The 60,948-nt window shown below is 42.2% G+C and overlaps 1 protein-coding gene across 1 annotated transcript; it reads right to left on the reverse strand.

The window, feature by feature from the left end:
• Window positions 1–7,361: 7,361 nt before the first annotated feature.
• PPP1R3A (protein phosphatase 1 regulatory subunit 3A) lies at window positions 7,362–59,656 on the reverse strand. Its single transcript, XM_038401402.2, has 4 exons — window positions 58,311–59,656; window positions 14,641–14,699; window positions 14,394–14,530; window positions 7,362–12,144 (listed from the first exon to the last, which is right to left on the reverse strand). Exons 1-4 carry the CDS (start codon window positions 59,102–59,104, stop codon window positions 9,166–9,168), a joined length of 3,969 nt encoding a protein of 1,322 aa, XP_038257330.1. The 5' UTR covers window positions 59,105–59,656; the 3' UTR covers window positions 7,362–9,165.
• Window positions 59,657–60,948: the final 1,292 nt, after the last annotated feature.

A 60,948-nucleotide genomic window follows, 5' to 3' on the forward strand; every position in this document is an offset into this window, starting at 1 on the left:
GCATCTCACTGGGCATGTGAGGGATAATGGGAAGGAAAGAGGGACTAAAAGGGCTGCAGGAGCTAATGGAGGAAGGAAAATAAATGGAAGCAGAAGTTCAAGAGTGGAAAGGGGGCAATGGGGAATAATAGGGGAGCAAGAATGGAAGGGCTGTGGGGTCAGGAGCTAATGGGAAAGCAGAAAGGGGACAAGGATTAACAGGAGAGGGTAATGCCACCTGTAGCAACCCCCCTCCCCCCACAAACGTTCACTCCAGTAACCCTCAGGTGCCCCTCTGAGTGCCAAGCAGCTACACTTCCCACCTCTACCTCCCAAAAAGCCTTTGGCTTTCCCCATCTGTAGGCCTGTTTCTGAGTGGTGCAAAGGGGCTCTGTCAGCAAAATCTGTGACTTGTGATTGCTGGTGTCACACTGCCATTTTGCCAGCACTACAACCCTACAATATTTTTTTAAAATTAAAGTTTATGGTTTTACAAACATTAATTGGGGTTATGCAAATGATCTCATCACTCAATTTCCATAAAATGTCACATGACTTGTCATCTATGACGTTTGAAAATGCATCTCTCTCTCTCTCAGGATTTTTCAGTAGTGCCCATCACCACAGTATCTGAGTGGCAACAATGTTAATTAGCTTGGGATAGTGAGTTCCCTAGTGGAATTCAAGACATATCACTATCTGTGTTATAGGTATCACAAGCACCCTATTGATTTTCAGTATTTTAAACTACATTAATTACATATTGACGTGAAATGTGATAGACTGTAAATGTGATAGACCTCTGGCCAAAAATGTCCAACATATTCTCTAATTTGAAGAGCCTCAGTTTTTTGCCAGAATCTACTCTAATTGTTCCCTTTATCTATATCCTCATTGCCCTATTTATATCTTGTCTCTTAGCATCCCCAAAACTAAGGGTGTGTCTACATAGCAAGTTACTGTGCTTGCAAGCCCGGCTGTGCATCTTTAGTGCACCCACTGGCTGCACAGTAACGTCCCATCTGGACACCGCTGCAGCATGCTGCAAGTCCCCAAATGCGGGTTGGCGTAAAGACGTAAGAACATAAGAATGGGTCAGACCAATGGTCTGTCTAGCCTAGTGTCCTGTCTTCCAACAGTGGCCAATGCCAGATACTTCCAAGGGAATGAACACAACAAGTGGTCCATCCCCTGTCATCCAGTCCCAGCATGTGGCAGTGAGAGGCTTAGGGATACTCAGAGCATGAGGTTGCATCCATGACCTTCTTGTTAATAGCCATGGATGGAGCTATCCTTCATGAATTTACCTAATTCCTTTTTTTAACCCAGTTATAGTTTTGGTCTTCACAACATCTCCTGGCATTGAGTTCCATTGTTGACTGGATGTTGTATGAAGAAATACTTTCTTAAATTTATTTTAAACCAGCTGCCTATTAATTTCATCAAGTGCCCCTAGGTTCTGGTGTAATATGAAGGGGTAAATATCACTTCCTTATTCACTGTCTCCATATCATTCTTTATTTTTTAGACCTCCATCCTCTCCCCCCTTAATCATCTCTTTTCAAAGCTGAACAGTCCCAGGCTTTTTAATCTCTCCTCATATGGAAGCTGTTCCATACTCCTCATCATTGCTGTTGCCTTTCTCTCTACCTTTTCCATTTCTCATATATCTTTTTTGAGATGGTGCACCCAGGACTGCATATAATATTCAAGGTATGGGCATACCATGGATTTATATAGTGAAATTATTATATTTACTGTCTTATTATCTATCTCTTTCCTACTGGTTCCTACCATTCTGTTAGCTTTTTGTCTACTACTTCTGACTGTGAATCACTTCCATTACATTTTCAAGTAGTAGAAGTGGTTCACAGTCAGAAGAGTAACATTATGATTCATTAGAAGCCAGTACAGTCTCTCTTGTACAGTTAAAAGATATTTGGATAATTTTTATTAATCCTCATTAGCTCCATAAGTACAACCACTTAGGAGATCTGGTTCATTTTCTAGTTTTTCAGCTCTGTCACAGACTTGCTATGTAACCTTTGTCAAGTCACTTAATCCACTTGTGCCTCAGCTTCCCATTAATAAAATGGGGATAATAATACTTCCTTTCTCCCATCCTTAATGTGTGGTGTTGATATAGATTGCAAATTCTTAGTGGCAGGAATGGTCTCTTAGTATGTGTTTGTACCACACCTAGCACAATAGGACCATCAATCTGTTGGGCCTTCTAGTTGTTAGTTAGTTAATGTAAGACAAATAATAACAATAATTATACATTTGAGGGCCTTTAGCTCTGAACTGAGTCCTTACTGCTGTTATGCCATAAGATTGCTTTTTCTTGGTGTTTGCATTAAAAGTACGTAAGAAAATCTGGGCCAGATCCTCCCCTGGTGTAAATCAGCATAGTTCCATTAAAACTCGATGAAGCATGGCTGAGTTACACCAACTGAAGACCAGGCATCCCCATCCCCAACACTTTTTCCTTTGCATTGCAATTTTGATTCTTAAAAAACATCTAATTGGATAAGGATTGTGGGAATGACTTTTCCATGACAGTAAGATCATTGTACACATTTGAAAGGTATAATAAAAAATAATCTTCATAAAGGATCAGATGAATGCCAACATTTTGATTGCCATCTATTAGTCAAAAGTACAGCCATATTCCCAGGAATGAAACATGGTTAAACTGTGTTTTATTAAAATTAGAATTAATGACATTATAGTTTTCATTCACTGAATTTATAATTGGCATATACTGAATTTTTAGGATGTTGAGTTTTGTAGGATTAAAAGGAAGCTACAGTCATTACATGACAAGCCACAATACCACTGTATGCAGTATAAACAAGACACATTTGAAAAAATCATTCTGGTTGCTTCTTGCATGGTATGTCTGCATTAAAAGTTGATGTACAGCTACAGGTGTAAGTTTGACCAGATCAGCTAGTCTTAAAGGTCATGGCAGCAGTTGCTAGTGTTGAGTTTCTTGCACTTTATGCCTGGTAATGTTTGATCATTTCAAGCTAATGTGTTGATTTATCTAAACATGTCTTTGCACCACAAACTTCCACATTACTGAAAGAATGAAACAGTATGCTACTATACTTGCAGTTTTCTGTATATCTTATCATAGGATTTAAGGTAAAGGTCAGTGTTTCAGCACAAAAGTGATAGACTGGTTAATAGCCGTCACATGAATTGCATATGTGAAATGTGGAAGTAATATCCCAATCTAAAGCTTTTAGCACAAGGTCCCACGGACTCTCTTGTGTTTACAGCAGTGCACTTGCTGTAGATGTTCTAGAGCAGAGGTTCTCAAACTGTGGTCCGTGGACCACCAGTGGTCCGCGAGCTCCATTCAAGTGGTCCGCGGATAATTCGCTCTAAGGTGCGTGCCTGGGCAGCTGCACACAAGAGAATGAAGGACCATCCACCTAATTAGTGGAGCTGCGCAGACATGGCACCACTAATTAGGTGCCTGGACCCTGCAGAAGACACACATGTAAGGTGAGGCGGTAGCCTTGGGGGGAATAAGGGGTAGGTGGGAAGGGGCAGTGGGGTGAGAAGAGGGGGTGGGGTCAATTTGGATGTGCAGGCCTGCGGTGGCCTGAGAAAGAGATGACCTTTGGTCCCTAGATGGCTCTAGTTGGTCCCTTGTAGATCCTGCTGGCATGGACTAAACGTTTCTTAGTGCATTTTCATGTAGCATTAATGCATGCCATGGACCTTTTACACTAGGTACTTCTTCACTACATACTTCTTTCAGCAGCATATAGAGTACATACACTACATGCACCCCTAGCACAGGTATAAATAGCAGTGTAGGTGGTGAGGCATTGCATAGGTGAGCAGACTAGAACCATACCTGAACACTGTGGGCATGTACCCCACGCTGCTCTTTATTTGCCCAAGCAGTGCCTCCCCTGTCTACACAGCTATTTTTAATAACATAGTGTCCCACTGCCTCCGCTTTGCTGTAGTCTTTTCCCACTGCAAGGAAAGGCTCCAGGAGCTCCCTGCTACCAGAGCCTTTCACTGATTCATGTAACTACGCATCTCAGGATAGATGCAGACTACTTTTCACTGCAGTGTGTAGCTACACATGCCCTACATGCTGCCAAAAGTGGCGGGCAGTGTAGATTTAGTGTACCCTTAGTACACGCCAGTAGGATCCACACAGGCCAGCTGCTGCACAACACACTACTACTGCACACTAGAATTTATCCCCCTGTAGTGCAGACTAAAGCACATTGTAAACAAGCCCTAAGAGAAAATGAAGCATATCTTTTACCCCAGAGACTGCAGTCCTTCATCATCTGCTTTCTGCTAATGGTGCTTTCATCATTGTTAATATCACCAGTGGGGAAAAATATGAGTCTTGGTTGGTGTTGTGCCCTATTCTGGATTGGGGTGTGTTTTAGAGAGCTGTGATGTGTCGATCACAAGATCAACCTGAATTTGGAGTAAGACAATACCCCCTTTTAGCCACTATTTAAGTTCTAACACACACATATACACACCCATGCTGCTCTTGATCCGCCTCCCTCTCTTTCTCTCTCTGTTTTAAGAGACTGTCTACAAATTCTGCTAAAATTCAACATAAACTCTGCACAATATAAACAGGATTCTGCACTAAAAATGCATCACATCACTGTGTGACAGAGCATTTTGTATTTTAGAGGCTCCATTCATATTCTTTTATTAATCAGGACAGACATATTCACTGGATAAAGCTTTATAAAGTGACAGACATATTAAATAACACCCATTAATCAAACTGTATGGTCTCCTAACTAAAGCAGCTCATTAAACACAAAGGACCAGATCCTGACCCCCATCCCATGAAACCAAGAGGTGTGTAAGCCACTTACTCCTGTGATTGTTGACTGGCTTCATGGAGGCATAGCAGAGGATGCCAAGCAGCTCCTTAGCCACACAATATAGTAGAGCCTCAGAGGAGGGGTATGAAACTGAAACTCAGGCAAACATTTTCTTGGTACCAATATGCTCCTCCTATCACCCCTCCAGTCTAGCTCTCACACTGCCGCAACACAACACATACCACCAATTCACACACAACCTTCTTCATCAGTTGATTCCATGTCCCTCTTCACCCAGCCCATTCCATCCCCCTCTCAGCTAAGAACTTTTCCAATCCCCACAACTTCCAACCCAACCCCATTCACCAGACACACACATACTCGCTTGTGTCTTAGGCTGAAAATCCCCCTTTTCCTATATAAACATCTTCTTTGCTCTGCACTAACTGCTTCAGCTCTGAAACTTTCCCCACGCAATACTTCAAAGCTCAGAACACCATCCTGACTCCCCTCCTTTCCTATTGCCACCTTTCACTTCCCCTGCCCCAATACTCCAGGCTCAGCAAACCATTGCTAAGCTTAGAACCCTCCCCGGCCCTGACATACACCACAACCAAACTTAGAACCCAGCTGCCCACCCACCAATGCAGAAGCTCCCCACTTGTTGCTGGGTTTGGAAAAGCAAAGGCAGAGGCAGGAGGGTGCCTCTGTAGGCACTCGTAGCTCTATCTCTAGTGATGAACAAAAAGAGCCCCTCAGAAGCCTGCCATCTCTGCTCTGACCCTCCTTTCTCTGCTGCCTGTGGTCTGTATGTTGCACAGACAGAAGGCCAACAGTGACAACCAGCAATACATCAGCCGCACAGCACGTTTGTGACATTATTGGTGGTTTTAAGCCTCACTGTCTTCTAATAACCAGCTGCCCAGACACAAACTTCCTTGAGTCTCTTCAGAATTTTAGTTGAAAGTTACATTTAGACAAGAGGAAATGCTGAAATGTGAAAATTCATTTATCCGTTAGATGTATAGTTCAGACAGCAACCATGAGATATTCCCTAATTTGTACCCTTGATATAGTAAAGAAAGATTTTCTTTCAAATTAAATGTGATTTAGTCTCTATGTTAGATCAGTACTGGGCTTCTCATAGTGACAAGCCTGCAAGCTGTATAGAACCATACCATCCGTTTTGTTTAGTGTGCAGCAGTGGCTATTACTGGCTAGCCAGATTCGTGCTGTGAGAACTACTGGACAGGTTAAATGTGATTTTTTAAATGCTTAAGCCAATAAACCATTTCTTCACGGAAATAAGTAAAAACACAAAGATTAATATTTTCCCAGTGTTATAAGGGTAGTGTTTTCAGACTACAAAGAAAGGTAAGAGGATTTTTAAAAGGTATATCAAATGTTAAACAAAAAAAAGATAGAATGAATAGCTTTTTTGTTTTAAGCACATAAGTAAAAGTTCAGGCACCTGTGTTCACAGATCAATCTAGAGCTATGTTTTGCCATCATAAGATATGATATGCTGACTAAACATCGTAAATATAGAATACAGAAATCCCATTCCAAATGTGAGAAATGCTAACAGTATTCCACTTGTATTTAGATTAAACTACGCTCACTCTAACATTCAAATATTTACTCTAAATTTCAACTCAGAATATTTGTACACGTTAAAATGGAAAAGTTTGAGATTCCTAACCTACTGGACACAGGGATGAATGGAACACGTCATTTGGAGCTAGCTTACAGTGTATATTTACTATATGAAGGGACAGAAAAAATCATTTAGATGATCTTCAGCTATTTTTTAAACTACATTATAACTCAGAACAGATTAGAAGGACGCTGATTCTTTTTTCTTTTGAATGCATATTCATAAAAAATGTATCATACCAGTGTAGCTCCAATACATGCATATTTATTCGGCTCATCTGTAGTTTGCATGTACCTATATTCTCCCATGGGCTTTCCCTAGTTTTGCCTGGCTATTGTTCAAAGACTGATCTAGATGAAGTGTGCTCATGTTCTTCCACCTTTAATTCTGGTCCCACCATTTATCCCTCCCTTCCTTTCTGACTGTGACAGGACAGATGAATCAAGACCAAGCGAAGAATACCAAGCAAAGTTTTGAGTTCAAATAAATGAAAGAAGCCACATGTGACCACTTCATTAAATACAGATGGCTTTTCACACCAAAGTGTCCCTGTTCTTCTAGCATGGATCAATCTGCTAGTTCAATCCAACAAAGAGCAAGAGAGTCCTCCAGGTCTCATGCCTCTTGCAGTCCCTCAAGATTCAGGGATCACCTTACATGAGCTAGCCACACTTCCTTTCATGACTGGATTCCCTGGCTGTCCTTCTAATAAGGACTGTGTTACTACAAGTTTCCCTGGCAACTGTTCAAAGCCTCTAGGCACCTACTAACATCACCCAGGTCAGAATTGCAGTGAATAGTAGTCCATATATTCAACCACCACTACATACATCAGCAGTAGGTCATCAACACCGTTCCATACCCCACGGAATGGATCACTTCCATGATGCTCCAAAGGTTCACCTTCCTGGAGAACAGGAAAGTCAAGGTCACTCCTGTAGCAAAGTCTCCTAACATTCTGCTACAAGTAAGTGAGCTTTCAAAAATTTGTTTCAGTGCTTAACTAATGATTGAAACAAGTGATTAACCTGACCATTATCTAGCTTCAGCCACATTTTGCACCTAAGCCTTTTGCAGCCTCCACAATGGCACAGGTCTTCAGCTATGCAGAGCTGCGAGGAGAGGAACCTATGTGGCTCAAAGCCACTTTTGCCCTTCTTCAATCTCTGGGGTCCCAGTAACATTATGCAGCCTCAGGGCTACTCCACGGTATGCTTGGTTGCAATGACTCCCCTCAGGATTTTCTGCAGCTAGAAATTGCTGGAGTCCTGCATGCTCTGGCTACTCCCTTTCCTTTTCTGACATGCTCCTGGCATGTCTGTACATGGGAAAAGAGTGTCTTAGAAGCAGTGAACCTCCCAGCATGCCCCCTATGTTCGGAGTCCCCCAACTACCTTGTTAGGGGCTATTGTGTACCACCACAGCAGCACAATGGAGCCTTTTTGGAGGCAAAGCTCATGTCCCATGTTTTCCTTCATCATTTATTTTACTGTACTTTAATGAGACCTAGTTAGCTTATAAAAAAAGGCCACAAACCCAATTCTGAACACGCCGCACACAATCAAATCATTCACTCTTTTTTTTTTATTTGATGCTTTGAAGATACGAATGCCTTTCTTAAACAACACTGGTGAAAAACATCATTCAAAAGGTCTATCTGGAATAATTTTGAATTCAATTAAATTCTTCAGCTGTGTTACACAGTCTTCATTTACAAAAAATATATAAATATGATCTGAAGACAACCCATCTATAAATGTTTGTGCAAGTGAATTGTAACAGGCTCATTGCTATATCCTTCAGCTCGATAGTATGAAAGTAGTTAATATAGTCTGCTGAAGTATTACGTATTCAAAGTTACATAATGTTACTGGAGTCTAAGCTTGATATTTTCAGATCTGAATATTATTATTGCACTAACTCAAAACAATGAAATAAAAAACTGAAAGAACTATTCAATCTACCAACCAATTTCACCTCCCAAAATGTTTTGGTTAATTACAGTAGTAGATCACCATTTGCAAGATCAATATTAAAGTACTGATTTAGCCATAATGCCATTCCCCTGTTATCTACTGTATAACAGGTTTCAGAGTAGCAGCCGTGTTAGTCTGTATTCGCAAAAAGAAAAGGAGTACTTATGGCACCTTAGAGACTAACAAATTTATTAGAGCATAAGCTTTCGTGAGCTACAGCTCACTTCATCGGATGCATCCGATGAAGTGAGCTGTAGCTCACGAAAGCTTATGCTCTAATAAATTTGTTAGTCTCTAAGGTGCCACAAGTACTCCTTTTCTTTCTACTGTATAAAATGTTAGAAAAACTCAGAAAAAACCATGAAGCTTTACTGCAAGAGAAATTAATGCAAGAAATGGTGTTTTTAAGTACTGCAGAGATATGAAGCATTCAACCTCCCAGCATGCTAAGGAGCAACATCTGTACTTAATTTTAACTTGATGTGCTTCAGATCTCATGTTCATATAGGTATTTAATGATCCAAACATAATGGTCCTATATAGAAAAATTACTTATATGAAGAAGCAAACTTCATATGTATTCCTTTTTGAAAGATGCTTCAAGAGAAAACTCGCTCTGGTTCTAACAATGAATATTTCCTTTTAACAATTAAAATGCTTTAGGGTGGGGGGAAGTAATCAGCCTCAAACCTTAAGTACAGTATGTAGACAATTAAACTTAATGTTACTCCTTTTTCACAGACTCCTTGCTTCTCCCTCCCTCCCAGTATAGCCAATACAAGGAAAATAGATAGAGTGCAAAGCAAACAATTAAATCATAGTGGTAGATTGTTACAACAAATACAATAAACAAGAGGAAATAAAAGATTCTGTAACTGATATGCTTTAAAACTAGAGACTCACTACGTAAATTATGTGCTTCGCTTTTCTGGTCAGAAATGTCTGAAGAATCAGAAATGAGCTGGTTTTCATACTCTGAGTCATCAGGCCAGTTTAATATTTTTCCCTCAGTTATTAAACTTTCAGATTCAGAGCTTGTCTCTTCTATTTCTTCAGTAGGCTCACTAATTAAAATCATTGGCCCTAATGACTCCTCTTGTCTGAACTCTGTTTGATGGAAGCATTGGCCTATATTCCTTTCTCTTCTATCACTTGAAGTCAACATGTCCGAAATCTCAAGAACTTCTTTGTGTTCAACCTCAGCAGCGGTGTTTTTATTAATACATGTCATTTCACTTGGTAGGTTGAAATAATACCCTGACTCAGCAGAAATATTGGCAATGGATTTGAATGCAGGGGCTGTACATGGATGCTCCATATTTTCTACCTCAGCAGTAACCACCTCAATAGACTCTTCAGAAGTTGTCGCTGAAGAGCTTTCATAATGACAACTGGGCACAATATTTGTATCAGAGGGTGATGGTTTTGTTTCACCTTTGGCACCTGAATGGGAAAGTGTTCCAAAAATGCTTTCTTCTTTATGAAGTTCTTCAGCTTCATCACTGTACAGACACTGCTCAGGATTCGGGGGAGCTTTCAGTGATTCTTCTGAATATAAATCCTGCTCCAAACCTGCTTTTCCTTCTATAGCAGAAGCCTGTAATGTTTCCTCTACAGGTGGATTATTTCCAGTGTCATGTTCTGCTTTGGAAACTTTTTCCTTGGTATTGCATACAGACATCATTTCTCCTTGCAGTGTTTCACGTACATGTGCATTATAAATATCTAAAACTGATTCCTTTTCAAAGTCGGTGTCATATAATACACCCACTGTATTGCGTTGACAAAGAGTATAATGTGAACCATCATTTCTCCCTTCATGTGTATCAAACGCTGTTTCCTTTTCCTCTATGGGCCTGTCACTTACTGCAGTCTCTTGAGGTAGCTTAGCAATTACTGCTTTTTCACTAGCAGACGTTTTTTCTGAAGCACTTTCTGATGTTGTTTTAATTATATAAGCTGTACTTGCTTCTGCTTCCTCTATATTACCATGTTCAGCTACAGAAGACTTTTCACACCTCACTGTCTCTTGGCAGGTAAACAATTCTTCTATGGGAGTAACAGTCAAATACCTTGTCTTATCCCTCATTCCCAACGTGACTTCACCATCTGTTTGCTCTTTAATCTCTTCTGTTCTATTTATCTCACTCTCTCTTTCTACTAGTTGACTTCCTAAAACACTCCACTTTGGATTTTCACACCCTACCCTGCTTTGATCATCTGTAACCATGTGGTCTGATTTCTCAATTTGAAGTTGACAAGGATCTGTCTCCAAAATATTTTTGTTTGTTGGGAAATTATCTTGGCTGTACATTCGATCCTCAAAAAGCTTATGATCATTCTCCTTAGTATCAAACGTATCCTCTGGGTTCAATGGCACAATACTTGTAGCTCTTGCTTTGCCAGTTGTCACTGCAAAGTCTGGGTAACCAGTGGGGAAAGTAGTCATTTTACTCTGAGTGGTATCAGGGTATCTACTGTCTGTTTTCCTCAAGTCATCACTTAATTCACTGTATTCCTCTTTCCCTGGTTTGCCTTCAACAGAGCTTGTGATTTCTTTTCCTTGACTTCTGTTGTCAGAGCTTCCCCTATCTTTTAGCCAAGTAAACTCTTTGAATTCATGACTGTCTTCAGTTCTTCTTTCATCAGCTACATGGGAAATCATCCAGTCTTCTGCTTGTGAAGGCTTGGCTTCATGTTTATTATCCGAAGCTGATGGCAATGTTGTGGTTTTTGTTTCAGTAATATATTTTCCATGAACACTGAAAAGTTTTGGAGCTATGGTGTCAACACTCTCCTGCTCTTCAATTAGTCCTAACTCATCTAACTTGATTTCTTCCTCCTCTTTTCCTATATCAGAGTTATATTCTTTTTTTGATACTTCTGCCACAACTTCTTTTTCTGCATACGGGCTTTTCGAGGAATCTATTGAGATATCAGAATGTGCAAAAGCATCAGCACATATATCTCCTCTTAAATGTACCTGATCTTTGCTTAAAATCATCTCACCTTTTTCTTCATGTTTGTCACTGTCTGGCAATACCGAGGCTAGCATTAGGTGAGATGTTTGCAGAATGTGTCGTTCTGGAGCTGGATTAGCATTGTCATCCAGTGCTTCAGTTACGCATGTATTTAATTGCATTGATTCATCATGCTCTGAAGAAATTGTTTCTGGTCTCATTTCACAGGCCTCTTTGTAGATATCAGCATCATCCCCACTGATGAATAACCTCTCCATCATTTCACTTCCTGAGGCACTATCTGTTTCACCTTTTGAAATATCTACATGGCTCATTCCTTGTCTGCTTAAGACAGTATCTTTAATATGGATAGTCACATTTTGCATTGTTCCAGGCAAATATTCCTGTGATAAAAGCATTTCACTGGTATCAATGCATTCCAAAGGCTGTTCAGTATTGTTTACAGAGCCTGCAGTAAGTTCCTTTGCTAATGGCTGACTATAATCATATCTTATGGAATACTTTTTGTTATCATGTAATTCTTCTCCTAGCTCTTGTAAAGTATTTTCTGAAAGGGAACTGATAGATACAGGCTCCCTGAGCAAGTCAGTGCCTGTTTCCATAAGTGTTAGCTTATTCTCCAGTCCTTGGGCTTCATTTGGAAAATTAACTGGCTCTGTTGTGTATAAATTCCTTTCATCTCTGGAAGAAGTACCTCTAGTTCTTGTGAACTGCTGACTTAGCTGAAAAAATAGAATAGAAAAGAATGATCAGAATGAGCTCTATAAAAATTATTCAAAATGAATGAGGCAGGTTTTCATTATGGAAAGTTTTGTTTTTGGTTTCAAAGCTTTTATGGAAACATGTTCCGAACAATTTGCAAAATTTGCATTGTATGTATTTTTTAACATATGTAATGAGATTTATAGTGAGTCTGAAAGGAGAAGGACATCAATAGTATTCAGAATGCTGTTTCTTTATTCATGAATTCAGTAAGCTGCAAGTGCATTTTATACAAATGAAACTTAAAGAGAATATTCTCTAAATGGGAGGCTAATTCAGTTAGCTCTGCACATTCAGTTCCAGGGTTGTGGGGTTTTTGTTGGTTTTTTTGTTTGTGTGTTTGTTTGGGTTGTTTTGTTTTTAGTGAGAGCATTGATACAGTACATCAAAGCCTGGTAACATTCAGTATTGTCCAGTAAAACAAAGACATGTTGCATACTGACATGTACTGTTAGAATGATCTTTGCTTCATTTCTCTTAGGAACCATTTTGCAGGCTTCAAACCAGAATGTTTTTAGACAATCTGGTAAGGCAGACATTGGAAATGAGATTAGTGAAGAAAAAGGCCAGAAACTAATCATTCTCCTTCCCTAGCTCCCAAATATCATATTGTATTATTCAGCTGTGCCTGCTTGTCATTGCACTCTCTCTTCACTTTAACATACTCACATTGATAACTCCATGCTGATCAATTAGAGGATAGCTTCTCAGGCACACCTTGTTACATTTACACTTGCTGTAGATATCCCCATTACAATTTCTCTTATTAATATGTTTTCTGCAAAGCCACTGCAAACTATTAATAGTAAAACGTCACTCAAAGAAAAGTGAGGGAGCTAATGTCTCTGCAAATTCTGTTTTAATGACCCTCTGCCAACTGGTGCTCAAATGTATTTGAGCTCTTCGGTGATGCCAACTGTCAGGATTTAACAGTGAGATGCCTGTGGTTTTTTTGCTTCTCATAACTGACATTTGCATGATCTCAATAATTATATGCAAATCTTACGATTTCCCCCTCTTCTCACATAAGGCTCATGTTACTTGTCAACTGCACAGCTGTCTTGTGAGCCAATGCCTGTGGGTTTCAAAGATTTGGTTGTATTTCCATCTATTATAGATCTTCATTGTTTAATTCATTAAAGAGTGCATAGTACAAATTAACATCTAAATTACAGCTTCCCTCTTCATTTACTGTATGGACAATCTCTGTAATTTATAAACAAACTGTTATATTTGAACCTGCTCATTGGAACAGGGTAAATCAAGAAAAAAGATGTGATTTTTAGGGCCTTTTTTAAAAATATACGTTTTGTTTTAAAAAAAATGAAGATGTTGATTTTTTCAGGCAGTAGGAGCTCCTACAATAGATGACAACTTTGAACTTTCTTAAAGTTAGAGCTAAGAAAATTTCATACTTAAGTGTGAGGAAATAATTCTCCTCCCTATCAAAAAGACTGAGTGCCACTCCTCTTGCTCTCTGGTCTGATTCAGCATTCACATTTTCACAGGCAATAGCCATTTTAATCGATGATTATGAATGTATGTACGCAAAAGACATAAGCTCAGAACAGGCACCGAGAATAAGAGATGGCTGTATGTGTCTCATTTACTGCCATTTCTTCCTTCGTGGTGCAAAATGCAAGCCAAACCATAAAAATCCCCAAATAGATTGAATGTTCACTGAATGTGAAATTTATGATAACAAATTTAATGCTAAATACAGATCTAGAAAAGTCTACTGTAGTAGTTATATAATTTTTCCTGTTAAAATTATAGATATTGGAATTTTGTTCATGTAGTGTATTACATAGTTAATCTCTGAAACATCTGTAAGTCTCACAGTACCATAAATACAGGAATTTTACCAAACGTTAAATGTTTATATTAAGTATATACTCATCACAGAGACTAGGAAGAGAGATCTTTGAAAGGTCAGTGTTCTAATTCTTTGAAACGATCACTTAGATCCTCTGATAATGAAGTAACAGAGAGAAGTCATTAATTTAAGACCACAAGAACTTAATGAAATTTACTGAAATCACCTTCTGTTGTTGATTCAGAAGGAGATACAATAAAAATACAGACTATGGTTTTACATTTGTAAATTAGTACATCTGTCAGATCTGTTAAAAGGGGCTTTTTCACCACCTTTGATGTGTAAATGGATTCATATCATCTAACACTGTGGATATAATTGTATAACACTTACCAGAAACTCTAATTCTTTTTCATTATCTTCCTTATTATCTTCATTGCATTCAACATTTATATCTTTTACATTTTCATGTTGCGATTCAATGTCTTTGTCCTTCTCATGTGAATAAACAATTTCGGGGATGTTTGCCTCTGAAGAGTTAACAAAAATATACTTTAACATCCATTTGGACTGTTTGTTACATTATCTATTTTAATTAACATGTGCAGTAAGGAAGAACTAATTAAACTAGCTGTTGTACCTGAAGTCCTTGAATCATTCCATATGTCTTCATCAGATATTGCCAATATTTCTTCTTTGCTGTTAAATGCAAAAGAAACTTAATGTGTTATTCTGCAACAATTATTGTTCCAAATCCTTTTAGACCTAAACCTAAAGACAGCTGGTTAATGATGCACAATCTTTTATGTGATTTGAAATTTGGCAGAAATATAACCTTGCTGATCACAATTTTATAAAAGAAATTTTTTTGTAATGATGTGACTTTAACCCTTGGTGAGAGAAGGAACTGATCGAGACATTCTAGTGAATGAAATTTACGGAAATCACATTCTATTTTTGATTCAGAGAGAGATACAATGAAAACACCTAAAGATAAATGCTGAGTGCCCACTTCAATGGGAGTTGATGGCACTTAGGATCAGGCCCTTGTAGGGATGTAATCTCAAAAAAAAAAAATAGAAAGGACAAATGTAAATTATTATATCAGTTGTGGATTCCATCTCCATGAGATAGAACATTTTTATGTTGGTCTCAGTGAATAAGTTTTGTGAATTGCAAGACCAATTGTGGTACTGGAAATGGCTTTCTAATATTTTTCAATTAACTTTTTTTCTGTTCCATTTTACTCAAACTTCATTCAGTTGAACTGATATAACATTACTTCTGTCACCAAAAAATTCCTTAATTCAGAAGGAGGATGATAAATTTATACTATGATAAAAGAATTTGGACATCTACTGTTATCACCTTTTCATAAAATCCTGCCTTTACTCCTCTAGGAACATAGGAATTAGCATCATAGAAATGTAGGATTGGAAGAGACCTTGATAGGTGATCTAGTCTAGTCCCCTGCACTGAGGGAAGACTAAGTAGCATCTAGACCATCCATGAGAGTTGTCTGTGTAATCTGTGTTTAAAAACCTCCAGTGATGGACATTCCACAATCTCCCTAGGTAATCTGTTCCAGTGCTTAACTTCCTTTACTGTTAGAAAGTTTTTCCTAGTGTCTAACCTAATTCCCATTCTGCAGTTTAAACCCATTGCTTCTTGTCCTCAGTGGTTAAGCCCATTTCTTCCTGTCCTCAGTGGTTAAGAACAATTTATCACCCTCCTCTTTATAACAACCTTTTATGTACTTGAAGACTGTTATCATGTCTCTCCTCATTCTTCTTTTCTACAAACTAAACAAATCCATTTTTTCTATCTTTCCTCAGAGATCGTGTTTTCTAGACCTTTAATAAATTTTATAGATAAGTACTATATTTGCCCTTTTCCAGTCCTCCAGGATCTTTTCCATCCTCCACAAGTTCTCCAAGATAATTGCTAATCGTTTAGAGATCTTTTCAGTTAGTTCCTTAAGTATTCTAGGATGTATTTCGTCAGGCGTTGCCAACCTGAAGACATCAAATTTATCTACGTAATTCTTGAGTTGTTCTTTCCCTAGCCTCTGGGGTAGCCTACCCCACTTACACTGATGTTCACTATGTTAGTCATCCAATCACTGGTAACTTTTAGTTTGAAAAGTGAAACAAAAAAGGCATTTAACACTTCAGCCATTGCAGTGTTTTCTATTATTGTCTTTCCACCATTGCATTTCGTTTCCCTCCTCATTGGGCCTACTCTGTCCTTGGTCTTTCTCTTACTTCTCATGTATTTGTAAAATGTTTTCTTGTTACCCTTTATTTCCCTAATTAGTTTAATCTCATTTTGTGCCTTGGCCTTTCTAATATTGTTCCTATATGTTTGTGTTTGTTTTTTTATATTAATTCTTCATAATTTGACAGAGTTTCTACTTTTTGTATGACTCTGAGTTTCAGGAATTGCCAGACTGGCTCAGATCCAAACAGTGGCGTAGCTAGGTGGGGAGCGGGGGAGCAGCCGCTCCCCCATTGAGCACAAGTGGCACCTTGTGAATGTTTTGGCGCCTTTTAAATTTTCCCCTGTTGAGGGAACAGGGGGAGCGATCCAAAAAAAGGGTGCTTTTACTCACCTGGCGGCACTCTAGGTCTTCGGCAGTACCTTGGAGGCTGGACCTTCAGTGCCGCCGAAGACACCCGGAGCGAGTGAGGGCCTGCTGCCGGAGCGCCGCTGGGTGCGTAAAAGTGCCGCAGTGGGTGGCGCCTTTTTTTGGATTGCTCCCCCTATTCCCTCCACCTGGCTACATGGCTGGAGCCAAGATCCATCTAGTCCACCACTCTGAAACCTACCCTGTCACGGACAGTCACCAGCACTAGAGACATCAGAGGAAGGTATAAGAACCCCACAGCGGTAGATGTGGGGTAATCTGCCTCCCCCTCATTACATCTGATCCTGATCTCTAATAGTTAGAAATCGGTTCTAAAGCATGAGGTTTAATATCCCTTTCACAATTTTTTGTTATAATTAATTATAACTGTGGCTATTCTTAATATCCGTATAAATGTCCAATCAGTCTTGAATCCTGCTAAGTTCTTGGCCTCAGCTCATTTAGGGTCAATTCCTGCCACCCTTACTAACATTGAGATGTGTTATAGTCCCATTAAAGTGGAACAGTGTTATAAACCTAGATTCTTAGCACCCTGGGAGAGGGTCCATCTTCTTATTACTTGCTGGTTTGCAGCTAGCACAATGGGTCCTGATTCTAGATTAGAGTTTTGGGGCACTGCTGTAACACAGATAATAAATGATGATAATATAACCACAGGGTATGAGTCCCCTGTCAAAGGACAATTTTGGTGTCCTTTGTGGTGCTCAAGCAATGACTGCTTCGTATGCCACTCTGGATTGTACGAAGGATCAAAGCATTTAAGATATTAATAATCCGGAGGCAACCCTGTGAAATAAGGAACTGAATCACAGAGAGTTTAAAGGCCATGCTTTCAGCCATCCCTCTACTGAGCCTCCACTTATGTGTGTGCACAAGTACAGACACACCACCACACTTTGCAGGATGAAACATCTCAAAACACAATCAAACATTTCTAATACTGTGTCTGCAAATGCTAAAGTGTACGACCACCCACTAAATAAATCGTGTTTGTGGAGGGCAAATTCTAATACCTGCATGTGTTCACTGAACTCAAAATAAAAAAACTTTCAGAGTTTTGTTTCTGGGTAATTTTCAGGTATGTTTCACCCTTTTGTTCTTTTTAAAAAAAATTAGCTAAATTTAAACAGAATGCCACATTGAAACAAAAAGTCAAAATGTCACTTCAAAACAATCGAAACAACATTAAACATTTCAAAATGGTTAAAATAAAACACCTTGAGACAAGAAATAGAAATGTTTCATTTTGACATGGCAGAAACATTCCAACTTTTTCAAAATATGTTTCCTTTTTTTTTGGCCAGAACTATATGCTGAATTTGACCTAAATCTGAAAGTAGTTTTGGTGCTACAAAAAATTCATTTTTCAGCCAATGTACTGATAGCTGAGACAAGCCTGAGAAAACAACCAAGATATTCTGTCTTCTTCTCCCATGCCTTATCCACAAGAACCAATCATACAAATGATATGTTTTTAAAACGTCAATTTTCCTGAGTCAGACAGCTGGGACAACCGGTATTTCCTAACTTTTGAGTGCTTGACTTGCAACCTTAATGTTGAAGCAATGTTTTGAAGTAGTTTTGTATGTAATTTTCTAGGTTTGAAAACAGTCTGAACAAAACAAAAATTCGATTGTGTGAGTATTATGAGTTGTCAACTGGGTTTGAAACCAAGCTCTTTATATTCACAACACAGACCTCCCCACTTGAGTGAAAAGTACAACCCATAGCAGTAACAGGCTGTTATACTCTTTGTGGCTATAAGGGACCAGAGGGAACATGACACACACTTTGTTTACATGTTTAAAAGGACAAAACTACTTATTTTTCCTAACTTTCTTCTGAGAAATGGATGGATTGCTTTTGCTGAAATTTATTTTAAAAATTCAACCTAAGGCAGAGAGCAAACATGGAAATCTTCAGACAAAATGGTTAAAAGTTGGCCAAGTTATCTTATAATGGAAAGTTTTAGGCAACATTAACTCTAGAATTGCTACCAACTCCACATATAGTATATATTCAAAAAATACTTTAAACTCCCCACTTATTCACTGAATATATATACAAACTTAAATGATAAATAAGTACATTGGAAAACTAAACTGCTTAAAATCCAAACCCTAGTCGTCCTTCTTTTACATGTGACAACTTGATTTGGGGTTCTGTGTTTCTCCTGTGATACATATAAGGACTTCAGTTAATACCTAAAGCATATAAATTATTGCTTAGTCTGCCATGCCTCCAGCCTTTTTCAAGTTCATCCTTAAACTATACTTCTTCTAAAAAGCCTACAAACATTAGTAATCTCCAGGGAGAAATGGTAATTAGATGAGAGAAAATGTCTATTACCATCAAGAGATATTAAACGTCACCATTCAGTCACACTGCATTTCATTGCATCCATTTCCCCTTCCACTGTTTCTACATTGTTTATCTAGACTTTAAGCCCATCAGGCTATCAACCAATACTTCATACTCACCTGGAAAGTGCCTAGCTCACTATTGGGGTTATATAAAATGTAAACAAATTAAAAAATACATAATGCAGCACCTGTTTTATGTATTAATGATCTCATTGGTATTGCAGGAAACTCACAGGGCTCTGCATGCATCTCCCCATGTTTTGGCAGCCACAAAGCCTCTGTTCACTTTCAAAATAGACTCAAAGACGCTAAGGCCAGAAGGGACCATCATGATCATCTAGTCTGACTCCAGCACATTTCAGGCCACAGACCCTCACCCACCCACTCCTGTAATAGACCCATAACCTCTGGCTGAGTTCCTGAAGTCCTCAAATCACAATTTAAAGACTTCAAGTTACAGAACACCCATCATTTACACTAATTTAAACCTGAAAATTACCTGTGTCCCATGCTGCAGAGGAAGGCAGAAAAAAATGTAGGGTCTCTGCTAATCTGACCTGGGGGGGGGGAGGGAATTCCATCCTGATCCCAAATATGGCAGTAAATTGAACCCTGAGCATTCCGGCAAGACACAACAGCCAGACACCTGGGGAAGAATTATCTGTGGTAACTCAGAGCCTCCCCATCTAGTGTCCCATTACTGGACATTGAGGATATTTGCTACTAGCAGATGCAGATTGGCTAAATGCCATTGTAGGCAGTTTCATCATACCATCCCCTCCATAAACTTAAAAAGCTCAGTCTTTAAGCCAGTTAGGTTTTTTGTGCCCACTATACCCCTTGGAAGGCTAAACATGTTGATGGTCAGTTTATATCCATTTGTTCTTGTATCAACATTTATGCTTGACTTAAATAACTCCTCTCCCTCCCTGGTATTTATTCCTCTGATGTATTTATAGAAAATACTCATATCTCCCTTCAGCCTTCATTTGCTTAGGCTAAACAAGTCAATCTCTTTGAGTCTCCAATTTAACTATGTGGAACTGTATTAAATCCCTTACTGAAATCCAGTTAGATTAGATCTACTACATTTCCTTTATCTAAAAAAATCAGCTATCTTCTCAAAGGAGATTAGGTTCGTCTAGCACAATCTATCCTTTTTAAAACCACACTATGTTTTATCTCAATTACTGTTTACTCAATGTCCTTAATTACTTTCTCTTTCAAAAATTTTTCTAAGATATTGCATGCAATTGAGGTCAAACTAACAGGCCTATACTTTCCTATATAACGTTTTTTTCCCTGTCTTAAAAATAGGTACTATATTAGCAATTCTCCAGTCATAGGGTAAAACCCCCAACTGTAGCTCACGAAAGCTTATGCTCTAATAAATTTGTTAGTCTCTAAGGTGCCACAAGTACTCCTTTTCTTTTTGCGAATACAGACTAACACGGCTGCTACTCTGAAACCATTAAAAATCTTTGCAATTTGAGCTTGTACTTTCATGTGCCAGTTTCTTTAATATTCTTGGATGGAGATTATACAGGCCCCTAATTTAGTCTCATTAAACTGTTTGAGTTAAGTTTGACTTCCACCTCGGATGTGGTAATTTTTACTTCCATATCCTCATTTCCACTAGCCAGGCTGCCACTACCCCTAAGGTCCTCATTACCTTTATTCAAAACTGAGGCAAAATATTTGTTTAGGTATTGGTCCACGCTTAGATTAGCTTTAATCTCCACTCCATCTTCTGTGCTTAGTGGTCCCATTTGTTCTTTCCTGGTTTTCTTCTTATTTACATGGTTATAGAACCTTTTACTGTTGTTTTTAATTTTCTTTGCAAGGTCTAACTCTGCATGGCTTTTGGCAGTTCTCTATTTTCCCCTACAGTATCTGACCTCCATGAGATAACTTTCGTTTCTGATCCATCCGATCTCCCATTCCTTGTAGGCTTTCTGCTTTCTTTTAACAACCTGTTTGAGATGCTCGCTCATCCAGCTTGGTCTGCAACCCTTCCCTATGATTTTTTCCCCTTGCTTGGGATACAGGCTTCAGATAGTTTCTGCAACTTTAACTTAAAGTAATTTCAAGCCTCCTCCACATTCAGATCCTTGAGTTCTTCGGTCCAGACCACTTCCCTAATTAATTGCCTTAATTTTATAAAGTTTGCCCTTTTGAAATCAAGGACTCTAGTTGCAGATCTATTTTTGTTTATCCTTCCATTTAGTTGAACCAAGATTGTCCTCTACAACCAGTTCTTCTATGAGTTCCTTATCACTCACCAATACCAAATCTAAAAGAGCATCACTTCTTGTAGGTTCAGTGACTATTTGGTATTCCTTTTAATCAACACATGTGTTTAGATAATGATATGGAGCCATAAAAGTCCAGGAGAATACCCAAGTGGAGTTTCCATTCAGATGGGAAGTCTTTGGGGCCACACGGATGGGTAGGTGTCTTGGAGTATGTGTACACTGCATTTTAGAACATGCAGCTGCGAGTGTCAGAGCCCCATGGGATTTCACTATGGTGCTAAAAGCAGCTGAGTAGCTATTTAGGCTTGGGCTCTGAAACCTACCCTCCTCCCCACGGCTCAAAGCCTGAGCTCCAGCCTGAACATCTACCAGACGTTTTCAGAGCCATAGCCTGAGCCCCACAAGCCTGAGTCAGTAGCCCTGGGCTCTAAGACTTACTGCCACGGGTTTTAAAAAGCAGTGTATCCTTAGCATCCCAACTCCACAGGTCTTGGGGATCTATGTGGGTAGGTTGTCTCAGTCATGTGAATGCAGATGCATCCTGTGTTGGAGAGTGTATCCTACACAAGCTCTGAAAGGGTTGATGTGGGCCTGAGACACCAATTAACACACCAGGCTGCACCTGGACTAAGAGCCAGACTTAACTGAGGATGAAGCCCAACTGGGGAGGGGCAGGGAGAGAACTACAAACAGAGGAAGTTGAGAGCAGAAGAGATCTGGAACTTCACAGGAGGGTGTCATTAGCCCAACCCTTTATAACAACATCATAAATGACCTTCCAAAGATGATGAATACAGGAACAGGCATCACATTATTTGCTGATGATTCTGCTATATTGACCAAAAGCAGAAAGAATCAATAAGGCACTTCAGAGGAGTACAGAATGAGAAAACAAGTGGGTCTGCAAGTTCCCCATTGAAAAAACTAAGGGAATGATGTTCACAACATGGAAGATTAAAAAAAAGTAAAATTATAAATACAGCAGATAAATATAGTGGAAAAAAACCAAACTCGTAGGTGTGATATTTGATAACAAGCTGATCTGGAAGGGCCATATTGAAAATATTATAGATAAGTGAAAAGGAAGAATCAACTTATTTATAAGCAAATATGGGGGGGCAGATAAGAAAATGATGATAATACTATTTGGAGGGCTAATCAGATCTATTACTGAGTATGGCTGGCAGGCCTTGAGGTCAGCGTAGAAAATAAATCTGAGAAAACTAGACTGTATCCAAGCAAAGGCATTGCAGATAGCATGTGGTGCCTTCATTACTATGATTCTGTGTGTGATGCAGTTAGCCACCAGAGAATGCTCATCACTCTTAGAATGAAGTGCCTAGACTTAACCTTTTGGGCCAGACCACTAGGTAACACTGAAGATGATAAAACTAAACTGATATATGCTGATTGTTGCATATTAAGTGGAAACCAAGTAGGACAGAAACTCAAAATTCCTCATGTAAGTAAGGTAAAGAAGTGGATAAAGGATCTCAGTGAAAAGAAAGGCTTAAAAGAAGTCAAAATCTATAGTTATGGAAAAATACTCTATCACTGGAAAACAAGACAGACATGGAATTATATAATAAACAAAAGCAAAAGAATGATATACCTGTGAGAAGTGGGGACACTATTGCCAAATGTATTCTGACAGCTCCAAAGAGGAAGGAATGGGTAGAGTGGGAACAGCTTTCTGTGTACCCACATTTGGGGTCAATAAAACCGTAAGACTAACTATCTTTTATCTCAGGTTTCAGAGTAGCAGCCGTGTTAGTCTGTATTCGCAAAAAGAAAAGGAGTACTTGTGGCACCTTAGAGACTAACAAATTTATTAGAGCATAAGCTTTCGTGAGCTACAGCTCACTTCATCGGATGCATTTGGTGGAAAAAAAACCTGCTGAGCTAACAGGGACATTGTTAGCACTAACTTGGCTTTTACATGTGCAGCCAGCTGCCATGGCCATCCTGTCTGATTCCTTATCAATGTTGCAGGTACTATACAATGGCAAGTCTGACAGCAGAAATGATATACTTAATGAAATATTACTGCTAACAACCGAATTTCCACAACTGGATATGACCATAGCAATAGCATGGATCCCTGCACATGTAGGGATAGCTGGCAACATATTGGCAGACAAAGAGGCTAAAAATGCTATTAAGCATGAACAAGTTGACCTAGAGATCCCCTTAAGCAAACTGGAATTTAAACACTTGATCAAAATAAGCTAAAGAAGGAATGGCAAGTACTGTGGGCACATGAAACAAAGGGGGGGAAAACTTCATGTAGTATGCCCAATAGTTGAAATACTTGATATAATCCAAGACCCTGAGAGAAAAAGCAAACTGTCTCTATTTGGAATTTTAACAGATCATTGTAGATTAAATAGTAATCTATTTCTAATAAACAAACATAAGGATGGACTATGTGAAACATGAAAGGTCCAGGAAATGACAGATCATCTCTTATGGAATTGTAAAGGAGATACTTATATGGAAAACTCAGATGCCTTAGAGTAACAGAATTTTCTTTACAACACCTATCCAGAATATAAGAACAATGGAGCACAATTAAAAATGCAATTCTGCAATTCTTTAAGAATACTGCGAATGGTGACAGGTTATGACTTAATGTCTATTTACAAAGTCCAGTGAATGGCAGTCATAGACTCAGAAATTGAGTCTACTCTGCCACAAAACCCAGGAAAAAGAAGAAGCGGGATGCAGGGAGAAAGTCTGCAGTCACTTTTTGGGATGACAGTCAGACATCAAGAGGGACAAGGAGGAAGCCCAGGGGGGACACTAAACCCTGGGATCTTCTCCTGAGTACAGAAGCCTGGGAGGAGGCCAGAAGAGAGGTGAAACAGCCACTGGGTGAAAAGCAGGCTCCAGTGGTACACCCTGGAACAAAAGCATGGTCCAGGCTTCCAGGGAGAGAGCTCTGGGAAGTGTTCAGTGGAAGAACAGCAAGAGGAATTTAACAAGCATGAAAGGCCAATCCCAAGGAAAATAGCTTGAGTTTGTACATTTTGTTTTATTCAGGGATTCAAAGGGAGGGCCCTGAGAGTCCCAGCCCTGAGAGAAGGGTGAGCCTAGAGAGGTTGCGGGATAAAAAGTTCTGAGAAAGATTGAGTAGGAAGAATCCTAGGGAGGCAGCAGTGAGGGGTTGGATGGGGCAGTCCGTGGCTGCTAGTTATATGGTCTCTGGACTGTAACCCAGTGTAGTGGGAGGGCCCAGGTTCCCTTATCTGCTACTGGTATGGTGTGCAAGGCCAGAGAAGGGTATAAGGATGATAGAGAGCCCTGAGAAAAGGATGGGAGGGCCACAGTGCCCAGAGTTGGGACTGAAGACCTGATACAAGGTCTTGGGCTTTGGTTTGTGGGACTTTTCGTTATCCAAAAAGGGGTGGACTTAAATAATTTTCTGCCTGGAGAGCTGTGTAGTGGGAAAAGGCAGACCACTGGAGGACCAGAGTGACTATTGGCAGGGTGCACCAGATGGAGAGAGCACCACTGTGCCACTCCTCGCCATGAGGAGTCGCTCTAGTGGTGAGTCCTCTCCTCTTCACATATCCACATGGAGCTCCCTTCATAATGCTCAGCTGATATACTCCTCCCACCCCTTCTCCCATTTCACTTTAACAACTTGGCTACTTGAAGAGACACACTTCCAATGGCTGACTAACTCCTTCCATGGCTGCTACTCTAAATAGCATTAAATCCTATCTGATTATAGGGTATAACGCAACAGAGAGCAGCTGCCCTCTGCTCCTCTTCTCCTGCCCCTTGCCTAACCCCAAATTCCATGGAGTTCTGGCAGATGAGCTGTCCTGGGGTCATAGGAAAGATATGAATGATGCTGCAGAATCAGCACTCTCCCATAGACTATAACTTGGTCCCCTCTGCTGGTAGAAGAAGAAGGGACAATCTAGCTCTTAAACAGCAAAAGACAACTTAGTTTCCAATGCAGATACACATTTGGAATGCAAATCTGGGATTTTCAAAGAGTTTCATCCTGATTATCCTTGGGTTTTGAATTTTCAGTGAGAGTACTTAGCACTACCCAAATGGGAAACCCCCTGAATTCTTTGGCAGTATTACAGCCACTATGATAAACAGCTAAACATCTCAAGGAGTATAGGTTACAGCAAATTCTGCCTTTGTGAGTTCAGCCTTTTTTCCTTCTTAAAATGCATGAAGTACATCTCTAATGAAGTATATCAGGATCTTAAGGCACACCACTGCATACACAAAAGATGCTTCTGAGCATATGATTCATCCCAGTGATGAAATTCTTCATTGGCTCTTCTAAAGTTGTGTTGAAAGGATTTTCAGGGGTACACACTCACTTAATTTACAATAAGATTAACAATAACAAAATATCAGGTTTCAGAGTAGCAGCCGTGTTAGTCTGTATTCGCAAAAAGAAAAGGAGTACTTGTGGCACCTTAGAGACTAACAAATTTATTAGAGCATAAGCTTTCTCTTAGGTGCCACAAGTACTCCTTTTCTTTTTGCGAATAACAAAATATGACTATGCAAAATGTTAATATTCCTGAAGGGAGATGACATCTGATAATATCTGAAAATTTACATGAGTTGCAATACCTGCAGGAATATTACAGTGCAAAATTCTCTATTTGTTTTTCACCTTGATTTCTGGATCACAGAATAATCCAGTACTTGATTTCTGATCGCTGCTGCCATTTCCCAATATAGTTATATACATAGTCGCCTTCTCTGTCATAGTCGCCAGCCCCGGAGCACCCATGGGGAAAAATTAGTGGGTGCTTTGCACCCACTGGTAGCCAAACTCCCTGCTCCGCCCCCCCACCTCACCACCTCCTCCGCCTCCACCTCCTCTCAGCGCACCGCGTCTCCGCTCCTCCCCTGCTCCCAGCGCTTGCCGCCGCCAAACAGCTGTAGCAAACTTTGGGAGGGAGGGAGGAAGAGCGGGAATGTGGCATGCTCAGAGGAGGAGGCAGGGAAGAGGCATAGCTGGGGCGGGGATTTGGGGAAGGAGTCGAATAGGGGCGGGGGAGAGTTGGGGCAGGGATTTGGGGGAAGGGGTTGGAATGGGGCAGGAGGGGGCAGGGCAGGAGTGGAGTCGGGGCGGGGCTGGGGGCAAAGGTGGGTTGAGCACCCACCGGCACCAGAAGAAGTTGGCGCCTAAGATTATGTATATATCTGAATGGATAGTTTTACTTTCTGTGTGTTCTAATGTAACTCCTTTAATACAATCTATTAGAGTTACCTTCAAAGACCATCCAGAAGATTCAGCTAGTGCAACATGTGGTTACCTGCCTCATAAATTGTGCAGGTCAATATGAACATATAATGCTTGTGCTTTGTTTTTTGCACTGTCACATATCTGCTTCCAGGTACAATTCAAGGTACTAGTTAATATCTATAATATTCTGAATGTCTTAGGAACTGGATATTTCACAGGCCCTCCCTTTACAGGCCTCTAATGGAAATTTTATTCTTCTAGGATGTTCTACTCCTAGGGTCTAGTGTTGACCCTCAGGACAGCTGGCAGGGTATCCTTTATAAATATGCCACTAGTTCCCAGGATACATTTTCTCCAGTGCACAGTTATCCATGGCGCAACTCCTGAAAATTTTACAAAGCAATGCAAGTTGAATTTGTTTGCTCTGACTTCTTAGATTTGGGCCTACAGCCAGAGGCTACTAATCTCTGCAATGGTTAGTGTTGGTAGAGGTTGTAGTGGTTTTAATTTACACAAATTGTTGGCAGAAGTTTGTAGTGGTTTTAATGTATACAAATAATTGGCAGAAGTTGTTTCTGTATGCTTATATGCCCTGCACCCACCAATCACAATGATAGGTGTGATATTCATAAATGTTAATGAGTACTTGTGGCACCTTAGAGACTAATAAATTTATTAGAGCATAAGCTTTCGTGAGCTACAGCTCACTTCATCGGATGCATTTGGTGGAAAAAACAGAGGAGAGATTGATATACACACACAGAGAACATGAAACAATGGGTTTATCATACACACTGTAAGGAGAGTGATCATTTAAGATAAGCCATCACCAGCAGCAGGGGGGGGAAGGAGGAAAACCTTTCATGGTGACAAGCAAGGTAGGCTATTTCCAGCAGTTAACAAGAATATCTGAGGAACAGTGGGGGGTGGGGTGAGGTTGGGGGGAGAAATAACATGGGGAAATAGTTTTACTTTGTGTAATGACTCCTCCATTCCCAGTCTCTATTCAAGCCTAACTTAATTGTATCCAGTTTGCAAATTAATTCCAATTCAACAGTCTCTCGTTGGAGCCTGTTTTTGAAGCTTTTTTGTTGAAGGATAGCCACTCTTAGGTCTGTAATCGAGTGACCAGAGAGATTGAAGTGTTCTCCAACTGGTTTTTGAAAGTTATAATTCTTGACGTCTGATTTGTGTCCATTCATTCTTTTACATAGAGACTGTCCAGTTTTACCAATGTACATGGCAGAGGGGCATTGCTGGCACATGATGGCATATATCACATTGGTAGATGCGCAGGTGAACGAGCCTCTGATAGTGTGGCTGATGTGATTAGGCCCCATGATGGTGTCCCCTGAATAGATATGTGGACAGAGTTGGCAACGGGCTTTGTTGCAAGGATAGGTTCCTGGGTTAGTGGTTCTGTTGTGTGATGTATGGTTGCTGGTGAGTATTTGCTTCAGATTGGGGGGCTGTCTGTAAGCAAGGACTGGCCTGTCTCCCAAGATCTGTGAGAGTGATCGCTCGTCCTTCAGGATAGGTTGTAGATCCTTGATGATGCGTTGGAGAGGTTTTAGTTGGGGGCTGAAGGTGATGGCTAGTGGCGTTCTGTTATTTTCTTTGTTGGGCTTGTCCTGGAGTAGGTGACTTCTGGGTACTCTTCTGGCTCTGTTAATCTGTTTCTTCACTTCAGCAGGTGGGTATTGTAGTTGTAGGAATGCATGATAGAGATCTTGTAGGTGTTTGTCTCTGTCTGAGGGGTTGGAGCAAATGCGGTTATATCGTAGAGCTTGGCTGTAGACAATGGATTGAGTGGTATGATCTGGATGAAAGCTAGAGGCATGTAGGTAGGAATAGCGGTCAGTAGGTTTCCGATATAGGGTGGTGTTTATGTGACCATCGCTTATTAGCACCGTAGTGTCCAGGAAGTGGATCTCTTGTGTGGACTGGTCCAGGCTGAGCTTGATGGTGGGATGGAAATTGTTGAAATCATGGTGGAATTCCTCAAGCACTTCTTTTCCATGGGTCCAGATGATGAAGATGTCATCAATGTAGCGCAAGTAGAGTAGGGGCATTAGGAGACGAGAGCTGAGGAAGCGTTGTTCTAAGTCGGCCATAAAAATGTTGGCATACTGTGGGGCCATGCAGGTACCCATCGCAGTGCCGCTGACTTGAAGGTATACATTGTCCCCAAATGTGAAATAGTTATGGGTGAGGACAAAGTCACAAAGTTCAGCCACCAGGTTAGCCGTAACATTATCGGGGATACTGTTCCTGATGGCTTGTAGCCCATCTTTGTGTGGAATGTTGGTGTAGAGGGCTTCTACATCCATAGTGGCTAGGATGGTGTTTTTAGGAAGATCACCAATGGAGTGTAGTTTCCTCAGGAAGTCAGTGGTGTCTCGAAGATAGCTGGGAGTGCCGGTAACGTAGGGCCTGAGGAGGGAGGCTACATAGCCAGACAATCCTGCTGTCAGGGTGCCAATGCCTGAGATGATGGGGCATCCAGGATTTCCAGGTTTATGGATCTTGGGTAGCAGATAGAATACCCCAGTCGGGGTTCTAGGGGTGTGTCTGTGGCTTGAATAGAGACTGGGAATGGACGAGTCATTACACAAAGTAAAACTATTTCCCCATGTTATTTCTCCCCCACCCCCACCCCGCACTGTTCCTTAGATATTCTTGTTAACTGCTGGAAATAGCCTACCTTGCTTGTCACCATGAAAGGTTTTCCTCCTTTCCCCCCCCCCGCTTCTGGTGATGGCTTATCTTAAGTGATCACTCTCCTTACAGTGTGTATGATAAACCCATTGTTTCATGTTTTCTGTGTGTGTATATCAATCTCCCCTCTGTTTTTTCCACCAAATGCATCCGATGAAGTGAGCTGTAGCTCACGAAAGCTTATGCTCTAATAAATTTGTTAGTCTCTAAGGTGCCACAAGTACTCCTTTTCTTTTTGCGAATACAGACTAACACGGCTGCTACTCTGAAACCATTCATAAATGTTTTATCTTATACCTTTCTAAATTGTGATTTATTTTATGGAACTCGGGGCCAGGCTCCAGTCTGAGCCCAGATATCTACAATGCAATTCTATAGCCCTGCAGCCTGAGCGCCACAAGCCCAAGTCATTGGCTAGAGGCCAGCTGCAGGTTTTTATTGCAGTGTAGACATATGCTTTGACACAAGCATTAGGAGAGACCATTGAAAGACTCTATAGAGTAGCTATTAATTTGTTTTAGTAAAGGTTTAATATTCATAAAAAACCCCACCTCTAATTACTAGGTAAAGTAAAAGAAGTGAAGAAAATCTTTAGATTTGGCTTGTATACTACTTAAGGAAAAACCACAGTCTCAGATGATATGTATACTCCTGAACAAAAATGGGAACCAGGAAGGCAAGAAGTAAACCAGCATAGCTAAATGGCAAGAATCAAGAGGTTATTAGAGCCAAACACAAATCCTTCAAAATTTGGAAACCTAACCTCAGTGCAACCAGCAAAAGTGGCATAAATTACAGCAGGCAATATGTCAGAAGGAATTTGAGAGCAACAATGGAATCTGAAGCGCAAATAGCTAAAGGTAATAAAACAAACAAAAAATTACTTAAGTATGTCAGAAGCAGGAAGCCTGCAAAAGAAATGGTGGGTGTTCCAGGGGCTGGAAGTTAAGAACATTGCTGAGAAACTAAATGATCTCTTTGCATCAGTCTTTACCACAGAGAGCATTGGGGAGATACCTTACCCCAATTTGCTTATTTCATTAACTGTTAGGGCTAGGACAAGGATTTTCTGAGGGGCACATGTGCCTCCTGCAGGGTTTCTTGCACCTTCCTCTGAAGCTTCTGGTGCTGGCCACTGACAAAGACAGTATAATTACAAGACTCAGAACTGTCAATTTGCTGACAGTAATTAAGCATTAAATTAAAAGCAGATTTCACTGATGAATGGGGCACATTAATTTTTCCTTGTCTAATTTTCAAGCCCTATCCTCCAAGTGTCCCATTTAAGCAAACACCTATGCCTATATAGAACCCTGTTGAGTTCAGTGGGCTGCAACCAGGTCCAGGGATCTGTCCGTGCAGGATTGGGGCCTGCTGGTCTGCACTAAATGGTTGCAGTTTTTCTTTAATAAGGAATTGCTATGTTACCTGCTACTGTTAACTAATGCAATCTTAAACATCTGCACTGACCATAACATTCAGGAATAGAAATTTCAAACAGAAGTGTCTTTACTTTCACTAAGCACTTCACAGATGTGGGACTTTTTCCAGCTACCACTGAAGTTAATGAGAATCTTTCCATTAGATTCAGTGGGCTTGGAATAAGGCTTATAGTCTGCAACATACTTGCTCCTGGAGTGATAGCAGAGCAAAACATAAAATGCTAAAACAATAGGTTTGTGAGACTTAAATGTCACTCTTAGAGGTGGCTTAGCACATCCTCTCTCTCTCTCCAAATGTTTCTCCTAGCACTTCCTGTATCGATCATACCATTAGAATTAACTGAGAGGTATTAGCTGATGAAAGAAGCATCATGGTTAGAAGATGCCACTGAAACAAGATTAGAACAAATAAAAACTCTCCTAGACCTAGAAACCAAGATCTAGAGAGGCTGGAGAAAAGAGGGATCAAATCTCACTCACCCCCCAAAACAGGACGAGTCAGCCAGTTTCCCCACCCTGGAATTTCTCTCTCTCTATAAATTATACTTAAAATTGTAATTAATGTACTTGAAGCTGTAAATGGATATATATAATTAAGATCCTACTTAACTTGCGATATTGCGGATTCCGCAATATTATGCTTCCACTGTAATTTTGACATCGGGAGCCCTGCCATGCAAGGGCTGACAATAGGATCCCCATGCAGCCAACAGCATGAGCCCCTGCTGCCAGCCGCAGGACCCCACTCTCAGCCCCGGGCAACTGATAGTGGAAAATCATGGAAAAGTAATCATGGACTTTATTACCACAAATAATAAGGTCCATTATTACTTTTTCACAATTTTCCTTGGCTTCTCCGCAACTCAGCTACAATTTTTTGACAATCATCCCGCAATTCAAGTATGTCCTCATATATTATTACAATTGTATAGCATCCACTTTTCACTACAACTCTTATACGGTGCATCTTGTAGGGTGCATAGGGGGTGAACCAATGGCACTAATGCTTCAATAAAAATATAAAACATTAATTAATCCACCCCGCTGTTACAGTTTTCAAAATATTACATCATTCAACTCCCACATCAGTACCAACAAATAGGTTGTATTACAGGAATTCAAAAATCCACAAATAGGAAAAAAATTCCCATGAAAAAGTACAACAGTCATAGAAAGACACAAAGTATACATAAAATTCCAAAGAGAACCCCAGTATATATGAACATAAGTATGATCTCTCAGACCAAATGGTCAAATTCAGTTTTATCAACATTTCTTGAAACAGAAACAGTTTACTTGAAAAGCTCTGATTACTTTTTAAATTATTTTCATATTTTTACATTAGTATAATATTTCAGTAAACCTGGGCCTAACATAGTGAAAGGAACTAAGGAAAAAAACAGAAATATTAGGTAAAACTAATCTTAAAGCATGCAAGAAAGAAGAGGTCTAGGAGTAGAATTATATGAATGGCTATATACCAGGACCAGGGGTTTGATTCTAATCTCATTTACCTTGGTGTAAGACTACTGATTACACCTAATTTATACCAATGTAATTTTAATCGGATTCATGTGTCCTGTTTTCTTCCCTTTGTACAGCACCTAGCACAATGGGATCCCGACTGTAACTGGGGAATTTGGGTGACCTTGAAGAATACATATATATATATATATACTTTTATTCCCTACTGTAATGGGATTCCCCATATAGCAGATTATTTTTTGTTATTTGAAGCTGAGAATAACCCGGGCACAGGGAAGCCCTGTCCATGCCCCTTTAACCCCTCCTATACTGGTAGCCAGGGTGCATCATAGGAAACAGTTGCCACAGCTGTTCTGGAGCGTTTCCGACATGGTCAGCACAAGGTGACTGCCCCACCATGCAGCATTTGGCTCATTACGGAGATACTTTAAAAGAGGGATCCAGAACAGCTGTAAAGCAGCATAACCCCATTGTTCTACTGTAAGGGGATATCCCTATGGAGAAAGTTTGGCAGGGGAACTTTGCAGCCATCTGTGTGTCTTGTAGCTGAGCTCTGCAGCATTCTAGTCTTCAGGCTCATGGAGGGATAGGGGTGTGGCTAGTGGGCAAATGAACTTCATGGATCACAAACATGGAAATATGGAACAGTGCATTTGACCATTCCATGTGGTACTGGCAACACAGAAGAGGTATGGAGGCTACTGCAGGATGGGGTTGTAGAGCCTATTCCGAAGTTCTACACAGAAAATCCCCTTCCCCAGGCTATGTATTCTTTTCAAACATTGCACCCAATAAGGCAAAAGGTGGACATTCAGTATAAATGTAAATAGGAAAATCATTGTTATTGCAGGAATAAATGTATATTTCTGATTTGCTTATCTCTAAATTCTGCCAAAAATAAAACTGAACACAGCTTGTATGAACTGTATGCTCCCATTTGGAGCTGACATTAATGAATGCAAAGCCCTTTTCTCTCTGTTTGTAACATCAAATTAATTAGCTCCATTCTGACATTGGTATATTTTTCCCATGCAGTTCAGGGCTTTAGCATTTTTCTTCCTTTTTCCAAAGGGCATCTTTAGTGCTTTTTATCACCATAAGAAGCATGCATCACTTCTGTGTTTCAGGACTAAATACTATCTATTATAAAAACGGATTGTGATGTGATGACTTGAGCCTGTGCTGGCAAAATGCTTTTCAATTGTTATACTACATGGCAAATTGCCCAAACAATTGCTGTAAATGCATGAGCCATAAACTGTACTGCCAAGGACACTGGTAGGTTAGCTCCAACAAAAGAAACAATTAGAGTCTTGAGGTGAAAACAACAGAGATGAGGTAACAATTATCGAAAAGGCAGAATATCTAATTTAATTATGTAAATATAGGTTTGGTGGATAACACTGATACTTTTAATGTGTTCAGGATTTATTAAGTGGAATAGAATATTCTGTAGTTTCAAAATGGGACAATATTTTTTTGTTTTTTTAATGTGATGTCTGATTAGGGTGACCATATTTCCCTATGCTGAATATGGGACACCTGGTAAAATTACTCATATTCGAGCGAGTTCAATGGCAATCTATCAGAATTATCAGTACAAACATTCAAATTAACATCAAGTTGACTGAGCCCCTGTCAAAAAGAAATACTGCGTAATTGGATTTTTTAAATTTACCTTCTTATCTTTAAGGCTTTAGGATTCACACGGGGAGGGTGACACAAACACCACTACCCCTCACACACACACAGGGAGAGATGACACACACACACTCCTATACCCCTCTCTCACATGGGGTGGGGGTGACCAACCAACCCCACCCTCCCTGCCCGCTGCTCTCAGCCCTCCATGCTGGCTGGGCCCCTGGGCCACCTCTCCTGGTATCCAGTGCCATGTCTTCCCAAGGCAACAAGTGAGTGGCATGCATGGTCACATTTCCTGCTCCCCAGATTTCTGCCAGGGTTCAGACCAGAATGTGACCAGCAGCAGCCTTTTGGCACTATGCGGGAGGGAAGGGACAGGAGCTACTTCCAGCCACAGGGAAGGATGAAGGGCTGGGAGGGAGGGATGACCTGGCCTGTGTCTTTGCAGAGCTCATCTCTTCTCTCCCTCCCTCCCCACCTCCTAGCCCCCCACCATGTGGCTGGAAGCAGCTTGTCCCTTCCTGCCCACACAGTATCAAAAGGCAGCTAACACTTGCAGGCTGCTGCTGGCCACCGACATAACCCAGCCACCTCCGGCTACAGCGCGGGCAGGAAGGGATTAAACCCTAAGGATGCTTTGTGCACCAGGGCCCAGAGAACCTGACTTCAGGGGCTTCAGTGTACCCAGCCAGAGAGGTGGCTCAGCAAGGGAGAGTGGCCTAGGGGACAGAGCAGCCCCACGGTCCCTGGGGCAGAACCCAGGGCAGGGCGGGGGATGGGTGAAGAGGGTGCTAAGCCTCCCCGGGGCTACTGTGGAGCCTGCAGATTCGGGGCATTAACAGGCTGGAAATTGTCCCCACCCCTCATCCCCGCCACTCCAGAGCTTAACTGAGAGGCGGAGAGGCTTCCCGGGGCTTGGCTCCTCCTGGTCAGCATCCTGGGCCAGAGGGTCTTGGGATCCCCCGGGATGCCAGCCCAGCCAGAGGCAGTGTGGGAAGGAAGGAGCCTACCGGCCAGGCTGTTGGTGAGCTGGGTGCTCCAACCAGGGGCTGGTTCTCCACTCAGTGCTGGGAGTGGGACGCGCCCTGCTAGAATGGGGGGACAAAGCGGCATGGAGTAGCAGTGGGCATGGAGGGCCAAGGGGCAAAGCAGGGAGAGGACAGCAAGAGGGGGAGCACATAAAGGGCCAATAGGTGGGCAGCAGAGGTGACATGTTACCGGCCACTGCCTGGCACCCGCCTGCACTCACCAACCACTGCAGCGCACAGCCCGTGCCGTCTGGAAATGGGTTGGGGTCTGGGGCCCTGCTGGCTGAGAGTCAGCACACAGTAGGGGCTGCACTGATGGATCAGCAGGGGGAGCGGTCAGCCCTGCGTGCTGCGTGTTCACCCCGCCACCAGCCTTGCACATCCATCCCCATTGTTGGCAACTGGACCCTCCCACTCACCACTGCGGATGGCTGGCGAGCAGGTATCTGGCCAGCAGCAGGACTCACCAGGGGGGCGGGAGACAGAAAATACAGGACAATTTGCCTGCTTTTTAGAAAAAGTCAGGACACCTGCAGGAGGGCTTCAATACGGGACTGTCCCTTTAAAAACGGGACTCTGATTCACCCTATATCTGATGCATTTGTGAACAACTGTTGAAAACATGCTCCCATTATACTAACTCTGCCCCAATTATTAGCCTCCTATTCATTTTTTATCTTTTTTAGTGTTTTGTTGTTCTGGGTCTGATTTGACCAAAATAATTTCTTTTGAGAAGCTTGTAAATGCTTAGAGTATTACAGCAATCATTATTTCAGTTTCAGTCTACACACTTCGCTGCTTTATCATCATCATGAGAAAAGTTTCATCCTTCAGCAGCTCTTGCTGATACAGTCTTAAACTCAGAGAAGGTAGCAGAGAAGAGACATTTTTCTTTATAGCAGACTGTATGTAAGGGTATTGATGCAAATTTGCTAGAAATTAAGGGAGGACACCCTCCTTTTGAAATCACATCCAGACACAGAATGAGGCTTTATTCGATTGTCAGAAAGAATTCTGAGCCTTTAAAGCCAGCTTTGCTGTATACAGTCATCAGGATGCAGACAAAAAACAACAAAATAAAACAGGAAGTAGTTTTTGATGGTCTATACTGGATGTAAAGAATATAAGAAAAATTCACATTGCCATTTAAGAAAATTAGGAGAACAAAAATACCATTATCTCTTTAATTAATGACGGGGATAAAGTTCAGTGAAATCAAATTCAGCTACTAAATCCCCCTGGAGAGTGCAAAAGAACTGAATCAAGAATTGTGACTGGCTGAGAGGAAAAGTTGCTAGGCACATAAACAAGACTAGAAGGTGTGCAGGGGAAAGAGAGAAATGAAGTGTACAACAGGGAAAAGGTAGAGGCAAGAAGGCAGTTAGCACTACAGCATATATGAGTTCCAGAGCAACAACTCCGTTAGAAGGAACAAAATGTGAAAGTGACTCTTGGACACAGGCAGAAGGAATTTTTATGAACTTGTGCCCTTTTTCAGGGAAGTGTCCCAAGTCATGCTCAGATTGCTGCAACCTATTAAGAGAAACAGTTATTAGTCATGCATTTCAACCAGAAGAGCCACAAGAGAATCAGAGGCTGGTTGTGGAGAAATTGGGGAGTGTTGGGGAAGAAAGGGATCTCATTGTCTGGTGAGGGATGAAAAGTTCATCCAATAGAGTTGACACTGGGATTTCCTAATTCTGTTGAGTGGCCAGGGAGACTTATGTAACTATCAGCGGTAAGGCCAAAGCAGCAGCCTGGGGTCATGCAAATCTTTAACATGTAACTTGAAATTAAACCGTGGATTAGCCATCATTTGAGGTTTCATTGTCACTTCCCTTCTTTTCAGTCTTATGTAGGTTACAATTGAGATTAAAGAAGAATTCTAAGCAGACATGTATGGCTCCTGTGATAATATATATCTTTAAGTTCTCCTCTATGGTCCGAAAACAATTTTTTTATTACACTTTTTCTAGTGGAAATGGATACATTACCTTTCTTTCAGTATCGGTATAGACTTTTTCTTTCTACATAAGCACTGTTGCTAGGAAGCAAAGTTCATATTTTCTGTGTTTGTACCTTTTAAGATGCTATTAAATGTATTCCAGGTAAATATCTTTGGCTGGTGTTTATATACTTGTAATATTCTTTTTCATACGACTCTAAGAAAAATGGAGAATTGGGAAACACAATAGCAGATTAACTTCAGTATAGACAAGAACAAGGTAAGGCATATTTGTATATTGATTGGTTCTGCATTAGTTCTTACTTCTCAACAAAAGATCTAGAAATTACAGTAGAAATTTTCATGAACCCACCTGCTCAATGTACAGCATCAACAAAAATGGTTTTAGCTGCGTTAAAAGGTAAAAAATTTGTGCCGTGAGTGGAGATTCTATGACACTGAAGTCATATTTAAAATTTGATACCTTATTGCAAATCTATACAAGATTGCTTTTCCAGAGACTTACTGTAGTACTAGGATTTTATGTTTTATGTATTTTGTATAATTTAGAATGAAGGATAAAGAATAATAATGTAGCATGTATTAAATATATTGATGCATGATATGATTTGACCATATTCTGCCAGCCACCCTTTCTGAAAGTGTCCTAATGTCCCATTGGTAAAGATGCATTAGCCAGAATCTTGTATCTGAAGCTGATTTCAAGGCAACAGTAACAGGCCTTTAGTGTCATCACTTCGTTGTAAGTTTAGCATTTTGAAATAAGTAAAAGAATGCAATGATTGTTTTCTCCTGCATTGCAATTTGAAGTTCCTGTTCAAAGGCTTTGTGTAAATCAATCCTGTTTTGTGTGTGAATGAGGAATGTGTGTGTTAGAAGATAAGTGTGAAGGCCATCACCGGACCAGATGTTCTAGGGAGGAATCGAGGATGGACGTAAAGGCACCAGGAGATTGCAACTCACCCCTACTGAGATGTCAGAGGAGGGCAGATTGCCAACTCTAAAAGATGTGGCAGGCACCCATCAATAGGGACAAGACAGCTGTGACCAAAATCAGCATGGGATAACTCCCTGAGAGACTGATGAAAGAACAAGATAAAGGATGAGAAGAACAATTTAAGAAAACAAGCACTTGTCAAATGACAATTGATTACAGCATGACAGTGCAAAACTCATTGATCCCAATGAAGAAAAATCACTATATAAAAAGGATGCTTTACCATGGAACTTTGGGTTCATCCTGCTAAGACTTCCCCGGAGCTTCGTGTCGTGACTGACAGAGCCCGGCTCCTCTCTACCCGTGATCAACCTAGCTGGCCACTAGATTGATCCAGACTCTCGACTGGTAACTATAACATCGACTGGCAGGACGGGGGGTTAAGGGGGGGCCCGGCTGGACACCAGGAATATTCCTGGCCTGGGGCCTGGCTCCAACAATGTTTGGGGCCGAATCTCTCCCTTGGCCCTTCCTTCCACCCCTGGGCCCCACCCCCGCACGTCCCCCGGGCCATTTAAAACAGCCCGAGGCCCCCACTCACCATTGGCAGCACAGCGGAGCTGAGCGGCTTCCTCCCTGCTCACTCCACTTGGCTACTGGCCCCTCCCTGCAGCCCCTGTGCAGGGTGGGTCTGTGTCCCACTCCAAGTGCCCCTGCAGCCAATGAGGATGCAGTGCCTGGGGGTAGCAGCACATGGGGACTCCCAGCCTCCCCTGCCTAGGAGCCCCAGGTAAGCACTGCACGCCCCCCCACCCCCTCCCAGAGCCTGCACCCCCCCTTTGGCCCTCAAACTCCCTCCCAGAGCCTGCACTTCCTCCCTCCGCCCCCCTCTGGCCCCAAACTCCCTCCCAGAGCCTGCACCCCCACACACAGCCTGCATCCAAACTCAGTCCCAGTGCCTGCATCCCTCATCCCCTCTGCACTCCCAGCCCGGAGCCTGCACACAGCACCCAAACACTGTCCCAGAGCTTGCATCCCTACTCCTTCCCACATATCCCCTCCTGCCCCAAACTCCCTCCCAGAGCCTGCACCCCCACCCCCAGCCCAGAGCCAGCACCCAAATTCTTTCCCAGAACTGCACCCCTCATCCCCTCCTGCACCTCCTGAGCCTGCACCCAGCACCCAAACTCCATCCCAGAGCCTGCACCCCAGACTCCCTCCCCCACCCACCCAAACTCCCTCCCAGAGCCCAACCTCTCACCTGTCCTGCACCCCAATCCCCTGCCCCAGTCCAAGACCTGTACACCAGACCTCCTCCCCCCACCCAAACTCTCTCCCAGAGCCTTAGGCAGGTGCCGGGGTGGATTTGGGGGATGGGGGGCAGGTTCTGGGCACCACCAAAATTTCTACAAACCTGCTATCCCTGCGTGTGTGTGTGTGTGATTGACTGCATATGCTAATTGTTGTATTTCCAATAAATGCGGTGTATTACCTTTTCCCCTGAAAAATATACCGTGTGCTTCTTATAAGCATAACATTATTACATAACCTTAAACTACCAATAGTCTCAGACGGGCCTCAGTCTAATTCTAAGCGGGCAGATATCACCAAACAAACAACACAACTACCACTAATTAGCTTCTTTGTTGACAGTCATAGCATAGAGGACAAGGATTGAATGGGTATGAGACTGAATGACTCTCTCATTATCAAAGGACTAAGTCAGGGTGGAGATATACTAGTAAGGCAGTGAGAGGAAGCTTGGATTGTTTCCAGTTCTGTGAATAGAGGACTTGAGTACCCAGGACAGTCAATTTGGTTTTACATAAGAACATAAGAACATAAGAATGGCCATACTGGGTCAGACCAAAGGTCCATCCAGCCCAGTATCCTGTCTACTGACAGTGGCCAATGCCAGGTGCCCCAGAGAGAGTGAACCTAACAGGTAATGATCAAGTGATCTCTACCCTGCCATCCATCTCTACCCTCTGACAAACAGAGGCTAGGGACACCACAGGCATTAAATCTGCACAAAAATTAATCAATCAAACAAGATACACAGCCATAGGGAGTCTACATCTGACTGTTTCCACACATAGAGTGAGTAAATTATAAGATTATATAAACCACTTTGAATATGTTTCCCACATTTGGTTGCCTCATCTCAAACTAGGATGTGAAACCAGAAAAGGTCCATAAAAGGGCAACAAAATTATTCGTGGTTTCAAAGATGGAGAGATTAGAAAGAAAGTCTGGAAGCAAATGACTAGGTGGAGATACTGTATGTAAGAGGAATATACAATAATGATGAATAATATTATGAGGGCCAATTGATCCAGGGAGCAGCTGTGAGGGAATTGAATGTTTTTGCTGAATAGATAATACCCAGTAGGGTTCAGGCAATGTTTGTAATAAACCTATTTTTGATTAAGATTATTTGGGATAGTGCTTCCTGGGGGATTATTGCTTCCAGTTGCTAATATTTTCTTCTTTTCTTAAGTCTTAGTTTATGATTGAAATGGGAAGATAGATGGCACAGAACAAAGTGCTTGACCAGGTCTGGGGATACAAATAATTATAGCCCCAAAGCAAACATAAGCCCTAGAAATAAGGATTTATTTTCTAGTTCATTATAAAAGAGCTTGAATTTAAGTGGCAATCCTGTGCAATCTATAACGTATATCTATGAAGTCCAGCAGCTTTCTAAGTTGGAGACTTTGGTACCATCAAATCCAAACCTGAATCCTAGCTTGGAACTGGTCTCAGACCTAAATTTTTAACCTTAGAATGGTCCATCTCTATTTTTTATGGCTCATCTTAGAGTTATGACGCTTTTGAAAAGACGTAGGCAGTGTATTGCTCATATCTTGAATGAAGCTAGAGTAGCCATATATATGATTGCTGCGTATCTTACCAGATATCACTGTAGCACAGTCATAGAGCATTAAGATATGGAGCATTATGGAGATAGTTGCATAAGAATAATATAAAGAACCTAATCCTGAAGACATGTTACATTGCTCTTTGGTACACAGAACTCTCAGAAACCAACTTCAGTCACTCATAGCATGGGCTAACTTCTGCAGAGACAAGGTCTGCATGATGGGCATGAGGAATACTAAAAAAAGACAGGCATAGCAAAGCTGCTGGGGGTGGGGTCTGTTAAGGAACCGTTGTAAATTAGCAATACTACTTCTTGTTACCTGTGTGTCCAACCCCAGTCCATCCTGCTGAAGCTGTGTGCTCTTCCCTTGTATAGGTGCAAAGTGGGAGAAGGATGAGTCAGTGGTTTTAGTTTTTTAAGCTGGGTATGAGAGTGAAAGAGGTGTCTCTTTTCCAAATCACTGAACCTCTGATTCCCATTGGACAAGGAGGGAGTACGGCCCAACCTCAAATTGCTGTTGTGGCAAGGGGTTGGGGAGAGGTGTGAGGGTCCCATTCTTTTGTCCCTCCTGAATGCCACCGTGGGGTTTTCATCCTCTTATCCACATCAGACTCCTTCACCTCTATCATGTTAAATCTATTTTGGAGAAGTCAGACAGGGAGAAGGTTTCAGGCTACGTGACTTCCTTTAAAGCATTTCCTGCACTGTTAACTAGAAAAAAACCAACCCTCTGCTACCATATCAGGAGAGGTATTGAGAAAGTTTTTTTCTTTTTCCAGTCATTTCCAGAGCTCTGTGTGTGGCTCGAAAGCTTGTTTCTCTCTCACCAACAGAAGTTGGTCCAATAAAAGATATTACCTCACCCACCTTATCTCTGCAGTATACCAAGGCACTTCTGTAAGAAGGTGACAGGTGCCATAGAGAAACCATAGATAGATATATGGCAGTCAGGTGAGACAGAGAGACAGATAGTGTCCTTGTGAAGAGGTCAGAATGAGTGACCATATAAAGCCCAACTCTGCTGCTTGTGAGTGGGGACTCCCTGAGGACAGTTCCCTGACTTTGGCGCATGGGAAGCTTAGAAAGCTTGCATGCAGTAGAAACTTGAAAGCAGGCATGGGTTGAATAGAGCTCTGAATGTGCACAAAATACTAAGATATGATCAATACCAAGGAGTGATTTTTATCTCTTTCTTGCATCACTAGAATTAAAAAGAGAAGGCAAGTATGAGATATCTATTAAAAAAGTGAGGAGACCAAGGAGATTTGTATCCATTGTTCTCTTATGCTAACAGAAAATAAAAACAACAGAATTTAATACTCTCATTTTCAGGAACTCTGCCACAAGGACAACCACTGTAAACTTTGATACTTTAAGCCCAAATATCTGCCTATGCACCCAACAGCCTGCATAGCAAAGGGGAGCGGAGGTTATAACTCTTGTGTCTAATTCACAAGAAGTCCTAGTGTTGCAGGGCAGCATCGCATGCAGTAGTCTGGTACAGTACTTTTTGCTGCTGCTGTCAGCAGGCACCAGGGACAAATAATTGGTCATTAAAGTTGGAGTTTTTCAAGAAAAAGCTTTTCTTTTTTTCCCCATTGCAAAATGGTGATTTGTCAAAACTGAAACTCTTTGTGGGAAACTGCCAGTTTCAACAAACTTCTCATCTCAAAGAAATTTTGGAAAGAAAAGGTTCAGAATTGTCAAAACATCCCATTATGACATTTTCAAAATGGAAAAAAAAACAGTGTTGGGTTTTTTATTTTGTTTTGGTTCATGATGAGTATTCATTTTGCAATTTACCAAATACATTTTATATATATATATAAAATATCTCTCTCTCTCTCTCTCTCTCTCTCTCTCTCTATGATCAAAATCAAAACAAAATGTTGACTTGCCTCCAATTTTTTTATTGGGGGGGGAAGCTTGTTGGTTCACTAACATTTTTGAGATTTTGCTTTGTTATCCCAATTCAAAAGAGGAAAGAACCTTCCAGGACAGGAAAACTGTTTCTTGCCCTGCTCTAGTCACAAAGTCAGCTGGTTCTTGCAGCTGAGGCCATACACCAGGTATCTAGAGGTATCTAGAAAACCATGCCCCTATTGGGCATTGACATGTTAGCCAGCCATATCATCCAACATTTTCTTGTGTGCCAGTGAAGGATTATGGACTAGATAGCCACTTCTAGCACAGACATGGCTGCTTGTTTTCATTTTTGTAGCTGTCTTTCCCCTTCCCTCATCCCAGGACATGGGCCACATTTAGCTGTTAATGTGCCTTTTTACTTATTTTTCCCTTCTTCTACTTGGCAGTGGAATCCAAGTTTTATGTTTAAAAATTATATGTGGTTAGCCTTCAGTAATTATTTCAAAGCAATTGAAATCTATTGTCTTCAGCTTCAGAGCCAGAAGGTTGTGGCTGGCTCATGACTTAAAATTCTTCATCAGAATAAACAGCTAGAGTGACTCGAGTAACAAACCCACTAATTAAATCTGTCTCTCATGCTGCCAGGCTGTGTTTCATGTAAACAAATTTTAGACACTTCCAATGTTTACTCATAGATACAGAAAAATATTACTTGTGATGTGGACACTTCCCAGCTGACAACTGGACTGACACCATCAAACAGTTCACTGAACAGCCATCAGGTTACTAATAATTTTTGATCAATACTGAACTAGGCTGGATTTGAAATAATGAAACTTTCCAGTTTTTTGAGACTGTATTTAAAGAGCATTTATGAACTGCACAAGAATGGTGGATCGAAGACAATATTGAAATGTTCATTATCATGTTAGTTCAGTAGGCAAACGGACTTTGCCAGACAATAGAGGCGCTGAACAATGGAGTACAACTGTTCAGCAGTATATTTCCATTTGTCCTAAAATCCTTAAGCAATGGCATGAACGATTGCAGAAACAGGCCCTAGTTCTGCAAACACTTACACACATTAGAAGTCCCATGAAGTTCAAAGGGACTACCCAGATGCATAAAGTTACTCGTGCATGTTGCAGGATCAGGCCCATAGTTATTATAAATGTCAAAGTAGAGATATCACCTAAAGAAGCCAGTGAAACTATAGTGGCTGCAGAAGCGTCTCACACACTTAAACAGTTCAGCATGCCTAAATGTAAAATTAAAAATGAATAATGGACAAAGATCTAAGTTAGGTGATTTGGCCATTTAAGTAATATAATCAGTATGGTTGAGAAAAGATAGTCAAACTTTTAAAATCAAGTTTCATACAAGCCAGCTTCGCCATGACCAATATTTCTCATACTCTACAGTACCAATTACCCAAACGTAAAAAGAAAATCTACCCTGATGGAGATGGTGTTGTCATTACAGAAGGAGACCAAAAATAGGTTTTCAAATTCTATATGAAAATGAATAGCAGTCAGTACTGTAGCCGTTGGTTGTATGTTGTTTATTTTGTTGGTTCATTACATTTATTTGTCTGTCCCCTGAATTCAGTTTTGAATATGCTGCAAATTTTTGTAATGACAATGCCTAATTTCAAAAGAAAAATTGTTGGGATGGACATAAGCAGCAAGAGATATGGGTCCGTGGTGCCTGTGCTCCACCAATATTTAGGAATGTGGGCCCGGCTCTACCAATGTTTGGGCTTACCACGTTTTGTGGGGGCCAACACTTCAGGGGGATGCCTGGGGAGTTAGCGGGGGGTCTGGCGCCAGCAGCAGCAAGTGACCTGACTCCAGCCTGCCCCACTCTACTCCGCCCCGCCGGCTCCCAGCATTACTCAGGGGAGGGGGCGGAATCCGGAAAGAGGCAGGGCAGGGGTGGGGTCTTGGGAGAAGGGGTGGAATGGGGGCAGGGAGGGGACAGAGCAGGGGCAGGCTGGGAGTGGATCGCTTGCTGCTGCCAGTGCCACGCCCCCTGCTAATGCCCCCAGCCACCCTGGACCCCATGTCCTTGTGAAGCACGGGGCTCCCCAAAGCGTGGGGCCCGGGGCAGTTGCCCAGTCCATCCTATGGACAGGATGGCTCTGGGTCCAGGGCAGCCTACAGGGTTAGTGGGGGTCCTGGCACTGGCAGCAGCAAGTGACCCAGCCCCAGCCTGCCCCCGCTCCGCCCTCCCACCACCCCCATTCCAACCCTTCCCCCAAGACCTTGTCTCTGCCCTGCCTCTTTCTGGCTTCCACCCCCTCCCCTGAGCGATGCCAGGAGCCAGCAGGGCAGGGCAGAGTAGAGTAGGGAGGACTGGGGCCAGGTCACTCACTGCTGCCAGCACCAGGCCCCCCACTAACCACCCAGGCCATCCTGGACCCAGCATTCTCCTGAAGCACGGGGCCCCCCAAAACCTGGGGCCCGGGGCGTTTGCCCCGGTCCATCCTATGGACAGGACGGCTCTGCTTGGACCCGTTCTGGGCACCACCAAAAATTATACAAACCTGGCACCCATGGGGGTGGAAGCTGCAAGTTTTGGCAGGTAGGTTGCAGGACATGGGTCGTTTTGGTACTTGAGAAGGCTTAGGAACCTATTTGGGATGGTGGAGTAGGCATATTAGCTAAAATGAACAGCTCTCAGATATAGTGTTTCATGCTGCCTGCAGACTCAGGAAGGCAGCACTGCAGTTTTTGGCAGTATTTTGTTTCTTATTTTCAAGGTTTGCTTCAAAACCATGAGAGTTAGAAACAGCATTTTGTAAAAAATGAAACCTTGGATTCATGAGCACAAATGTGTGTCCAGGAGTGAATTCCACAGCCAGGGAATGATGGAACCACAGGTTTTGACTATCATTGACTTTAATGGGGGCAAGACTGGGCTCCGTAAGCATGTTATCATCACTCTCACTGGAGGCATGACCACTCTAGCTGTGAGAACTGCCCTCCACAGATTTTGACCTGGAGTGATAGGAAGAATATAGAGGGCAAGCTGGGAATATCAGGGCTGGCTTGACAACAGCAGTAATGATGCTTTTTCAGTTGGCTCCTTGCAGAGGTGAAACTAAGCTGATTTGCCCCAGTGCGGCATACTAGCAAAAGCCGATGCACCATACCGGGGTGGATCGGCTTTCCCAGCGCAATTTAAAGGGCCTGCAGCTCCCAGCAGAGGCTGGAGCCCCCATCCCTTTAAATTGCTGCCAGAGCCCCGCTGCAGGAGCCTTGGGGTAGCAGCGGCAGGGCTGGAGCAGCGATTTAAAGGGCCCAGGGCAGTAGCGACGGCCGAGCCCTGGGCCCTTTAAATCATCCCTGTAGCCCTGCCTCCGCTTCCCAAGGGCTCCGGCAGGCTCCGGAGATGATTTAAAGGGCCTGGCACGGTAGTGGCGGCCGGAGCCCCGTCCCCGGAGCCCTGCTGCCAGAGCCCTGGGGAAGCGGCGGCAGGGATCCGGGGACCATTTAAAGGGCCCATGGCTCTGGCCGCCGCTACCACCCCTGGCCCTTTTAAATCGCTGCCAGAGCCCCCGGCTGCCACTGTTGTCCCGGGAAGGGGGAAGGAGGCACTTGCCGGTACAGAGTGGGCCGGGGCTGGTTCTGTCCTCCCCCAGCCCCAGCCCTTCCACCCGAGGCCCCACCCTTTCCGGGGGCCGGAACCGGCCCCAGCCCAGCCCTGTACCGGTAAGTCCCTAGACTTACTTTCACCCCTGGCTCCTTGTGAATGGACAGCCTCTCTAACAGCAGTAGGGAACAGCTGCTCTCATGATAAGAAATGTGAATATAGTCATTTCCTAATAACAGTAATAAGCTTTAGTCAAATCCCCATGTCTATATGTTGATCAAGGTGAACACTTACGATTTAAGATTCTCCATAACAACCTTGAGATTAAACAGCTGTACACAAAGCAGGAAGCTTATGTTTTAATAACTTTTTCACTTACTTTTTCCCTCTTTCTGAATCTGATGTACAATAAACAAAAGCAAAGATTAAAAAGAAAACATAATTTAAACCCCTTATTTTATATATGCCATTTTGTCATTGTACAGACAGGTAGAGAATCTGGTATGCTGTTTGCAAACATGCTCTAGAGTAGTTCTTCCAGGTTCTTCCAGCCTTGATTCTCCACTCCATCCCAGCCACACTCAGATGGGCAGGCAAAGACACAAGGAATTGGTTGCAGCTCATTGATTCAGGACTGTCTGACCCTGGCACAGGCTAGAGCTGCAAAGAAACAGCATTGGTCCTCAGGGACCTTATTCCAGCAGATGATTGGGCACCAGGGAGCTCTACCATGCTATGTCCCCAATATGCCTTCTTCTTTCACTTCTGCCAGTAGTGGGGAGCAGCTAGAGCAGAAGCCAGCAGAGTAGCTTATGCTAGCTGCCCACAAGCAGGCAGTTGTGCAGGAAGAATCTCCACCAGCTATCTCCAGCAGCTTTAAGGCCACTCTGTACTTATGCAACTCAAAATGGATCAGCAAATCTGACCCTTTCAGCTTTCACCTATTCACTACATATAACATAGCCTTCACCCTAGACTTTGTCCTTATTTTTGTTTCTGTTTAAAACTAGCATCACTTCAGACAGTCCACAGAGAAAAGTCAATTGATGTATTCACCCTTGAAGAATGCTACAGTAAAACAATTAAGAATCTACTTTTAGGAAAGAAAGCACGAGACCAAGCAATCAGCTTATTGAACTGCACCATCAATTTAGGAAGTACCATTTTGGGGAAAGAAAGAGAGAGAGAGAGAGAGAGAGAGAGAAGCAAGTGGATCATATCTCTAGCAGTTATGAAAAAAATGACAGTATCCACTATCCATTTCAAAGAGGGTAGGGAGCCAAATGTGTACACATCGCCATCATGAATTATACTGCTCTCATGCTTCAATGTACTCCAACTTTTCCATATCTGTTTCTTGGAATAATATTGATGCCAAATCAGCCACATCTCTCATATGCTTGCTACCATTGTTCCAATGACTTCAGGCAAATAAGAACCAAAGACAGTACTGGCATTAATCCACGACACAATCATGTACGAAACTCTAGGACCAAGGGCCATAGTTCAGATTCATTGTCTGTGCCTTGTTGAAATATAATACAAATTGTGCGTTACTGAAAGTGTTTCCACAGCTCATCAAATACTTGCTACTACTATGTATTACAGACATTTTTCTTAGTACAGGCTAATGGAACTAGTAGGAAATCAACTTCTATTTAAGAAAAATGGAGTTAAGATACTTCAACTATTGCTTATACAATGCTATATTTGTTAAACTGTCAGGATTCATGTGATTCAAATCATATGCATTTTCCAACTATTCTCTTTTCTAAATGCTGACCTTCAAATTATTAAATGCTAGAATGTAATTAGTTTGAGTCTAATATTCTTTTCCCCCCTCCATGACTTTGTATACTTATGGGACTTTGTAAGGCAAATGCACACTCTCAAACAGGCCAACAAATAAAAAGCAAATAGTGTGCATTATAAAAATTCCTTTGAATGAGTTTTTGAACTATTCAAAATTCCATTGAATATAAATGATTTTTGAGGCTTGCAAAAGCATCCTATTATATCAAGACATTTTTCTACATATTATACTGTCAATTCTGATACAGTTTTTGAAAGGTGTTATAAATCAGATATTAAAATTCATGTTGGATTGAATCTCAGCATGGAAGGACACAGAGGAAAGCAAAAAGTTTAGAATAGATCTGTTTAGCCATGTTTAAGTACAGAAGTTGGCGAGGGATGGGGGGGGGAATAGTATTGTGCCAGGATTTTCAAAAGCACTTGTGTGTTTCTGATAATCACACTTAGGTGCTTTTCAATTTTTATAAGTCAAGAAGTGCACTTTTCATTATGAAATTTGGTATGTGAGCCCATGTTGAGGGGTCCAGTTTCTTAAAAATAATGATGTTGTAGGGCCCATACCTGCCCTGACTCAGACAAATAGTCTGACTCGTGACAAGATGGGCCATAAAGTGTATCCTCATTTGACAAGATGGGCCACTGTTGTGTATCCTCAGTAACTTATTTCTGATAGTGCATGTTATCCTTTTCTTCTTATTCTCATAAGTAGTCCACACTGAAGTCACTACATTAGGCAAGCAGGGTTTGGCCCACAGCTGATAAACCTATCTGGTTAAAAATCCCTTTTTTAAAAAGTTCTTAAATTCTTATGTATCTGAAAGATGTATGATCAATCATGCATGTTTTAAGAAGAGATTTAAAGACTTTTAAAATTTGTCCCTAACATTAGGTGTCTAAGTCCATATGTAGGTACATAAGTAAGCGCCCTGATTTTTAAATATGTTGACCAGATGTTCTTATTGATTTGGCCTAAGTGTCTGTCTGATAGAAAAAACTCTAATCACATTAGATGAGATTCAACATTTAAAACTACCAGTTTGGATGACTGGGTAGCAATAACCCTTAGCTATGGATGTACTGCATGTACTGCAAGTAATAGTCCTTTTGGAGCCAGAGAGCCTGAATCTGATCTTTCACCAGTGAAAATTGTAATTCTCCTAAAGTCCATGAATTCACACTTATGTGACATTAGATTCAGGCCCACATAGTGTCTCAGGGACTATAGAGAATTTTTAAGATAGATTCTATAGATACTTTAAGAGTGCTTTTATTTACACTAAGGCCCCTTTACGCTGCTCTGGCAGTGTAAAGGGTATTTAAAGTGGGTGTCAGTGAAATTTGCTGATGGCATGTAAAGGGACCTTCATGTCACTGAGGCACCAGGACTTTTATTTATACTACTACAAAAACATACATCCCCTGTGGTTTCCTGTTGCATGGTATGGGAGTGAACAAATCCACGATGAAAGTCACATGGGGCATTTTGGAGGGGAAGGTGGCTAAATGGGATGCTACCCCTTTTCTTATTTTTCATTCTTCAGTCTGACGCCATGTCAGAAGTGTAAAGGAAAAGTTAGTATATGTGACTCCATTTTGGTTTGGGGCCCACCATTGTCTAAAAGCAAGCACATCATGCACCAGAAGGAGTGTTCCTTAGATACAGCATTCCTGTGAAAACCCTCCCCCTTGTTTCCAGCCTGTCTCAACTCCTGGTTTCTGTTCTTTGTCTGTTCCTAACTCCCTGCCTCCTGGCCTTGTGATGTGGGCCTCCCATCCTGATAAGAAAGGTTACTGATGCATTGCTTTAGGACCATGTTGTGTAGTTGAAGTACTAGTTTAGCACGGGGAATGTACCTAGCAGGGATAGGTGGTAGATAAGGAAAGGGTTTGTCTATTGGCTAAGGTTTCCAATGCACGAGGGCAACATGCTTTGCTAAATGGTATATAATCTTTGTATAACTTGCTTTTGAGATCCCCTTCTGACTAGCAGGGGGACACCACGTTCGAGCGTAATAAACTTAATATCTTTGGGAACTCTGTAGTTGTGGACTTTGTTTGTGTGCCTCAGCCTAGACTCCAACTGCGCATGACCTATCAGATATAATTTGCAACAGTTTTTGGCGATCCAGATGGGACTCTAGGCTCACCCTGACGAGTGAGACCACATTCCTCCTCTCGGACAGCTCCAGCCGGCACAGGGTGAGTTCACCTTTGAGAACTCCAAGGAGCAGGAGTGTGAGCCGTCACTTAGGCAATAAGGTGGCACATTTGGTGTCCTTTTTGGTAGCCCATTATGGGTTCTGGGCAGAGTGTAAGTAAGGGGACCCCTTTGGCTGAAATTCTCAAGTTTTGGAGGAATATTTCTGGTACCCATGGGTTAGGTAAAAAGAAAGTTGTAATCTTGTGCAAGGTTGAGTGGCCAGCAACAACTCAAACACCTCTCGAATGGCCACCAGATGGGTCCTTTGCTGGGGAAAAATTAACAGCACTTAGGAAAAGGCTTGAGGACAAAGCTCCAGCCCAGATGGATTATTGGTATATATGGGACAACTGAGCTTATGCACATGCAAAAGGACGTCCTCTTTTCTCCTCCTTTTCTTATTTATTTCAGTCTGTATTTACTGCATTCAGTCCTACATGGGGAAATGTTCAGGTAATCCTGGACACGCTTTTCACCCCTGACAAGAAATATTCCATTCTGGATGCCAATCGGCGCTGGGCAGGGGAGGATAATACCCGGACTCCTTGGCCCCTGACTGATCCCGATTGGAATCCCAATATGACCGACCAAATGGGCCTTTTAAAGGCTGGTAAAAATGGCCTTTTGGAGGCTATATATAACCCTGAGGCGGAGGAAAACCGTCCTATGATGGTTTCCTTTTATGTCGATCAAGCAACATCAGATATAAAAAAGTATTTCTCTAAACATGTTCCCGATTGGTTGGGAAAGCCCTTACATGAAGTAGTGCGCCTGGCCACTTTTGTGTTCAATAGTAGAGATGAGGAAAAGGCAAAAGAAAAACGTAAACAGAAGAAGGAAGAGGTTAGTATGCTGGTGGCAGCATTGCAGGTACCCTTTGGCAACCAGCCCTGGCAGGGTCGGGACGGTTCAGGAGGGAGGGGTCATGGGCGAGGAACGGGTCGGGGAGGAGCATGGAACGGGGGAAGGAACAGGAACTGCAACTACTGCAAACAACCGGGACATTGGAAAAGAGAGTGCCCCCTGCTTCCCCGAGGGGCTCCTTGGAAAAGTCAGGTAGAGACTAATTCTTCCTTTCCCCCTAACACTCCCCAGGACCTTGTTGACCCCCAGTGACTAGAGGTGGAGATTTTGGGAACCTTGGGAGAGTTGGAATGGGATTTGGGGTTACAGTCGCAAATTTATCTAAAAATTGGGCAACAGCTTGTGCCTTTTTTAGTAGATACCGGTGCCACCCTCTCCACTTTAACTTTTGTTCCAGGCTTTCTTTCCAATACCAAAGTTTGGGTGCAGGGTATAGAGTGCAATCTGTGCCCGGCTCCCCTATCCTACCCTGTCCCTGTTGAGCTTGGTTCTTTAAAGTTGTCACATAGATTTGTTGTAATGCCAGAGGGCCCCGTGAACCTTCTCGGGCGGGATGTGCTGAACAAACTGGGAGCACACATATATTGTGCCCTCGAGGGGCTCCACATGTCCATCCAGACTCGGCTGTTGCTTCTCTTATGGCATCGGTTACCCCTGTTCCTGATGTTCCCTCTGAATTGTCCAGTGTTCCACACAATTTGTGGAGCACGACTTCTACTGATGTAGGCCTTCTTAAATCAGCCATTCCAGTTAGTCTGGAAACAAGGGACGGACCACCTCCCTCCGTAAAATAATACCGCTTGCCGAGGGAGGCGGAAGAGGGCATTTCACTACTTATTGACAGCTATTTGACTCAGGGGGTTCTAGTCCCCTGCAGTTCACCCTGTAATACTCCCATTCTTCCTGTAAGGAAGTCTAAACCGGGACCAGACAGGCGTCCAGTCTATCGGTTTGTTCAGGATTTATGGGCTATAAATAGTTATGTTATAGCCCCCCATCCAGTTGTCCCTGATCTGAACACCATTCTAACACTGATTCCTCAGTCGGCCATTTGTTTTACTGTTGTAGATTTGTGTGCAGCATTTTTCAGTATCCCTTTGCACCCCAATTCTCAATATTTGCTTGTGTTCACCTGGAAGGGCCAGCAGCTAACGTGGACGCATCTTCCCCAAGGATTTTCAGGATCCCCCACTATTTTTTCCCGAATTCTCACCAAGGATTTAAAAGATATTATCTTGCCTAGTTCATCTGTCCTAGTTCAATATGTGGATGATTTGTTAATTGCTGCCCCTGATTATAATGCATGTTTAATTGACTCCGTTGTTTTGCTTACTGCCCTAGCCAATAAGGGTCATCCTGCATCTCCATCCAAATTGCAGCTGTGCAAAGATCAGGTAATTTATTTAGGCTTTGTGATTCGGCCTGGAGAGCGTTTGCTCTCTCCTGACAGGGTGCAGGCAATTTGGGATTGCCCGCGCCTGGTTACAAAAAAGCAGTTACGGGCTTTCCTGGGGGCTGCGGGGTTCTGTCGACCCTGGAGAGTGGCCTTTGGGGAACTGGTCAAATCCCTAGTCCAGGCCACCACAACATTGACCCCCAATCCTGTCTCCTGGACCCCGGAAATGGAAGCCGCTGTTGTGTCCACCAAGAAGTCTCTGATCTCTGTGCCCACCTTGGGATTCCCGGATTACGGTAAACTATTTTCTCTTTTCACTCACAAACACCAGGGGGTGGCCAGCGGTGTCCTTTTGCAATACCTGGGGGATCGCCCATGCCCCATAGCCTATTACTCAGTGCAGCTGGACCCTGTCATTTGGGGCTCTGTCTCCTGTGTACGATCCATTGCCACTGCCGCTGTCATGGTTGAACGGTCACGACCTACTGTTTTGGGGCACCCTCTAACTCTCTGGATCCCTCACGAGGTTGAGGTTCTCTTAAAACAACATTCTACACAGGCATTGTCTCCACAGCGGGCTCAAAAATATGAACTAATCCTGTTGGCTGCTGACAACGTTACTTTATGCCACTGCAACGTCCTCAATCCAGCCACGATGCTACCCCTCCCGGAGTAGGGTACCCCTCACCATGTATGTATGGATGTCGTCGCACAGGATGGTAAGCCTCGTCCGGATTTAGCTGACTCCCCTTTAACCAAGCCCGATTTATTCCTTTTCACCGATGGGTCGTCGTACTATTTAGATGGCCACCGGATCTCGGGCTATTCAGTTACCTCTCTGGCAGACGTTATTGAGGCTGCCCACCTACCACCTTCCTTCAGCACCTAGGGTGCAGAGTTATACACGCTTACCAGGGCTTGTTTGTTGTCTTCAGGAAGGACTATTACTATTTACACAGACTCTAAGTACACTTTTGGTGTTTGTCATGCTACGGGCCAGCTCTGGAAACATGAGGATTTTTAACCTCTTCAGGCATAAAAATCGCTAATGGCCCTCTAATTTCTGCCCTTTTGGATGCCATTCAGGCCCCTCACCAGGTGGCGGTGGTTAACTGTTATGCACATAGGCAGCCTAACACTTTTGTATCCCAGCGCAATGCATTAGCTGACTCAGCAGCGAAGGCTGCAGCTCTACAGCCCCTCCTGGTTTCGGCCTCACTCCCCTTGGATACGCACTTCCCGCCTGCTGATTGGACACTGTTGTATGCTGATGTATTCTTGCAGGAGCTTTGAGACTGGAAACGCTGGGAGGGATCTGAGGGCCCCGATAAGGTTTGGCGAATCGGGGTCAAACCTATTCTCCCCCGCCGTTATCTACTCCCAGCTTATTATTTTCATTCTTTGGATCACGCTGGTATCCAGGGCACGGTGGCTGCTATACTAAAATCTTGGGCGGCACCCTATGTTTATCCAGCGGTGAAATGGGCTCTTGGCTCCTATCCGACTTGCCTGGCCTTCTCTGCTAAGACTTGGCTCGATGCCAACTCGAAGGGGGGGAGACCCTGGGCAAACTTCCCGTTTCAGCGCTTGCAGATGGACTATGCAGAAATGCCTAAAAGCTCAGAGTTTCACCACCTCCTTGTATAGTGGATCAACTTTCCGGATGGCCTGAAGCAATACCAACCCGAAAGGCAGACGCAAGATCTGTGGTAAAGTTTTTAATGAAAAACATTGTACCCAGGTTTGGTGTCCCTGAAGTCATCGATTCAGATCGAGGCTCACACTTTATTGCAAAGATTTTGGAGGAATTGTACCGGTGCTTGGGGATTATCTGACAATTACATACTCTGTACCACCCCCAGTCTTCAAGTGGAACGCAGGAACCGAACAATAAAGACAATGGTAGTGAAGTCCTGTAAGGAAACCAGACTTAAGTGGCGAGATGCCTTGCCTATAGTCTTATGGCACATAAGACGAACCCCACGCATGCCCCTAGGCCTGTCCCCGTTTGAGGTGTTGTTTGGGAGACCAGCTTTAGTCCCGGGAATTTATGTTCCTGCACATGCTAGCCTCTTGGATGGAGATGAAACTTTGGCCAGATATGTTGCCAGATTGCAAAAGGAGCTGACTGACAACAAGTCTGAAGCTCAGTTGTTTCAAACCGCACCCTTAGGGTTACAGGTTCATTCTTTTAACCCAGGGGACTGGATAATGGTAAAAAAGATCCCCCGCACCGGCCCCCTGGAATCCCGGTGGGAAGGGCCATACCAGGTTCTGTATGTACTTATTCTGCTTTAAAAGTTGCAGGTAAAGGTTCCTGGATCCATCATAGCTATGTTAAGTTGGCGCTGGGACCCCCACCTGACCCTGAGAAACCATCGGACGAGCCACTTCACGAATGAACGCCACTTCCAACCCATGGACTGAGCTTTCCAGCTATTGGGACCTTTACAGCCCACCAGGACATCTTGTGTTCCTGTTTATTGGACTTACATTGGTGTTGTTGTTTTTTATATGGTACAGAGGAGGATGCCGACATTGGTATGGTTTGCCTGGGGGGTCCTCTCCCTATTCCAAAGTCCAGTACAAGGATGGGAGGGCAATAGCTTCTTGAATTTAACCCGTGCTATAAAACAGGGTGTGAATCGAATGCAGTGTTGGATTTATATTCATACCCCCACATATTTGGGTCCAGGGGGTCCCATTGGTAGGGGTACCTATCCCTCTTAATCGAACACTCCAAGCTAAGCTATGGGCAAACACTACATTTAACTGGAATGTTACAATCCAAAGATGGTCTATTGATATGGTGGCCCAGGGTAATTATTTTTTATGTGTGTCATGACGTAAGGGCATGGAAAATACAGTTTTTGTGGGGAATTTTGTGGGGTGCAAGGACACCACCCAGATCAGCTGTGGTGCGGCAGGCCCCTCCACCTACTCCGGGGCCCCATGGCCAGTCCCTGAGAGGTCTGGCTGGTATTGGTTATGCAATCACACAGCCTATAAGGTTCTCCCAGCAGGATGGTGTGGTATATGTACCTTAGGGGCTATAGTACCCGCCGTGACAGTACACCAGACCATGACCCAGGGAGAGATCTGCAATCTAGTATGGAGAAACCGACAAAGTATTCTTTTAAACCCTCTTTCACAACGGCCCACAGGCTTTCACTCCTTTGTGCATTGGTTTCTGCCATGGTTAGGAGTAAGTGAGCTAGAAAAAGCTATAGTTAACATTTCAGCTGCTTTGGAATTAATGGCAAATGCTACTGCAGACGTCTTATCTGCCCTTCAAATTGAAATAACTCAGTTATTCCAAACTACATTGCAAATCCGCCTAGCAGTGGACTATCTCCTTGCAAACCAGGGTGGGATTTGTGCTCTGGTTAACTCAAGCTGTTGTGTATTTGTAAATCAGCACTACAGGGTGGAAACTGACATCCACCTCCTAGCTAATCCTGCCTAGGAATAGGCAGCCCTATTCCACCATGTCAGCCTCGACAATGCAGTGCTGGATTCCAGGAGGTCTGGAACTGGCTCATCTCATGGCTACCGGATGTGGGTGCTTGGGGACGGCATATTTTTATTTAATTCTTTTGGCTGTTATTGCTTTTGTGTTATTTTTTGTACCCCTACAATATTGTAGTATATGCTGTCAGCAACTGCTAACCCTGCATAACAGTTACTCAGCCCCGATATAGCTTACTAACGTACAAAAGAAAAGGGGGGACTGTTAAGGAAAAGTTAGTATATGTGACTCCATTTTGGTTTGGGACCCACCATTGTCTAAAAGCAAGCACATCATGCACCAGGAGGAGTGTTCCTTAGATACTGCATTCCTATGAAAACCCTCCCCCTTGTTTCCAGCCTGTCTCGACTCCCGGTTTCTGTTCTTTGTCTGTTCCTAACTCCCTGCCTCCTGGCCTTATGATGTGGGCCTCCCATCTTGATAAGAGAGGTTACCGATGCATTGCTTTAGGACCATGTTGTGTAGTTGAAGTACTAGTTTAGCATGGGGAATGTACCTAGCAGGGATAGGTGGTAGATAAGGAAAGGGTTTGCCTATTGGCTAAGGTTTCCAATGCACAAGGGCAACATGCTTTGCTAAAAGGTATATAATCTTTGTATAACTTGCATTTGAGGTCCCCTTCTGACTAGCAGGGGGACACCACGTTCGAGCGTAATAAACTTAATATCTTTGGGAACTCTGTAGTTGTGGACTTTGTTTGTGTGCCTCAGCCTAGACTCCAACTGCACGTGACCTATCAGGTATAATTCACAACAGAAGTTAGCATATACAGGGATGGCAGGGAAATCCATAGAGTGGCATGCTTCTTTCCCACATCCTGATTCTAGACAAGCCATAGGAGAACTCAGAGAATTAATGCCTGCAGCACTATTAAGTCCCATTGCATAGTCTTCCATTCAGTTATTGAGAACTGGAAATGGTAGATGCTGATCACAACAGTTGGGTAAAAGAGATAGAAGAGGTATTGCTCTTCATGTCTTGCAGCAATCTGCAGGGTTAGGGCCCTCATCTGACTTCTTTCTCCCTGCACCTCCAGCCTCTGTTGCAGTTGGAGTACGGGTATCCTGCCCTTCACTTTTGCTCAGACGGGGAAGTATAGGCCAAATGCATTTAAAACCACAAATGTAAAATAGCATTGTCCGACTGAGAAGTTACATAGAAAATTAAGGGTGAAAATTCATCATGAATTCACCTGTTGTGCCTTGATATTGCAGAGAGAGCTGTAGACAAAACATGGTCCTGATCCTGCTGTCCTCGGTCAGGTAGCATTCACATGGATTTCCACTGGGATGATACCTGAGCAAAACTGCAGGATTGGGCTCCATGAGTGTGATCATGAAATGGGAGTTTTGCCATTTTGCAGGGCCCATATATGTGCTGCTTTATTTATAACAGGTTGAGTTAAATAGAAAATAGGAATCCAGAAGTTCAGATTATTCCTGAATTTACTTGAGTTTGTGGGTTTAAGTCATAATTTAACCATTAACTGTTTGCTTTCTAGTTACTATAGTACATATCTGCATGTAATTACTGCAGACATTGTTCTAAAATAAACCTACAGATTTGCATGATAAGCCTTATTTTAATGTGCCTGTGTTTGTCTGTTTTTTTGTATGTCACTGTTAATCTCCTTTGTATTCTCGCCTGTTTAGGATTTTTTTCAGTGCCCACAGAAACATCCATCACTGCTGGGAAGCAGATCTCACTACAGGCCATCTGTGGCATAGCCAAGCCAATGACAGAGACGATTGTTCCAGCGGTTCTGAGTGAAACAAGTCCCGTCCCTGAGTTATTTGCTTCCTGACCCACCATTACTGGTTTTTGTTTTTAGTAATGACATTTAGAAAACTCCCATATGAATTCACAGTACACACCTATTGTAACATATATCATTAAAAATCTGGGGGTATTTTTTGCTTTAAAAAGTTTTGATATGTCAAAGAACTGAATTTAAAACTTTTGGTACTATAAGCACACCTCAGTGTGCAGCCAAATTCCCACAGATGTTAATTGGAGTTATGTGCTGTAGAGATTAAAATCAGTATTTACCCCTTAATTTTTATTACTTGATATAGCTGCGAACCCACATTGACCTCACCAACCAACAGGAAACATGGCATATTTAGTAATAATAACATTTGACCTCACAGCTTAACACAATTGTATTAAATAAGTATGTGCTTTACTGAAAACAGTTCTTGAGCAGAATGGTTTTACTAATCCTGGACAACAAGTGGAAGCAAAGCTTAATTACAATGATTGTAGTTAAAAAGTCAGCATTAACCAGCAGATACCACAAAGTTACCAATTATTTTCTTTTCTCAAATATGGAAAAACTGGTGTCAGATACAACTGTGTGATTATTGTTGACAAAATGCTGACTTTTAAATAGTGACTGTTGTATTTGAGGACTTTGAAAACTAGTGAACAGTAAGAAGTCACCTCACCTGCTTGGCGTTGTCTTTAAGCAACCTTTGATGTATTTGTCAGTAGCCTCTTCATGAGATACATCATCCACCTCCTGCACAGTTTCTTTCTTATGACAGAGTAGTATGTAATTTTTGTCATCGTTGTTTGCCCAGAATGTACCAACAGATGTCTCGTAACGTATACAGAACTCAACTTTAGCTCCATTTCTCTGATAAGGAGGAACCAGTGAAATCTTAAAGAAGAACTGGTCAGTTTCACCGTCACAAGAATTAGGCACATAGTCTGCTAAGATGTCATAGTAAGTTAGCCAGTCATCTAGTGACATTCTCACATATATCAACTTTTCAAAAGATACATTTAGAACTCGAATAATGCCCTTCATACATGTTATCCCAGGTAGGAACTCAATTGACTCTAGCAGTACTTTCTGTACACGCACTTGTTGCAAAAGGTCTTCTTGTGAGGCAGGTAATATAAACAGTGGAGAGAGAAAATATTCCTCCACAGTTAAAACTTTAACTTCTAAGTCATCGTTTTGTGATGTGGCTGGAACTTCCCAAGTATCAAACTCTTTAACAGACACAAGATCAAAGCCGAATGCATCAGCAAACGAAACTTTTCTTGCAATGGTAGATGGGGTTTCTGGTTCCAAGTCTTCTGAAGAAGCAGAATTCCGCCTTCGGGGAAGGGGGGAGAAACGAGGCTTAAGGGTATCTTTAATATCTTCATCTTCTGAAAGGGAATCATTTAAAGCAGAAACTTCTAATAAGTTATCCCTCCTAATCTGACTGGGTTCTTCAAAAGACTCCATTGGGCTCTCTGATATAAACTGAAAGAGAACTCTGAACTAGTGGCAGCTGATATTTGAGACACTATGATTTAAAACAAGGATTAATGTTACAGTTGACATTGAAAGAAAAGGGAGTCAGGTCTATTAATACGTGCAGTGGTGTGTAAACTATGTTGGACTCTTCTCCAAAGGCCTTAAATCTGATAGCATTAGTGTTACAATTTCAGACATAAGTTTTAAATAATGCATTGACTTTTTTTTTTTTTAGGAAGCATCTACAGGCAAAGCACCAAGGTAACATTTAAAAATCTGACTTCTTTGCATTGTCAAAATGTGAAAATATAGATATTTTTATACAATCAATTTATATTCTAAAGCAAATGTATAACAGCACAAATGTAAAGCCATAAATCTCCCATTGGGATGTATGTTCTGTCAACACAATGTTTCTTTCCTGTGCATAATTTCTACTTTACTTCTCAAGGACATTATTTACATTGTGCCCAAATAAAAAAATGCAAGGAACACAGAGAACCAAATTGTGTCCTGATTTTATACTATGCAAATTCACAGGGCCAGATTCTGGAGCTATGCTCATTTACACCAGGATCCTGTCATCAGAAACATTTGCCAATTTTAATACAGCCATAATAATATACATTCAAATGAACCCAGAATGCAATTAAAAGGTTTAGTGACTAAACTGGAGATCAAGTTGTGAGGAATCACTGTAGTTATGTCTGTTTATTAACTACTGGTTATGCTATAAGATCTTTTAGGGGTAAATTGTAGCTAGCCTGTATTTAGCTGCATGAATACGGAAACAAGGACCCCTGCCTCCTTAAGCAGCCACCCAGAATCACAGCCCCCATGCAGGCCAGCCGGGAAGGAAGTGTGCTTCACCCCCTTAAAGGGGTATTGCTCCCTCCACCTTTTCTGCAGAATGCCTCCCAGTGCTCCCACTGGAGTTAAATGTCTCTGCATCACCCTCAGCATGGGATTGTGGCTAAACGCCAGAAATAAGCCATCAATCAGTCAGCATTTGGATATCACTTTCAAGGCACTCTGTACATAGAAACGTACAATGTTACACTGATCAGGAGGCAAAGGCCATTATTTGGCAACACCACTATTTCCCTATCCATGTCTACTAACTGTCTTCCCCTACTGCCCCAATGTCACTCTCTTTCCCATGAGCCCCCTTTTCTGACGATACTGCCTCCCACACTGTGAGTGCATCTCCATTCCTGTTTTCTATTTCTCCGCTATTCTCACCTCTGCCATTGTCTCATCCATTGCTGTTATGCCTCCCTACTCCCCTGTTTCACTGTGTCTCTATTGATATTTCCTCTTGTGACAGGGCACATATAAGCAGTGCTTCCCTTTATTTAAAAAAAAAAAGTAAAGTATTTTACCATAAATGCCACTGTATCACTACTAGTAGAAAGAAAAGGAGTACTTGTGGCACCTTAGAGACTAACAAATTTATTAGAGCATAAGCTTTCGTGAGCTACAGCTCACTTCATCGGATGCATTTGGTGGAAAAAACAGAGGAGAGATTTATATACACACACACAGAGAACATGAAACAATGGGTTTATCATACACACTGTAAGGAGAGTGATCACTTAAGATAAGCCATCACCAGCAGCAGGGGGGGGAAAGGAGGAAAACCTTTCATGGTGACAAGCAAGGTAGGCTAATTCCAGCAGTTAACAAGAATATCAGAGGAACAGTGGGGGGTGAGGTGGGAGGGAGAAATACCATGGGGAAATAGTTTTACTTTGTGTAATGACTCATCCATTCCCAGTCTCTATTCAAGCCTAAGTTAATTGTATCCAGTTTGCAAATTAATTCCAATTCAG

Source organism: Dermochelys coriacea, chromosome 1 (assembly GCF_009764565.3).
Source record: "Dermochelys coriacea isolate rDerCor1 chromosome 1, rDerCor1.pri.v4, whole genome shotgun sequence".
NCBI lineage: Eukaryota > Metazoa > Chordata > Testudines > Dermochelyidae > Dermochelys > Dermochelys coriacea.

Excerpts from the sequence above, each read along its gene's own strand:
- PPP1R3A (XM_038401402.2), bottom strand. The coding sequence starts at position 59,104 with ATGGAGTCTTTTGAAGAACCCAGTCAGATTAGGAGGGATAACTTATTA. Across the intron at positions 14,700-58,310 it reads TTAAAGACAACGCCAAGCAG|CAAAGAAGAAATATTGGCAA; the intron begins GTGAGGTGACTT and ends TGCATTTAACAG. Across the intron at positions 12,145-14,393 it reads AAAAAGAATTAGAGTTTCTG|CTAAGTCAGCAGTTCACAAG; the intron begins GTAAGTGTTATA and ends CTATTTTTTCAG.